The sequence below is a fragment of the Megascapheus bottae genome, chromosome 15 (assembly GCF_031878675.1).
Source record: "Megascapheus bottae isolate mThoBot1 chromosome 15, mThoBot2.hap1, whole genome shotgun sequence".
Taxonomy (NCBI): Eukaryota; Metazoa; Chordata; class Mammalia; order Rodentia; family Geomyidae; genus Megascapheus; species Megascapheus bottae.
Genome location: NC_143523.1, coordinates 12,383,057 through 12,453,883, shown reverse-complemented (window position 1 = coordinate 12,453,883; position 70,827 = coordinate 12,383,057). Strand labels below are relative to the sequence as shown.

General features: G+C 40.8%; 1 protein-coding gene across 1 annotated transcript; it reads left to right on the top strand.

Moving 5' to 3' along the window:
* The first annotated feature begins 15,406 nt into the window (after positions 1-15,406).
* On the top strand, positions 15,407-43,629 carry Fhip2a (FHF complex subunit HOOK interacting protein 2A). The gene is made up of 17 exons (XM_090345797.1): positions 15,407-15,725; positions 21,608-21,686; positions 24,396-24,565; positions 26,479-26,583; positions 27,636-27,758; positions 32,170-32,463; positions 32,588-32,784; positions 34,173-34,287; positions 34,819-34,895; positions 34,982-35,174; positions 35,309-35,478; positions 35,857-36,000; positions 37,255-37,345; positions 39,832-39,975; positions 41,252-41,392; positions 41,891-41,994; positions 42,080-43,629. Exons 1-17 carry the CDS (start codon positions 15,681-15,683, stop codon positions 42,183-42,185), a joined length of 2,298 nt encoding a protein of 765 aa, XP_090201923.1. The 5' UTR covers positions 15,407-15,680; the 3' UTR covers positions 42,186-43,629.
* The last annotated feature ends 27,198 nt before the right edge of the window (positions 43,630-70,827 follow it).

Genomic DNA, 70,827 nt, shown 5'->3' with positions numbered 1-70,827 from the left:
AGAATGAGTTTGGTAAAGAACCTTCATTTTCAATTTCATTGAAGAGCTTGAGGAGTATTGGTGTGAGCTCTGCTTTGAAGACCTTATAGACTTCAGCTGTGAATCCATCTGGACCTGAGCTTTTCCTAGGTGGAAGGTCTCTTATTGCCATTTCTATTTCAGTGCTTGAAATAGGCCTGTTTAGTTGGGTTAGTTCTTCTTGGTTCAGTGTGGGTATGTTAATATTGGCTAGGAATTCATCCATTTCTTCTAGATTCTCAAATTTGTTGTGCTGGCAGAACTGGTTAAGCACCTGCAGAAAACTAAAGTTGGATCCTTCTTTGTCACCTTGCACTAGAATTAACTCCAAATGGATCAAAGACCTGGAGGTAAAAGCTGACACATTGAAAACTTTACAAGAAGGAATAGGAGATACACTAGGTCTCCTTGGCACAGGTCGAAACTTTCTTAATAAGGACCAAGAATCACAACAAATCAGAGAAAGGCTGGATATGTGGGACTGCATTAAACTGCAGAGCTTTTGTATGGCAAAGGACATAGCTAGTAAATTAATTAGGAAGCCTACAGAGTGGGAGAAGATCTTCACCAACCATACAACGGACAAAGGTGTCATATCTAAAATATATCAACAGCTCAAAAAATTGAATCACTCCAAAACTAACCTCCAAAGTAACAACCATCCCATTAAAAAATGGGCCAAAGACTTAAAGAGAGTCTTCTCTGAAGAAGAAACAAAAATGGCCTATAGACACATGAAGAAATGCTCAACATCTCTGGTCATAAAAGAAATGCAAATCAAAACAACTCTAAGATTCCACCTCACTCCAGTTAGAATGGCCAGGATCAGGAAAACTAATAACAACAGATGCTGGAGGGGATATGGCCAGGAGGGATCACTACTACACTGTTAGTGGGAGTGCAAACTCATTCAACCACTATGGAAAGCAGTATGGCAGTGCCTCAAAAGGCTAAACATAGAGCTCCCCTATGACCCAGCAATTCTATTACTTGGCATTTACCCAACCATCCAGAAACTAGGGCATACTAAATCCACTAGCACAACAATATTCATTGCAGCATTATTCACCATAGCAAAAATATGGAACCAACCCAGATGTCCCTCAGTTGATGAATGGATCAACAAGATGTGGTATTTGTACACAATGGAATTCTATGCTGCTGTCAGAAAAAACAACATTGCCCCATTTGTTAGGAAATGGAAAGACTTAGAAAGAATCATATTAAGTGAAGTAAGCCAGACTCAAAGGAACTTAGGATCAATGGTTTCCCTCATTTGCCATAATCAGTAGAAACCTTGGGCTCTACTAGCAGAGATTTGCAATAGAGCAAAACCTTGATACATAAGGCCATATAGTATGAAGCTAATTGAAAGGACCTCTAGGATATTGAAACAAAAGCCATATAATGAATGATTGTTGTCCTTAATGTACTATGTTATCTCTCATCTCTTTTGCTGTCCCTTGGTTATCTCATATTGTTACAGTATCTCACTTTGTTATCTGATATATTGGATATATTTGTATTTGTTTATTTGAAATTGGATAGGGAAGAGGGGAAAACCAAGATGGGAGGGTAATGGGGACCAAGATAGGTGAAAGGGTATCAATGTATGTGAATTAGTGTACCTTCTATCTGGCAAATGTCATGTAACCCTTTTATTAATGACAATAAAAATATTAAAAGAAAAAAAGCTGGAAGTGGAGGTGTGGCTCAAGTGGTAAGGCACTAGCCTTGAGTGAAAGGCCAAGTGAGAACTTGAAGCCCTGAGTTGAAGACTCAGTACTGGCATACACATAAACACACACACACACACGCACACGCACACAGCGTTCATAGATCTCTCACACAGAAGTCGTCTTCTAGAAACTATTAAGGGAAAGGATTCCATTACATCATGAATAGCTTCAAAATTCTCAGAATATCCTTAGAGGCAGAAAAGGCATTGCATCTCGCTAGAGGAAGATGGAACTTCATCTCAAACAAAGAACACACACACACACACACACACACACACACACACACACACACACACACACAGGAGGCTGAGATCTGAGGATCATAATTCAAAGTCAGCCCAGATAGGAACGTCCAGGAGACACTTATCTCCAATTAACCTACAAAAAGTTGGAAGTGTGTGTGGCTCAGGTGGTAGAATGACAGCCTTGAACAACAAATGCTAAGGGAAAATGCCCAGGGGCTGAGTTAAGCTCTAGTTGCAGCACCAAAACAAAACAAAAACCCTTGGATGCATTTGGGTGGGGTTTTTCCCTTCTTTTGTACCCCATGCCATTTCTATTGGAAAAACGGAGTTGGCTTATTCTTCAAAATATACCCACATGCTTAATTGGCATCCCCATGACCCCTCTTACCTGGATCATGACAAGAGATCAGTGAAGAAGTAGAACTGCAGTGCCACAGCTGCTGCATTCCGAAGCCTATCACTTTAGGGGGGCACCAGGCTTCCCAAGAGCCGTACACAGCTGATCGGGCCCATTTCTGGGTGGCTGGGGAGGGACTCCAATGATGGATGACTTTGGCTCAAAGACTCCTTTTCAAATAACATAGAAATGTGCCACACTGGAAGAGTCCTCCATCTCACCTTCCTGTCTTCCTTCTGTCCTTTACCAGGATCAGACCTCATCCAATGCTTATGCTATCACCCTCCCCATTCCCCCAGCCATTCCACCTAAAAAAACTCTTGTATGTCTTGATTCTATGTTGGCTTCTTAGAGGACCCAAATTAATAGAGAATCCCAATTGGTCTATTTGTTTCCAGAATTATAGTCCCATAGCCTCTTTGAAGCTGAAGTGAACAAGCTAAGACTAAACTCCCCACCAATGTCCGGAGGCACAACACAATCATAGCCATACAAATATCTGGCCATTTCTTGAACCAGTAGCTATGGCTAACATTCCTTTGGATGTCATTTTTTTCTAGAATATGTGTCTGTGTGTATACATACATCCTTAATTGGAATCACACACACACACACATATACACACACACACACACACACACACACACACACACACACACACACACGAGTGTGTACCTGTTGTCCTAGAAATACAGGAAGGGGAAATAGGAAGATTGCAAGTTGGCCTGAACAACCTGGGCAAAAACACAAGACCCTATCCCAGTGAAAAAGAGAGTGGGAGAGAGGAAAAGTGAGAGAAAGAGATAGGGAGAGATAGGGGGTAGAGAAAAGAGAAAGAAAAAAGGGGGCTGAGATGGAAGTCAAGTGGTAGAGTGCCTATCTAGCAAGATGAAGCAATGAGTTCAATACTTAATACTACCAAAACAACCACAACAAAAAACCCTCAACAAATTATGTTCAATGAATAAATAAATGCTTATTAAAATCACCTATAGTAGTAAATATTGATACTTAGAAACACATGAGTTTTCAAAATAACAATACAAGTTGAATAACATCAAGAATTCAGGAGATGTATTTGTTTTCCTCATTTATTTGCTGATTATGAAATAATGCTGGAGATTCATAACAAGATTTTAACTATGGTGTGATCATTAACTTTTTTTTTTTTTTTTTTGCCAGTCCTGTGCTTGAGCTCAGGGCCTGAGCACTGTCCTTGGACTTTCTCAAGGCTAGAGCTCTACCACTTGAGACTCAGCACCACTTCCGGCTTTTTTCTATGTATGTGGTACCGAGGAATCGAACCCGGGTCTTCATGCATGCTAGGCAAGCACTTTAACCACTAGGCCAAACTCCCGGCCCCGATCATTAACTTTTTAATATAAAATATGAAATGACATTTTATCTCAGACAAGCATGACCCACACTCAGCTGGATTACCAGCAAGAAGTACTATAATATCCAAGGAGTAAAAATTGTCCTTACTACTCTCTGGAGTCTGTGATACTCAGAACAGTTGGCAAGTCTATTTTTTTTTCAAGCACAGTTAGAAAAAAAATTCAGAAAAGCATTCAGGCCTCTCCCTTATATTAGCAGTATATGCCAGCCAATTAACTTACTGATTGCAATAAATAATTGGACACATATCTGATTTTAGTGAAAGTTTCAGGAAATCAGACCCTCATGAATATTTGAAATCAATTTTTAAGGCATGCTTTAGTGAAACCCAGACCTATTTTTCTAATTTTCTAACTATGTTCTTCAGGAAGGAAATATATATATATATATATATATAGAGAGAGAGAGAGAGAGAGAGAGAGAGAGAGAGAGATAATAGTGTATAATTGCACTTTTAAAACACAATGGAGACACAAGTCAAAGGGTTACAGAAATGACAGAAACTTTCTCTGACATAATGGTTTTGTGCATAGAAATTGTAGACTCTATGGCACAGAAGCCACAAAGTGCCTTTTTGGCAATGTGCCTTTCCCTGAACATGACTTTTAGAGGTAATAGGCAGAAATGCAGACGCCAGATCCTGTCCTTGATTGACTTCACAGGAAGGTCAGACTTAAGTACTTAAATGGCATAACTAATACCAGGTACACTGTGTCATTCCTATCGAGTAGTTCAAAGAAGCCAAGTTACAATTATATTTCTGGTTTTACCTCTAAGCAATCACACAAACTTGAATTAATCTAAATCCTTCCAGAAACTGCAGGGGAAAAAAGCCATAAGCATGCTTTTTAAAATGCTTCTGTATTGCTATTGGGTGGGTAATAGAAAATATTTACTCTGCTAAATCTTATTCCACATTCCAGGAAAAAGCATGACCTACTTTTCACCTTACTTTTGCATATGCAAAAAGAAAAACTGTGATACATGAAACAGCTTGCGATAGCTATGAGTAGCTACTAAATGCTTACCTGTCCAATTCTAATGCCATAGAAGTCCTGGTACACTAAGTTAATATTGAATAAACATTGACTTAAGAGTCCAGAATCCTGTGCTTTCACTTCCTATTGGCTATTAGCATAGATTTATGAAAACATGAATTACAAAAGCTCTCAGTATTAGCTATCTGTTGCTGCTTACCAAATGACTCTAAACCTAATGGCTAACATCCAAACACATATCATCTCAAAATGTTTATAGGTGAGACATTTAGCAGTGCCTTAACTAGTGTAGCTCAGGGATTCTCAAGATACTTCAATGGAGTCTCTTGGGACTCCAGGAGACTTCTGGAATTCCTTTATTTGAGCCTGGGCAGGGCTGGAGGGGGTCTGCTTCTTATCTCATTCCTGTGGCTGTTGGGAAAAATTTCAACTCTCTGCTACATGGGCCTCACCAGAGGTGTGTTCATGGAGCTTCTTTCCCTCAAAGGGAGTAGTCCAGGAGTGAGAGGCAACATGGCAAGGCCTGCATGACCATTACAAACCAATATCAGACACAACATTCTATCAGTTTTGCTGATGTGGTCTGACCTCTGTGGAAGGGAACCATGGGGGGTGGGGGGTGTGAGTAGTAACAGATAGGAAAGACTGAGGTGCATAGTTGAGGCTGTCTACCACTCTCTCTTCCTTAATTTTTTTAGTCGATGGAGTAGGATTTTTTGAGCCACAAGTTTGGGATACCTTTCTTCAAAGCCAGAATTGCTTTTCCACTTGCCATATAAAGGCCCTACTTCTTTTAGCTTTCAGCTATTGGTTATACCAACTGCCACTCTCCTAACTGATATTATTTGTAGTTTCCTGCTGTGATTTGGCACATGGCACTCTCCAGTGCTTTGGGTCATAGCAATAACAAAGGTAAATAATACAACCTCCAATGGGAATAATATAAATAAGTTTGTGATCAGGACTTTTGGGTTCCATTTTTTCCCCTTCCCCACTGTCTGTCTTCCATATGTGGCTCCAAATAATTGCAGACACTCATGAGGCTAAGGCAGGAGGAACCTAAATTCAAGGAAAGCCTGGGTTACAAAGTGAGACCCAGTCTCAAAATAAATAAATAATAAGAGGTATTTTTCCAAATGTAAACTGGATACTTATATGAAAAATCCCCAGATGAATTCTAGTCATAGAATAAAACTAAAACTCAAATTCTGTGGTTAAAAAAAATACACAAGGCAATTAGTCTTAAAGGAAATGATACTACCATATCCAAGTAGGCATTTTGGAAATTTATAGAACACTACAATACTCAGGGAGAGTGCTATACATCCTGTAACACTGTAGGGGCTCCCATACAAATAAGAATCACCTCTTTTTACATATCACTTGAATTTCTAGCTGGCTATTCATATTTGTGAAGAAAAATCTATTTATCATTAGCTAAATATTTGGTATGCAATAATATTCCCAGAAAAGCACTACTCTTTCAATTAAGGGAAATGATACATTGTTTCATTTGGAATATTACCAAGAGTTGCTCACCATTTAGGAGAATCATATTATTCTTGGCCATATCACTCCTATTTGTATCACCATGACACTCTTATTTACAACTACCACTTTCATGCAGACTCTACATACATCTATAAACATTAGATGGTTTCATGTACTTTACTGTAATAAAGTCTATACATACATGTTAAAACACATGTAACTGAGCAGGCCAGATGGCTCATGCCTGTAATCCTATCTACTCAAGAGGCTGAGATCAGAGGATCATGGTTCATAGCCACCGGGGCACTAAAGTCTGTGAGACTTATCTCCAATTAACCACCAGAAAATTGGAAGTGGCACTGTAGCTCCAGGAGTAGGGCAGTAGCCTTGAGCTGAAGAGCTCAGGGACAATGCCCAGGCCCAGAGTTTAAGTCTCACAACCTACAGGAAAAAAAAAGACATGTAGTTATAATTAAATCAGCTCCAAACCTATTCTTCTGCTATGTATTCTAGGCTCAGAAGTCTGCAAACTAGGGTTCTTTTGCCAGGTCACACTCTACTGGGTCTGCCAACAGGGGAGCAGAAGAAGAGAGTTAGGAACCCAGCTTCTTCCTGTTGTACCATGTCTTGCATCTTCTGTTTTTCCTATCCCTTTTTTTCCCCTTTGATTGCTATTTCTCCATAATATTTTCCTTTATCCTGTCTCTTCATTTTTAAATGTATGTTTTTATGATATAGTGCTTTTTTATTTTTAATTAATTAATTTTCTTTTTTTGTAACAGTCCTGGGGCTTAAGCCCAAGGCCTGGGCACTGTTTCTGAGGTTTTGTTTATTTGTTCATTTCCTCGACGCTAGCATGCTACCACTTCAGCCACAGATCCACTTCTGGCTTCTGTTAATTAGGTGGGTAGGCTTCAAATCACAATCCTCAGATCTTAGCTTCCTGAGTAGCTAGGGTTACAGGCATTAGCCACCAATGCCCTACAGGTGCTATTGAAAAAAGAATCCAATCTATGTATCCTTTACATTTAATTGCTGAGTTAAATCTATATACCTATTTTTATTATAGAAAGATCATTTTATGTTTGCTATTTTTCATGCTTTTTTTCATATCTTGAAAGTTAAAGTCTATACTTCTATTTTTCTGGTGGTTACCTCAAATTAAACAATTTCTTTCCCAACTGCCTTTCCTAACCATTAACCGTGGTTATGTAAGTTCAAGTCAATGAGATGTAAGCAGAAGGGTGGAACTGTCCTTTCTTGTTAAAGAAGAGAAGAGGACTCTTTCTCTGGCTACCCTAAAATTGGCAACTAGAGTTCCCACACATACATGGGCCCCTGATGCTTTCCTGATTATGTCCACAGGTGGGAGGGGTGCTGAAGTTAAGACTGCGTCCTCATCATGTGATGTCAGACCTATCCGGCCCACATCCCAGGCAACATGTTTTTTTACCTGAAAAACAAAGAGACTTCTTTAAGCTACTTAACTTGGGAGGTTTTTTTTTTTTTGACTTATGCACCTGGATAATAATATACTGCTTATTTCCTAAAGTTATCTCCTTTCTTGTTAACTACCTAGGCCCCGAGGCAGGGTGATGGTGTAGGTGAATCTCCCTGAACCTATTCCATGTGGCCTCCCTCTGGTCTTTTTCATTGCAGCTCCCATACACTACCCTGAACTTTCTCAAAAGCAAAGTGTGGAGGTGGAGGACAAGGTAAATGGAGGAAAAGGTGATAAGGCCTGCTGAGGTCCATCCATGGTGGTCACTGGAAACCTGATCCCACTGGGACCTCTGGAAGACCCTCCAGAGTACTTCGCAGACTTGTTCCCCAGAATTCTCCACTGAAATAGTCACTCACAAGGTTCCACCCTCTGTTGGCTGAGTTGTCCCAGTGGGTGCTAACTCCACGGTGCTCCTGGAAAGAGGAGGTTTGCCCATACAGAAGTTTTTCAGTATAGAACTTCTGAGGAGGGAAGCAGGGGATTGAGGTAGCTGCTGGCACCACGAGATGAATCTGAGCTTGCATAGGATTGCCCACAGCAGCTACCATCACCAGTGGACCCAGAGCAAGGACACCCCACACCAGGGTTTTCACAACTGTTATGTAACCTTCTGAGGTCCATCAGCTTCCCTCTGGTTTCTGTGGCAACCACAAAACTACCTTCAGGAAATGAAGCTTAGAGTTTATGCTCATGGACAATCATACCTTGAGCCAGTCTCTCCATTTTTCCTTCTTCTTTTTGAATATATTAATTATACAGAGGTTCTTTTTGGTGCTACATTCATATATATTTGTAATGTACTTTGATCAATTTCATCTACCTGTTGCTTTTTCTTATTCCACTTAACCCCCATTAAAATAATTTCCATTTCATTATTCTACTTTCTATTTTTGTATACATGTATGAGTTACGTCAATCATATTTACCTCCTCCTTGCCCCTCTCCTTTCACTTTTCCCTCCTCTCTTTGATTTCACCCCAAACAGTCCCCTCTCCCATTTTGTTCATCATTTGGGATTTTTAAAGGTCTAGATTCTGAATATGAAAGAGAACACACCGTATCTATCTTTCTCAGTCTGAGTGAAATAAATCACTAAACATGCTGGTTTTCAGATGTTTACCTATTTTCCTACAAACAACAGAATTTTATTCATATGGTCCCACTGTGTACACACACAGACAGTCTCATTTCCTTTATGCATTCTTCAGTTGACAGACACAAAGGCAGATACCATGGTTTGATTATTGGTGCTATAATTATTGATGCTGTAATTTTTCTTAAGGGTACATGTCCAGGAGTGGCACAGCATGAATGAATGTATAGTACTTCTATGCAGTTTACTGAAGAGGCTCCACACTGATCTCCAGACTAGGTACATTAACTTATACTCCCATTAACAGTTCCTATTCCTGCCACATCCTCATCAAGATTTATTACTGTCTTCCTGATAATAGCCATTCTGATCCTAAAGTGATAAAGAATTTCAGTGTAGTTTTGATTTACATTTTTATGTCGAAGGATATTAAACATTTCTTTATATGCTTATTGCTAAGTTCTACACTCTTGATAACTGTCTATTCAAGACATTTACACATTTATTAATTGTGTTATTTATTCTTTTGGTGTTTAATTTTTAACTTTTAAAAGAGTTCGAAAAACTTTTTATATAAATCTCTTAGCTCATAAATAGCATGCCTTAGGAAGTCTCTTGATTCTCATAATTATTTCCTTTGAAGCACAGAAGCTTTTTAATTTGATGCAGACCTATTTATTTTTTTCTCTCTCTTGTGTCCTGAGTGATTTGAGCACCTATTCTGCTAGGTTTTTACCTATACCTATTTTCAAAGGACTTCCCTATGTTTTTCTCAAGTAGTTCAAAATTTCAGGCCTAACAATTATATCTTTAATCCATTTTGAATTATTTTTGTATAAGAGAAAAGCGCCAACCTTCAATCTTCTACATATAGATATCTGGTTTTTCCAGCACTGTTTTTTGAAGGAGCTGTCTTCCTATAACATATATTTTAGGTACCTTTGTTGAAAACTGGCTCTGCTTCTCTACCTTTAAAATCCATTTCCCCCTGAATTTCTTTATAATATTTTCCTATCTCTGCTCTTTCATTCAATGCATTCCCTTCCCAGTCTTTCAATGCATGGAGTCTTCAAATTTGTATTGATTCTTTATTCTTTGACTATATCATTTATTGAATAATCGCATTTATTCTTGTATTTCAATGATTGCCTTCAGGGACAATTTTTTTTTTGCCAGTTCTGGGCACTGTCCTTGGACTTTCTCAAGGCTAGAGCTCTACAACTTTAGCCTCGGCACCACTTCTGGCTTTTTTTCTATATATGTGGTACCTAGGAATTGAACCCGGGTCTTCATGCATGCTAGGCAAGCACTCTACCACTAGGCCAAACTCCCAGCCCCTTCAGGGACAATTTTTAAACCTTTATTGCCAGCTTAGGTTTTATTTTCTGACTTCCTAATCTAAACTTATCACCCTAAACCAGACATCTGAACATAGCTGTGATAATACAGATCATCAAGCTTATATACTGAAAAATCCATCTCATCTCTCACTATCTTGATTTATGGTAACTTCACCAACTGCATGCAAGCCATAAACTCAGTCATCAGCTTTGACGGCTTTTACTCATGCTTTTCATTACCTGAAAACTTTTCCTATCTTACATCATTACTACATTATCATCTAGGTCTATCATCTCTTTCCTCTAGTTCTACATATTAATAGCTTCTATAGGTTATAACCATTTTTCTGAACATTTACAAAAGCATCAGAAATTTCCTGCCTTTAGTTTCTTCCTTGACAAGCAACAAACTTTTAATTAGACCAGCATATGGTTTAATCAAGAAATTTAAAGCTGGGCACGGTGGCTCATGTCTGTAATCCTACCTATTCTGGAAGCTGAGATCTGAGGATCCAGCCCCCTGGCACTAAAGACCATGAGACTCCAATTAATCTCCAATTAATCACTAGAAAACTGGAAGTGGGGTTTGGTCAGAGCCTTGAGCTGAAGAGCTCAGGGACAGAGCTCAGGCCCAGATTCAACCCCATGACCACCACCAACAACAACAAAATTTACACAGTTTGTTATAAAAGATTCTGTCCTTTCCACCAAACCCCCAATTTCCTGCTTCACAATAGCAGCCTATTTTGACATTATGAATGAACTATGATTATTTACCTTCTTTAAATAATATGCCTATGTGACTTTTAATTGAGCACTGAACCTCGGGCATCTGCTGGTATTGATATTAATCCAAAGCAAAGTATGTTTTGTTTTATGGAGAATACTATATACAAAGATAGGTAACACTTGCCAAAACGCCAAGCCTGTTTCAACAAACATCATAGGATGAGTGGTTGCAAGGCATTGTGAAGATACAAGATGTCAAATAAACAAGGACAATTAAGCTAGAAAAATAATTATAGTTAATAACATATCTAGCCATCTTAAGCTATAATAATAATAATAATAGTAGTAGTAATAATAAACACGGTATGCTCTTAGTTGAAGCAGGAACAAGGAAACAGAATTTTGTGAGGAGCCTATTCCAATGTTCAACAAACAGCAAGGAAAATTTCCAGAATTCTAGTCTATAGGAAATTAATAAATTTACTTGTCATCAAGCAGCAGAGATTAGCAACAAAAAAGAGGAAAGCACACAAGACTGAAATCTTGATTTCTGTCCCTAGTATTCTATTAGGCATTATTATTTCCTTTACTCATAATAACAAGTGTTGAAGCATCCCTTCCTGTGGATCAAGCACTTTTACAGTGACACATTTATCGATGCATTCTTATTACACTCTGTGAGGTAGGTGCTCTGCTTCCCTTTGTATAGATGAGGAGACTAAAGCACAAGAAGTCTCCATTACTTGCTCTTGAAAGTATCATTGCTGGGGTTTAGACAGGCTGGGTAGCTCCAGAGCCTCTTCTCTCAACTCCGCTCCATAGTTCTGTACATAGCTCTGCCTTTTCTCTTTTCTCTGTCCAACTAATTCAATTACAAAAATATCATTCCTAGTTGCACAAAGCTTACTCCACCCTCAACAAGAATTTATCCATCCTCTTGGTAAAATACCAACACTAGAATAAAATAAACACAACATTCTCCAGGATACCAAGGAAAGAACATTTTCCTAAGTTGCATCCACATAACCTAAAATTTTCTAGCCTGAATCATGTTTCTTCGATGTGTAATACACTGCGATGATTGCATAACTTTCTTTTTTGGGTACTGGGCTTTGAATTCAGGCTTCTAGATTGCCAGGCAAACTCTACCACTTAACACACACTCCCAATCCTTTTGCTTTCCTTGTTTTTCAAATAGGGACAAATAGCTGCTTTATGGCACTTGGCCTAGACCAGGATACCCGATTTATGCTCCCCACATAGCTGAGATGACAGGAATGTACCACCACACACAACTTAAAAAATTATATGTATTATACTCTCTATATTATGTGTTATACACATATATTAGACAAAATATGTGTTTCACGCTCCTTTAGCAGTAAGGGATTATTTGTAATATATGACCATTTACCAGTAACAGAAAATAATCTTCAACCTGAAACCATATAAAAAGTATCGTAAACATTTTTTTTTTGCCAGTCCTGGGTCTTGAGCTCAGGGCCTGAGCACTGTCTTGGGCTTTCTCAAGGCTAGAATTCTACCACTTGAGCCACAGCACCATTTCTGGCTTTTTTCTATGTACATGGTACCAAGGAATCAAACCCGGGTCTACATGCATGCTAGGCAAGCAATCTACCAGTAGGCCAAACTCCCAGCCCCCTAAACATTTTTATAAACCAGAACTTGATATAATTACAAGGAAAAGTTGACAACTGCCTCTCAACAAGTAACACAAAAGACAAAAAAGTAGAGAGCAAGAGGTTCATCTAGCAAGACTAACACTGCCATGATAAGAGTTCTAGGAAGAGAAAATAAAGTTTTGGGTTTTTGTTGTTATTGTTCAGTCTCAAGTGAGACTGAAACCCTGTGACTGGATAGATTGACATACTAAGGTCTGTGAAAGCCAGGACACTTACCAACCTAGATGTACTTCCAACCCAAATGCAGACTCTCAGGGGCCCTGAACCAGCTATGTCAGGACCCCAGAATGGAGGAGCTGCAAGCTCTCTCTCCCACAGTCATCCTGAAAAGTCCATTTTTCTGTCCATATTCCCGCTGGTCATTCATCCAGTCTCTAGCCCACACTGTACCATCACCAGGTACCCTGATTCTGGTGTACCGCATGTTTCCTAGGATAAAAAAAAAAGCTAGATTTGAGTCTATTTCTGAAGTTTCATACATAGAAGTGATAGAACTCTACAGTTAATACAAAAGTCAGTACAGTGATTGCTCTGGGAAGAAGACATGGAATGGGACAAACAATACATGTAATACAATAATAAAAATCTACTTCATTAAGAAGTGGTGTGCAAAAAAAAAAGAAGTGGTGTGCTTAACATGGAGATATGACACATTTTTTATGTTTTAGAAGATTTAAAGTTTGTTTGTTTGGGGGTTTAGGTGTATGACCAGGTAATTTATCCTAAAAATTGGGAAATAAGCACCAGAAAATCAAATGCTGCCATATGTGTTTCAAGATGATAAAACTCACCTTTTTTTGTTTTGCTTTGTTTTGTTGTTGTTTTTTTTACTAAGGAGGGGGGATTCACCCTTAAAGGAGAGTGTCCATTGGCCTTGTGGAAACCAATGTCAGCATGCATTGGTTCCAAAGATGATCATGGGTGTGACAGATTCTATTACTGTTGTCCCCCACTTGAATGTAGTTTATTCATTGCAGCTTCACTGTATCATGGGTATTTTTTAAATAGGTAAGTAGTGATCTCTCACCTATCACAGGAGTTACGACCCAGAAATCCTTTTGATGGGTGAAAATCCGTGAACTGAGATATAGTGAGGGACAATTATATACAGCTGCTACTTAGCAGATTTTTGCCCATGGTGGGGGTCTCTGGAATGTAAATCCTGCCATAGGTGTGGGATCCCTGCATTGTTCAAATGATTCACAGGATTTCTACTCTGTGGCTGCTAAGCTTTGTCATGGACTTGCTGTGGTAGGGAGAATTCAAGTGGTAGTCCTGAACAGAACCACCAAAGCAGGCTATTGTTCTGATGTCTATAAGGCCAACATACTCCAGACTCCTGTTTGAGCTGATAATCCAACCCAGGACTAGCCATGCAACTGATCAACAAAGAGAATAGCAGAAGTAAGAAATAAAACTTATAAACTAAGGCTGCTACTGACTACAAAGGCTACAATGTGTGTTACCTCTCCTTGAATTCTGTAGTGAAGGAAAGCAGATGTCTATAATCTATGAATGTCTAGTGTCTATGGCAATAGGGTTTAGTCACTCCATGTGAGGCCTGGGTATGTTGAAAGGCAGAATTATTGAATATTAAGGTTGAAAATCTAAATTAGAGGGGCATGGCAAACACAAGGTACCAAGGCATGGATGAGTCAAAGATCCAGGACAAGGGGCAAAGATACCCATGTTTTTATTGGTTGAGATGGGGAACTTCTAAACTTTTTGCCCCGGCTGGTCTGGAATGGGGATCCTCAGATCTCAGCCTCCAGAATAGCCAGGACTACAAGCTTAAGGGAAGACATCTGGCTCTGTTATGTAGTGGTTTGTTTGTTTGGTTGGTTTTTGGTTTTGCTGCTGCTTGCTTCTTTGCTGGTGCCAGTACTAGGGCTAAAACTCAGGGTCTCCCTTCCCTCACTTAGCTTTTCCCATTCAAGGCTGGCACTCTACCACCTGAGCTACATCTCCACTCCTGGCCTTTTGTTGCTTCATGGGAGCTAAGAGTCTCACCTACCTCCCTTCAGAGGCTGGCTTTGATCTTCCGATCTCAGCCACCTGAGTAGGGGATTGATTACAGACATGAGCCAATTAACATCATCTCTTCATCTAGTCCCAGGCATTTGGTGGTCCCCTCCTTCACTTAATATTTTCCAGGACCACGTGATAACCTCACAGAAAATGCCCTGCCGAATTGTTTAGAGCACATCATTAAAGTGGGTTCTTTAAGGGAACCATCCTAACGCCCACTCATGCTTTTGAATCTTGCTTTCATGTGGCCTGGTAATAAGATATTCCAGTCAGTAAAGCTACTTTACTGCATTGGTTGATTTTGTTCAAATTCTTTACAAAAAAAAAAAAAAACCAACCCTGTCGGTTTTTTGTCTTTTCTTACCAGTCTTCCAATCGAGTCCTTAGAAGACGAGCCTTCGGATGTAACACACACATGGGGATGATCAGGCTTCAAACGGGCCTATGACTATTTCTGAGGGTGGCTGAAGGAGACCTCGGCCTGGGAGGGCCGCGCGGGAAGGCGCCGTGGGGGCGGGGACGGGGAGGCTCCGCCCCCTGGACGCCCCGCCCCTCCGCCTCCGGCGCGCGCCGCCGCCGCCGCCGCCGCCGAGCCCGCCCCGCCGGACTCCCAGGCAGGTCCCGCGGCGGTGGCGGCGGCGCCCCCTGCAGGCGGCGGCGGGCAATGCGGGCGGAAGGAACTGGAGCTCGGCTGCCACCGTGTCCTAGCCGCCGCCACCGCCACTGCCGCCGCCGGGGCTCCGCGGGTCCCCAGCCCGTGCCCAGCGCCCTCCTCACCGCCCGCTCCCCGCGTCCCCGCGCCCGCCGGAGCCGCCGCGCCTCCCGCTCCGTTGCAGCGGCCGGGCCCGGCCCCGCGTCAGCCCTCTCTGCTCGTCCTCCTCGCCCCGCACCGGCCTTCACTCTGGAGCGGCCCCGGCAGCCGCAGCAGGGGCGGCGGCGGCGCATCGAGGAGCTCTCCAGGTCGTCCCGGGAGAGGCTGCTGCAGTCCCGGGACAGGATGTTCTCCAAGTTCACCTCCATCCTGCAGCACGCCGTGGAGGCGGTAAGGCCGCGCGCGGGCCACGGGCGCACGGCAGGCCGGGGACGGCAGGCCGGGGACGGCAGGCCGGGGACGGCAGGCCCGGGACGGCAGGCCGGGGACGGCAGGTCGATGGCGGCGGCCTAGGCGCCCTGCGGGCCGGAGTCGGCCCGGGGCTGGGCGACGCCGCCGCGCCGAGGTCGAGGCTGGGAGGGAACCGGGGCGCCGCCGGCCCTCGGGGGCGCCGAGCCGGGCCTGCCCGGGTGGGGCCTGCTTTTCGTTGCCCCTGGCCGGCCTGAACCTCCCTCTTCATCCCCCCACCCCCGGCCCCAGGTGGCTCCGAGGGCGGCCCGGCCCTCCGGGCAGGACTCGGTGGTGGTCTCCGCCCCCCGTCGGTGGGGACAGGGCATGGGGAGCACCTGGCCGGACGCACCCCCAGGCTCCCAGACCGTTAACCTCCTTTACAAACTAAAAGTGGCCGGCGTGGAGCCAAACGGGAGCAAACGGCCGCACGCGCCCGTCTGTGTTTTGTTTTGCTTTGGGGGGGTGATCTGGAGGGGCAGGGGTGTGGTCGGGTCCTGGGGCTGGAGGGGCAGGGGTGTGGTCGGGCCGTGGGGCTGGAGGGGCAGGGGTGTGGTCGGGCCCTGGGGCTGGAGGGGCAGGGGTGTGGTCAGGCCGTGGGGGGCTGGGGGGGCCGGGCGGGCCTCATCGAGGTGCTGGCTTGGGCTTTCTCCAGCCCGGCTTCACCTCGTCCCACCCCCCCTTACCGATCGATTATCTGCGATGGGAGTTTGCAGGGTTCGATCGAGTTTGCTTTCCACAGCTTCCAAGCTCACCAAGGCCCAGGCCAGCTGTGCCCTTGTTTTGTCTGATACTGCACTTCCTGGAAGCTCTCGGGTATATCCTGAAATTGTGCTCTTTTGAGGAAATAGGCCTGGCAATGAAGGAACATGATGAAAATACCCTAACAGACTTAAAAGGCAAAAGCACCCTCAAAAAGAGAATTGACTTCCTGTGTTTCAGTAATAAGGGGGGTCTGTTGCTTTATTTCACTTGTTTCCTTTCTTCTGGGAGACTTGCCCAAACTGAATAATGCATTCTGTGAAGAAAACAGTTACTTTACTCCAAGTGGCATTCTTTTTCCACGTTTCAGTTATGTGATACAGCACTTTAAAATTCAGTTTAAAAAAAACAATGACTTTTATAGTAGGATAACAAAAGTAAAGACTAATTTGGTTTATGAAAGAAACACTTTACAATTTAAATGATCAGTGGGAAATATTAAAAACAAACAGCTCTGAGGCAAACGTTTGAGGAAACAAATCTAGAAAGACAGGTTGTCAGAATGAAGGACACATGAAGGAGATAAAGTTCTGTTCTTAAAAAAATTTGTCATCATTGTGATGTTTAATCTTGATTGTATTTTAAATGTTTTACCTTCATTAAGTAATTGTACAAAGGGGTATAAAATTTAAAATTTCAGTTTATAAAGGCAGTACATCTTGATCAATGTTACTCCAGTTGTAGATTTTTTTTTATTTTATTTTATTTTTTTGCCAGTCCTGGGCTTGAGCTCAGGGCCTGAGCACTGTCCTTGGACTTTCTCAAGGCTAGAGCTCTACCACTTGAGCCTCAGCACCACTTCCGGCTTTTTTCCATGTATGTGGTACCGAGGAATCGAACCCTGGTTTTCGTGCATGCTAGGCAAGCACTTTAACCACTAGGCCAAACTCCCGGCCCCAGTTGTAGATTTTAAAGACAACTTTTCCTTTGGCTGTCTTATACACAGGCAATCTATATAATATCATTATGTAAAATATTATAAAATTTATTTTTAAAAACTAATATTTTGTATTAGTCAAGATATAAAGAATCACAGCAGGACTTTCCAACCTAGTTTTGTCACTAGCCAGGTTTTTGAGTTCATTGGCTCAGCCTTCGCATGATTTGGTTTGGTTTTAAATGGTTGACCAGATACATGTTCCAGTAAATGAGGTTAGATGCATTATCTTTTGTATTGCTTAATTGTTTTCCTTACTTCCTGATAACTGCTTACAAAGAATAAAATATAAGATGTTTTTCAAAGATTAGTATTTGAATAAGGGTTAGTACGCTAATAGACCATGTTTTCAATGCAGTAGATAAATTCAATTTGATTAAAAACAAGAGTTGTGGGGCTGGGAATGTGGCTTAGTGATAGAGTGCCTACCATGAAACCCTGCGTTTGATTTCTCAGAAAGAGCCAGAAATGGCATTGTGGCTCTAGTGGTAGAGTGCTGTGCTAACCTTGAGCAAAAGAAGCTCAGGGACAATGCCCAGGTCAAGCCCAGGACTGGCGCACACACACACACACACACACACACACACACACACACACACACAGCTGTAATGTAAAGGGTATCCAGTGGCTCACACCTGTAATCCTAACTACTCAGGAGACTGAGATGAGAGGGTCACTGTTTGAATCCAGTCTGAACAGATAAATTCTAGAGACATTTATCTTTAATTAAAAGCCAGAAATGGAGTTGTAAGTCGCGTGGTAGAGTGCCAACTCTGAGTGGAAAAAGCTAAATGAAAACATGAGGCCCTGAGTTCAAGCCCCAGTACTGACACAAAAGCAAAGCAAAACAAAACAACCCCCCCAAAAAAGCTTTAATGTAATTTTTGCCTCCATTTCCAGACAAGACAGTCTGCCTTGTAGAAGTGATTGGCTGATCAGTCTTGTACAGTAAACATGTTCTTATCCTGTTACCCATTTATCACTCAGATCTGAAATCAAGCCCATTTTAAAGCTAATTTCAAGTTTCAGTTGGGTTCTTTTAGCATAACTTTTCCTAAAGGTAAACACCATACTTACTATTTAGTACAGCTTTGTTTTTGCTGAGGGCCTGTCTAGTCACATACTATACTAGAGGTTATCTCCTCTTAAATTCCAGCCATTTCCACCTTTAGGGCAGATTTAATCCACAGGATACAGGACATTGTCCCTGTAGTTTTATGTGTTTTATGGAGTTCAAAATTTAGGTATTATGTGTTCTCTTTAAATTATAGGTAAGAGTAATGGTGATTACTGGGACCAGCTATTATTTAACAATCTGAAGAATTAAATCTGAAAAATGTGAAATATTTTTTATTATTAATGTGAAGAAATTATTTTTACAAAAGAACATACATGTAAAATTTGTATACATAAGTATCTTTTAGAACAATCTTCATGTTTATGACTATCTCCTTAATAAAAGAGCCATTTTACTTTAAACAGTTAATATTCTTCAATATTATTCATAAATCTACACTGCTGTGTATTCTTTTCCAACAAGTGAGCTCTTAACTTCAATCCTGTCATTCAGCAAATGTTTTCATGAGCCACCAGGAAAGCCTGGCACAGTGCTAGGGAACTCAGGTACATGTATTGTTTATCACAGTGCTCACAGTCTTAATTAGAGACACAAGGCAGACAAGTTCAATCATAGTTAAGAATGCTCAAGACTATGATCTAACCCCTACAGGCAGATAACATAGAGTTCTCTTACCTCTACCCATGGACCAATTGCTGTCTGTTTAATTTTTTCTTCATTTACATGTATTACGGAAATAACGAGGTCCATTTCATAGACTGTTGTGAAGATTAAAATTAGATGTGATGGAAATGCATGATGCAGTGGCTGGAACCTAATAAATACTCAAAAAATGTGAATCATTGTTAGTATTTGAATGATTGATTTGGGAGGTTAGGAGTAAGTAACCTGACCTGTTTTAGGTCATCGATGTAGATGAAGGGTATGAAAATGGAAGGTTATCCTACCCTTTCCCACGTTCCCAGAATAAAACTCTGGCTTTTTTCTAAGCTGAGCTGGTAAGCACTGTACTTTCTGACCAGTAATGAATGTTAGTGACTGGTGACAGGTAGAGGAGTCAGGTGCCTCAGGTATTCTCATCCACTTTTGGTTGGAATGGTGATTTAAGCACCATTTAATCTCTGTATGATATAAAGTTCATTCTGAAAATCTTAGTGCCGATTCACAGATAATGTTTAAACCCAGAGTGTAAATGTTTTAATGTAATGATATACAAGTCATTTGCATGTTGAAATTACTAACAAAAACATTACTTACGAAGTAAAGAAATTTATTCATGTTTGAACAAGTGTCTACCGCCTGGAAGAGAAGTATTCTGGAAGTAATAAATGCCCTTCTGCTTTGAACTTGGCTGTTTCTACAGCAGAGGCCCCCCACAAATTCTGTGGCTCTTCTGTGGTCTAGTGACTTACTGCTCATTCTCACGAGTAGAAATACTCTGGGAAAAGATACTATAATTCTGTTGCCACCATAGAGGTTAGAAAAATTGAACAAATCACTGCATTTACTCTTTAAAAGCTAGATATGGGTCTTGAAACAACCACTATTATTTATGTTTCTATCACTTGTTAATACATTAACCATGAGAAAATAAACCTTCCTGGGATTTGAACATCTGAAGTCTTTTAGAAGATTTCACAGCATCTTATTAAAAAGAAGTGAATGTTTATAATTCCTTAGCCCATTTTCTACACAGCATGGTACAAAGAGGCAAGTGAGGAAGAGCAGGTATTCATATGTGAGGAGTGTTAAACAGTTTTCAGGTCATTTGTTTTTCATAAGTGCCTCTTCACTTTCTGGATTGAGACACTTGAGATTGCCGTGACCAATGGTCACAGTTTACACAATAGCTTAGAAGTTGGTTTTATAGGGTTATCAACTCTGAGGTCAGTGCCCAGGACACTAAGATGTCAGTGGAAGTACAGGAGTAAGCTGGTCTCCTTTAGGTCATCTGTGTAGATGAAGGGTGTGAAAATGGAAGGTTATCCTACCCTTTCCCACGTTCCCAGAATAGAACCCTGTTTTTTCTAGCTAAGCTGAGCTGTAACCACCATACTTTATGACCAGGATGGGAGAGCTCTACTTCTTTGCTTTTTTTAAGAAAGATTGGTGATTGAGTGCCACCAAAAGTCATTTTTCTACCCATTTAACATAGTTGGAAAATACTTATTGGTTTGCAGTGAGATGGCTGACGGGTTATAATTTTGGTCTTAAAAATTCTGAAGTGAATTTCAAAGCTTAAAATGCAAACCATCTTTGACTTTGTGGAATTTAAATTGGTAATGTCTTGTTCATGTAGTTATTTTGCTAAAAATGTATACTGCCTAATCCGGGCTTAAAGAAGAAAAGATTTACATCAATATGTCATTGAAAGCAGGGTACAGTTAATCTGATTATGGCATTGACTTGGCTGTGTGTCTTGTGTGTGGTGATGTGTAACTAGCTGCAGAGCAGACCTCGTTTTGCATTGCACAGTCCTGGTACAAAGATCTCTTGTTATCAGTAATTGTAGATATTGCTGTGTTTTGATTTAACTATTTTTAAAGCCATGTAGTTGGATAGGGGAGGTGAAAGGCCACTGTTCTAATTAATAATAATGTTGATAAAAGCCAGACATTGGTGGAGTATGCCTGTAATTTTAGCTAGTCAGGTGACTGAGATCTCAAGAATCTCAAGGTTCAAAGCCAACCCAGATAAATGAAAAGGAGACCCTTGTCTTCTTTTAGCCAGCAAAAAGCCCTAAGTTACGGTGTATGGGTCAGGAGATAGAACCCCCATCATCAGTGGGAATAGCTGGCAGAGTTAAGAGCACACCAAATCTGATCATAATAAATCCTTATGATCCATAATGATTAATAAATCATTTTTTACTTTCTTGGCTTCAACTCCCTTTATTTGTCTTTGACATCTGCATTGCTGAATCAACTTAAAGCCAAAGTTTGATTTTTATGTTGCTTTTGCATTGTAATGGACAAAATAGACTTGCAGTTTTGAGGAAACTTCTAATGGCCATGTTATTAATTGTACCCTTTTTGTGCATTTGTGTAGCTTGCGCCTTCTCTTCCTTTACAAGAAGATTTTGTTTATCACTGGAAGGCGATTACCCATTACTACATAGAGACTTCAGGTAAGGAGCAGTGCTGGTACTAATGCAACAAAATTTGTGAAGTACTGACATATATCTCAAAATAAGTTTTCAAGGTTGTTTTATATTTTAAGAAAAGTTATCTTTAGTTTATCTTTGAGATTTATTTATTCATCATTTTATTTATTCATCTGAAACTAGATCTATTGAGCATTTGTCAGCCATCGGTTTTACCCAAAGGGATAGGATAGAAGTAGGCAGTCAAAGGCTGGGGGTTTGGCCTAGTGGTAGAATGCTTGCCTAGCATACACAGAAACCCAAGTTTGATTCCCTGGTGTTACATACATAGAAAGAAAAAAACAAAACAAAAACAGAAGGGGTGTTGTGGCTCAAGTAGTAGAACACTAGCCTTGAGAAAGCCCAAGGACAGTGTCCAGGCCCTGAGTTCAAGCCCCACGACTGGCAGTCAAACAGACAACACTCTTGTCCTGGGAGAGCTTATGTATCAAGAAGACAAATACAGAAAGTGTGCCAGGTGGTAATTATGGAGCAGGCTGACCTTGAACCACAATCCTCCTGTCTCCAACACTTGAACAGCTGGAATTACAGATGTGCAACACCAAGCCTGGCTTGTTAATTTACTTTTTTTTTTTTTTTTTTTTTTTCGCCACTCCTGGGCTTGAGCTCAGGGCCTGAGCATTGTCCTTGGACTTTCTCAAGGCTAGAGCTCTACCACTTGAGCCTTAGCACCATTTCCAGCTTTTTTCTATGTATGTGGTACCGAGGAATCGAACCTGAGTCTTCGTGCATGCTAGGCAAGCACTCTACCACTAGGCCAAACTCCTGGCCCCGTTAATTTACTTTTTAATTTAAGTCATCGCTTTATAGTTATTTCCTCATAAATAACTGTAATCAAACCATGCTTGAACATTGATTCTTTCTTGGAGTGTGTGTGTGTGTGTGTGTGTGTGTGTGTGTATATAGGAAAAAACCTTTTTAAAATTAGAAGCTGAATTACAAATCACCTTTCATTAGTATGAGGCTACTTATAGCAGAACATGAAATGAAAATTAGTAAGTTAACAATTGGCAATTTTTTTAATTGTTGAGATAATGTATAGAGGGGTTACAGTTACATTTGTCCATTTGTCAAGTAGTAGGTACATTACTTCTTGAACATTGATACCCCTTCTCATGTTTTTGTCCCCCTTTCTCTCTCCCATCCCCTCCCAATCATCTTGTTTTCCCTCTTCCTGTCTCTATTTCAAATAAACAAATAAATGTATTCAATATACCAGGTAATGAAGTCAGATACGTAACCACATGAGATTAACCATAAGGGGAAAAAAAGAGAAAAGAAATAACTACTCATGGTAAATTGAGGACAACAATCACAAAGATAAACCTCTTGTTTTCATAGCCTAGAGTTCATTTTGTTTAGTCTCATCCTATATGGCCATATGTACTTAGCTTTTGAGCCATTGTGATCCTCTGCTAGAAGAATCCTAGCTGTGTACTAATTACACAATGAGGGAAACCAGAGAGCCTATGTTCCTTTGAGTCTGGCTTACTTCACTTAATATGATTTTTTCTAAGTCTTTCCATTTCTTCATGAATGGAGCCATGTCATATAGTTGGCAAATTGTAACTGTGTGTAAGGCACTAGACTTCACTTGTATTATACCACAGAAATCCTGTAGCAGCAGATACTGTCAGTCATTACTTCCATAATAGAAATATCAGGGACTGAAGCTTAAGTACTAGATCATCCAGCTACAGGTATCAAAGCCAAGAATTGAATCCAGGCTGCCTGAACTGGACACCTCATTCTTAATACTCCCATTCGGCATCCCATTATCCACTTGCATCCTGACCTTGTCCCACTGCTCTCTCCACTAAGCTGGGTATCATGGTTCCCCCTGTGTATGTGTGTGTGTGTAAGTGTGTAAGAGAGAGAGAGAGAGAACGAGAGAACAGACACCACAAGATGGCCAGCACGCAGATGTGCTGCATGTTGTAAAGTGCTTATAACTTTCATGCTTTATTATTAAGAGTAACTTAACCTTATATGATAAAGAAATATTGATAAGACTAGTTTTCTAATGTCAATGAACTTTCATTTCTGAAGCTATTTAATATTAGAATTCTCTTGAAGAGCAACTTTAAGGAAAAAAAGAGCTTTGAAGTAGCTGCCGTTAATGAGAGGAAATGGCAGGAATCGTAATAGCAGATTTCATTTTGGCTTCTCTGACTTGTTGGATAAAATGGTTTGAGGGCATTAAGTGAACCACTCCCCAATGCTCAAAAGTGCATGTCATAATCAAAAACAGAACCTGCCCTGTCCAGGTAACCAGGTTACTGAGCATAATGTTCAAGGCCAACCTGTTTCTATACTCAAAGACTTAAAATTAAGGTCTTCTGAACTGGCTAAGTAAAGGGAAAAAAATTACTGACAAGTACATAGAAAAATTTGATGTTACAGATATTTTTCTGACCCTTTTCCCATTTTCCACATAAGTGCCTCATTTCTCATTTCTAAATTATTATAGGTGAATATTAACTGATTGATTGTATTTCAGAATATTGATTCACTCTGAATAAGAGTGTAGCAAACAAATCAATTTTAGAAAAGATAGCCTTACCATGAACAGTCCCCAGTTGGAATAGGAGTGACGGGGGGGGGGGGCATAGAGGGTATTTTAGGTGCAAAAGGATATGTGAGTATGTTTGATGAGTATTTTTCATTGTGTAGATGATAAAGCTCCAGTGACTGATACAAACATCCCATCCCATCTGGAACAGATGTTAGATATACTGGTTCAAGAAGAAAATGAACGAGAGTCTGGAGAGACAGGCCCATGTATGGAATATTTGCTGCATCACAAGATCTTGGAAACATTATATACCTTAGGGAAAGCTGACGTGAGTTCCTAATCCATACCATATTCTTGCTTTTAACACACATGTCTTAGCTATAGAGATACATATTATACATGACAAGATTGAAGTCAAGATTCTAGGAAAAATAATTGTGTGGCCCATATACACAAAGCATCTTCCGAGATAGCAAAGCTCCCAAATGCTCTCAACAACAACTTGTAATAGCACTGCTTAGACATTTATGAAAATGAATGTAAGCACAAATGCTCAGAATAGAAGGAAATGAGGAACGACCTGACAGTGAGTTAGGAAAATTACTTTTTGTTGTCCTCCAAACATTACTGTTCTGATTGTAAGTGAACTGATGTGTCGACACTTCCATGTTTATGTGTAATAAATTTTGAAAACTTTGTAAAGCTACTATCACATAAATACTGTGGACCACAGGATCGCTGATGAAAATTGTGCATTGCTTTGTAAGAAGGGATATGCTGGGAAATGTGTCAGGTGATTTTGTCATCATGTGACATGGCAGTGTGCACTTACACATGTGCATTGGTATACCTAGATGGCATAGCCTACTACACACCTCCACTTCAGCCTGTACAACGTGGCATTGCACTGAATAGTAGCAACTGTAGCACAAGGTGACGTAGCATATCTAAACATAGAAAAGGGGGCAGGAGTTTGGCCTAGTGGTAGAATGTTTGCCTAGCATGCATGAAGACCCAGGTTCAATTCCTCAGTACCACATACGTAGAGAAAAGCCAGAAGTGGTGCTGAAGCTCAAGTGATAGAGTTCTAGCCTTAAGAAAGTGCAAGAACAGTGATTAGGCCCTGAGTTCAAGCCCAGGACTGGCAAAAAAAAAAAAAATATTTTTTTGAAGGTACAGTAGGAATAAATATCAAGAAATTTTCAGCTCCATTATAATTCTTAGGATTATGAGCCCTTGTTGATAGAGACATTGTCATGAGGTACACATCTACTGACAAAGCCAAGGTTTCAGAAGCTGTGGTGGTGGGAGGAAAGAGGAGAAGCCTGGGGTCCAGGCTAAGCAGCCCTGCTTGGAAGCTACTGGGAGACTTTGATACTCATGCCTGTAACCTTACAGTTTGAAGCCAGCCTGCTGGGCAGCAAAGTTCATGAGGCTGTTATCTCCACAAAGGTCCAAAAGCCCACCACAAAGCTGGAAGTGACGCTGTGCCTCGAGGGCTAGGCGGTAGCCTTGAGCTGAAGAGCTCAGGGACAGTGCCCAAGCCCAGAGTTCAAGTCCCTTCACTGCCCCCCCCCAAAAAGTTATATTGTATTTTCACTGTTTACAGATAGCATGTCTGTGAAAGTACTTTGGAAATACGCATTTTACAAGGGTATTTTAACTGTGAGGCCATATCACCTGCTTAATTATAGAGCAAATCACTGTTGATTCCTACTTTCTCCACAATGTGAATAATCATCAGGTCTACCTACTTTATAGCAAAATAACAGACTTGCTCTAAAATTTTTATTTTTTGCCTATAATAGTGATAAGGTAAAAACTTGCAAATAATTGAGAACAGTTAGAATAAATTATAGTCGTTAATATTATAGAATTCTTTTCATTTACATGTATTTGTATGTATTAGGAGGCCTATCCTCATGGTGGGAAGTTATTTGATAGTCATTAGCGTGATGAGACCCTGCTTTTGCTCTGGCAGAGAGCCCACTTCTTGTTACCTCCCCACTACCTGGATGACTTTGCCTGTCCAAATTCTGATCACAACAACATGTCAACATCATGCTGTTGTAATCACATGAGGCCATGGTCTCCTGTTAAGCTGAGGTCTCAGCATACATGTCATTATGCTTATAACATGGGTCTCACGTGTCACTGTGCTTCTCAACATGCCAGTCACTGATAGTGCTTGTGTTACCTGTTTCTCTCCTGTTGGCTTTCCTCTTCGGCCTCCATTCCCAGTGTCCTCCAGGAATGAAGCAGCAGGTCTTGGTGTTCTATACGAAACTTCTGGGAAGAATCCGGCAGCCCCTGCTCCCACACATAAACGTACACAGGCCAGTGCAGGTATTTTGTCCCCTTACTTAAAATAGCTGGTTTGATTTCTCTTAGTAGGATTTTTTTTTTTTTAATCACAGTAAGCTCATGTTGCCTCTGTAGTCAATCTCAGTTTGTCTTTTTTCAATTTTTTTGGTCAGTTGTGGGGCTTGAACTCTGGGCCTGGGAGTTGTCCCTGAGCTCTTTGGCTCAAGGCTAGTGCTTTCCCACTTGAGCCATAGTACAACTTCCTGTTTTCTGGTAGTTAATTGGAAATAGGAGCCTCACAAACTTTTGTGCTGGCGCTGGCTTTGATTAAACTGTGATCCTCAGATCTCAGCCTCCTTAGTAACTAGGATTGTAAGTGTGAGCCACCAGTGCCTGGCATCAAAGATTTTTTTAAAATAACATTGTAAAGGAGTAATACTGCTTTTTAAGAATGAAGTTAACAAGGGAAATTAAAAGTAGCAGGTCAGTAAACAAATAGTTGAATTTTTCTTATATGATTTTATCACTTGTACTTGTATTTATATTCTATTTAGAAGTTTATTATATACTTTTATCAACTTTTTATGGTAATTAACTTGAAAAAAATCCTAGCAAATTTGTTTTTCTATAGATGATTATAAACATCGTCTATACATTTAATATGAAGTATTTGCATTACTTGAAAGTTTTAATGTCTTGAAGGGCAATAGATGGCAATTTAGAGGTCTTAAATTGTTTTACTGTTTTTGTTGTTGTTTTTTTTGTTTTTTGTGGACAATGGAGCTTGAACTCTGGGCCTGGGTGCTATCCCTGAGCTCTTCAGCTCAAGGCTACTGCATTACCCTTGGGCCTGGGCATTGTCCCTGAGCTCTTCAACTCAAGGCTACTGCCCTACCCCTGAGCCACAGCCCCACTTCCTGTTTTCTAGTGATTAATTGGAGATAAGAGTCTCAAGTTCTTTAAGTGCTATCTGGCTTTGAATGCTATCCTCAGATCTCAGCCTCCTGAGTAGCTAGGATTATAGACGTAAGCCCACACGTGCCTGGCTTAATTATTTTACTTAAGTTAAAGAAGTTTTTTTTTTTTCTTGACAGAAATTAATTCGACTATGTGGGGAAGTGCTGGCAACACCAACGGAAAATGAAGAAATTCAGTTTCTCTGTATCGTGTGTGCAAAGCTGAAACAGGATCCCTACCTGGTGAACTTTTTTCTAGAGGTAAGCTGCACTTCTCAAACTTCAAAATATGCTTGCATTCAGATCACTATGAAAATTGAATTCTATGAATATCATGGGAGGAATTGGGTTTTGAAAGTTATCAGAGAGCTTGTTTCACTTCCTAGAATTATTTTGCATTTAATATTACTGTTTATTCTAACTTGAAATCTCCTAGGAAAAGAGATTTTCAAAGAATGTAGTTGAACCAGATCTTTGTGGCAGTATCGGCATAGACAAAGTACAAAAGCTAAGGCCTGGACAGCGAATGTCTTACTAGAGAAATCAGAGGTGGACAAGCTAGCATTTTGGTAGAACCAGCAGCTGGAAAGCTAGCTCTAGTGGATCATTGGCCTCCGTACGATGGGATGGCAGGTGCCAATCTAGGCATGCTACCAAGTTGTGGTTTACCATCCAGTCCAATAGCATGGTTGGGATTGGGATTTTGTTCTGTTTTTAGAGCCCTGATCACCAGATCATAATTGACTTAAGTCTACCCGTGTCTTGGATTTAATTTCCTATTGGTTTTGGGGGTTTTTTGTTGTTTGGTTTGGTTTGGTTTTTTGGGTCAGTACTGGTGCTTCAATTCAGAGCTTAGGCACTGTCCTAGAGCTTTTTGTCATAAGGCTAGAACTTTTACCACTTGAACCACTGTTCCACTTCCAGCTTTTTATGGTACAAAATTGTAAGTAAGAGTGTTATGGACTTTTCCTACTCAGGGTAGCTTCTAACCTGGATCCTCACATCTCAACCTCTTGAGTAGCTAGGATTACAGGCCTGATTCACTAAGTGACCAGAAATTTCCAGTTGTAAAAGTTAAAAAAAAAAAAAGTGGGGTGTGTACAGTCCCTGAGCTTTTTTACTCAAGGCTTGTGCTCTGCCACTTTGAGCCACAGCACCACTTCTGGTTTTTGAGTGGTTAATTGGAAATAAGAGTCTCACAGGGACTTCTGCCCTGACTGGCTTCAAAACTCAATCCTCAGATCTCTACTTCCTGAGTAGCAGGAACAGGCATGAGCCAGCAGCACTGGGCTTAGAGTTTTGGGGGGCTTTTTGTTTGTTTGTTTGTTTTAATATGCTTATAAGAAGTAGATTAGTTTGCTGAGTATGGTATTTGTATTCTCAAAGTTTCTTTTTTTCCCTGAAGTTATCTCAGACCCTTTAGTATATTTTAGATGCATGGAATTTTCTTGGAACTTAAACTTGGCAGATTTCTACCACAAAATCTCTAAAACTAGCTTCAGAAGTACATAGCCCTAGATCAGAAGCTGGGAAAATTTGCAGGCCTACGTGCATTAGTAGAAATGTCATTTGTATGTTTGCCTTCAGAGAGACATTTACATTTAATCTTATTACAAAGAACACCCCTCAGAATAGTGACATGTACATTTTATAGCACATGTTCATCTAAAGTGGGAAGGAGGTGTCTCTAGTCTTCTGCCTGGAAAGCATATTCATAGACTGACTGTTCAATGTTAGTTATTACAGTCTCCCTAGCATTAGAAATCTTTACATGCTTTTTCTTTTCTCCTGCTGGGCAGTAAGCTCCTTGAGACAAGGGCTCTGTTTTAATCTTTGGCTCTCAGTTTCTCTTATATATAGCACAACATGTAACAACTGCTTAATTAACCTTATTGAATGACTAAATCTTTAGAGAAATGCAATTTTAGTACTTTAAATATGAATAAGAACAAAAATAGGGGCCGGGAGTTTGGCCTAGTGGTAGAGTGCTTGCCTAGCATGCATGAAGACCCGGGTTCGATTCCTCGGTACCACATACATAGAAAAAAGCCAGAAATGGTGCTGAGGCTCAAGTGGTAGAGCTCTAGCCTTGAGAAAGTCCAAGGACAGTGCTCAGGCCCTGAGCTCAAGCCCAGGACTGGCAAAAAATAAAAAATAAAAAAAAATAAGAACAAAAATAATTTGTCCCCCTGTACTCTGATGTCTGTTCACTTATGTCAGCCAGTATAGGCATCTCTTGTGGATTACGCACACATATGGTAGATGAGTTAAAAAGGAGTTTATGATTGTATTAAGAGGGCAAGAGGGGGCTGGAATGTAGCTCAGTGGCAAAGCGCTTACCTAGTAAGTGCAACATCCTGGATTCAATCCCCAGTGCCAAAAAAGAAAAGACAAAAAAAAAAAACTAACAACAACAAAAAGAGGGTAAGAGGAATGTTCAGACGGTTGAGATGTGATTTCACTGTAGAATAAGGTGACACTTAGATGCAAAATAAATGCTTTTAAAGTATAAGATGAAGAGATTATATCTGTTCTGAGATATTAGGAAAGACAATGGGAAGGTCTTCTTTGAAATGAGCCTTGTCAGATATTTAGATGTGACTAGGTGAGCATAAGGAATGAAGTGTGTGGAGGAAATAAGTGTAATACATAGGAAGAAGAGCTTCAGTGGACAGGCTAGAAGCTGTTTTGAATGGCAGGACGGGCATTTATGCTTAGTTGTAGATTGGCAAACCACTGATGCGTGTGAGCCGATGATTACATGGTAGTATCTGCATCTTGAGAACTGGGCAGCATCTGGTGTACAGTGAGCTCCTTTGGGAAGAGACTGGAGCAGGCAGACCAACTTGGATGTGGATGGGTCTCAAAGAGAAAAAGTAGTGAACAGGGACTGTAGTTGGTGGGGAGGGCAGGCAGGGGTAGGTGAAATGAAGTGGGCTCTCGTGCTAGAGGTGGGTTCTGTGTGCCATGTAGCTGCTCAGGGACAGAAGCAGGAAAGGGAAGGAGCCCCAAGGGAGCTTGCTATGAGGGGAAGATGGTATTTTGGTTCTGGATTCCCTGAGTCATCCTCATAGCCTGATGGATCTGTGTTTGGGAGAGATGTCTGGGTTTAAAAGATTCAAGTATTCAGTGCTCAGATACATGTTATTGAGGGGACCAATAAGATCCCTCAAGAAGAAAGGGTGTCTTCACTGTAGGCATCCATAGTAAAATCAAAGTGCACAGGTTAGGGCAGCAGTTTCTCATGCAAATGAGCAAATGCTTGGCTCAGATGCTTGAGTTCAGCAGGATTGAGGAGAATCCAGGAATCTGTTTTAGCAAGCTCTACACAAGGCCAGGGTGGTGGCAGTGTCAAGTCACACCTTGAGAAACAGTCATGTAGGGAGTGGGGCTTCGTCTCACTGCTCTTACTTGAGACACTTCTTCTAATCACATTGTTAGAATTTTAGATGGATTAAACTTTTACTTTCACGAAGGCTGATGTGCAGTTGATTTTGTAGGAAATTGGAAAAGTAGAGTCTTCCTTGAGTGCCAGAGAGTTGTTTTCTTTTAACATATGTGCCGCATGCTCATTTCTAAAGGAGATGCTTTTAACAGCAGAATTGGTTTATAATTACTCTCCTGCAACTTTGGAAGTAGACTGGGAATTTATGCAGCCTTTCATGTGCTTCTATGATGAGCACAGGCCATAATAGACTGAGTGGCTGTTGGCTGTGATTGGCTCAGTAGACAAGCTGGTTTATGATAAAATAATGTGAAATCTGATTATTGCTCTTATGTTCGCATGGAAAGTGAGATACATTTACCTAGACACGAGTAATTTGCATTAGGCAAGGTTTTCTGGGTTCCTAGGGATGTATTAGTGTTTCAAGCAAATCTTATTCCCAAATACACATAAAAATGGCCTCAGAGTAGTTTCTTGGGTTTTTAAAAAGCAGAAGAATAAGGGAAAAAAAACTTAGACAAAGTTCCTCTATATTTAAGGAAATTTAAGGGCTCTGTGAAAACTAAATGTAATGCTGGTAACTTTTGGACTTAAAAACACTTTTGTGCCTGGCATGGTGGGTCATGCCTGTAATCCTAGCTACTCTGGAGCCTGAGATCTGAGGATTATGATTCAAAGCCAGCCTGGAGACTCTTATCTCTAGAAAACTGAAAGGGGTGCTGTGGCTCAAATGGTAGGACAATAGCCTTGAGCTGAAGAGCTCAGGGATAAATGCCCAGGCCCAGAGTTGAAGCCCCATGACTGATCAAAAAAAAAAAAAAAGCACTTTTGTTTGTGAGTTTACATTTTCCCACATGTTCTTAAAAAAATTAACATTGAGGCAATTATATTCATGGTAGCCTAGTGATGAGAAAACACTATCTGCAATTAAAATGTTTTTTCTCCACTAGTCCTAGTTGTTTTTAACAGTAATCAAATAAGTATTTCTAATATCTCTCATTATTTATGATCAGTGTAAGACATTTTATAATCAAAAGTATCAACTTGAACATGTTTGTAAAATTATCTAAAACATGGTGTGTTAAAAATCAGAATGTTTTCACTTGGCATAACACTAACTGCTTTGGTAGGCATATGGAAAACTAGTCATAGCAAAATCCATGAAAATACAAGCTCTGGTTTATAAGGTTCCTAACATAAACCTTACAAACATGGATTCCTTTTCAGAACAAGATGAAATCATTGGCTTCCAAAGGAGCAGCCAGTGTGATTTCAGACGGCACATTGAAAGGGCAGGATTCCTCATCAGCTGATCCAGCGGGCTCCAGTCAGCCAGAGGCTCTGTCTGGCGCTGCTGGAGTGGAGCACCCCGAATCAGAGGAGGAGCCCCCGCATCAGACCCATGAGCTTTCTACAAGCTTGGATGACCTCAGCGCCACCTCACTGCCAGAGGCCTCGGTTGTGCGTCCCAATCAGGATTACAACTTAGTGAATTCTTTATTGAATCTCACCAGAAGTCCTGTGAGTCATCACCTCACTTTAACCAAAGGCATTTAAAGTAGAAAAAAAAATCCACACTCAATCCTTTCACATCAGATCTAATTCAGTGTGTATCTAATTGAGGGTTATGTTTTCACTCCTGCAGGATGGCCGAATAGCTGTGAAAGCCTGTGAGGGTTTGATGTTATTAGTGAGTTTGCCAGAGCCTGCAGCTGCCAAGTGCCTTACCCAGAGCACTTGCCTGTGTAGACTTCTGACGGACAGACTTGCCTCTCTGTACAAGGCCCTACCTCAGTCACTGGATCCGTTAGATATTGAATCTGTAGAAGCAATTAACTGGGGGTAAGTGCCATTCTCTGTATTTTCCCTATATTTTACAGGGATGGAAATCTTTGACTCTTTACCTAAAAAACACAGCGATGTGTTCTTATAGGGGTATTGTATATTAAATTTATCAGTTAGTGGTAACTAAGTGATGTAAGTTCAGTCTAGCTATACTATAATCAAGCTCTTAGTTTGTTCACAGTATTTATTATTTTGGTGGGGTGTGTGCGTTGCTGAGGATGGAACCTAGAGTTTTGCACAGGCTAAACAAACACCTTCACTGAGCTGCAACCAGACCTTAATGTTTTGAGACAAGAGTCTTGCTATATATAGCTCAGGCTAGTTTTGAACTTGCATTCCTCCTGCCTGTACCTCTTGTGCCTAGCCTTCTGCAGATCAGTTTTTAAGGGTTTACTTTAAAACCAGTCTCTTTATCTGATTACTTTTATAAAAAGAGGGACTTTTCTTGCTGATACATAACTTGTGCAGCCTTTAGAGCAGAGACTTCTGTGTACTACTTGTGTGAAATCTCCCCCACTTTATTCTTCTACTCCTCTGCCAACCTTGATTGATTTCCATAGGAAAATATGATTATTACAGAAATTTTATGGTACTAGATTCAAAGCACTTAAAAGTATTCATAAACTGGCCAGCTGTTGTTGCCTGATTTTTTTTTTTTTTTTGACAATCCTGGGCCTTGAACTCAGTGCCGGAGGCACTGTCCTTGGGCTAGAACTCTACCACTTGAGCCAAAGCACCACTTCTGGCTTTTTTCTATGTATGTGGTACTTAGGAATCGAACTCAGGTCTTCGTGCATGCTAGGCAAGCACTCTACCCCTAGGCCAAACTCCCGGCCCATGCCTGATATTTTGATATAATTTCCCTTTATTGTTTTCTCCAAATATTTAGTCTTCTCTTTTTCTCTTATTTTCTCTGCACTACATTTTCCACCATCCATTAGCCCAGCCTCTTGTTAACAGTATTGCACGTCAGGGCAGGAAGGAAGAGCAGCTGGTCAGCTTGTTTCTTCTTCAGATCTAACGTTGCCTGCATTTTCCTGAGTCCTACCAGCTGAGAACTGCTGCTACCTTTATATTATGATTAATTAAATCTATGGCAGAAGTCTAGGGAGGGGCTAAGTGGTTTTTCTCCTGCTGCTCTGTTCTATATTAGTCTCTCTCTTTCCACTTCAGGACAGAAAACAATTTGTACATTTTAAAGGTTTTCTCTTATCTCTGGCTATTTTGATCAGTAATCTGCTAATTGTGATCCAGGTCACCTCTGTGAATGTCAAACCAGGTGTTCTGAGATTGTTCACCCTCGCCTTCCTTTTTCCAAATGTATAAATGGGGTTGTGGCTTTCAATAACCTTGGACTTGGCTTGTCTTCCCTTCCATGTCTGCAGCTTGGACTCCTACAGTCATAAAGAAGATGCTTCAGCATTTCCAGGAAAACGAGCCTTAATTTCCTTTTTTTCTTGGTTTGATTATTGTGATCAACTCATTAAAGAAGCACAAAAGGTTGGAATTTTTTTGTTTTTTTTTAATTAATATTTTTAAAATGTAAGTTGCCACTAAGTAAAATTTTAATCTTTAGTTAATGTTCCTGAATATAATTTAATCATCTTAGGGTAGTTTGTATAGTCTAATGAATAAGTTGTATGTATTATTGTATGAGTGTGATATATTTACAGTTCTGCAAAAGGTCAGAGTTCAAGTTCTATCCTTTCTATTTCTTTAACTTATGGTACAATGCTTTACAAACATTGACTTCCTATGAGTGGCTTCCCTCCAGTTCTCCTGTTAATACTTTGAAGTTGTTGAGGTAATTTTTGTCCTGTTCCTCATATTCTTGGAAATTTTCTTTAAAAAAAAAAATAAATAGCCCAATGGCTAGCACTTAATGTAATTAATAGTCAACAGGCAGTTTTACCTTTCCACATTAATTCAGGTGGAGAGTGGAAACTGATTTATTGAACTTACAAATTAGACTCTTCTTTTCATAAAAACAGAACCAATAATAATAATGACAGTGCACATGCTATATTGCAGACTGCTGCCGTTGCTCTTGCCAAAGCTGTCCATGAGAGATTTTTCATTGGTGTCATGGAACCTCAGTTAATGCAAGCGTGAGTAGCCTCATTCCTTTATTCACAATGATAGAAGTCGTCATTTCTGCCAACCCTGCCCACTGACCATAGTGTGTTGTGCTCAGTTCCGAGATAGGAATTCTGACGTCAACTGCTGTGCTCCATCGCATTGTTAGACAAGTAACCTCTGATGTCTTGCTCCAAGAAATGGTGTTTTTTATCCTTGGAGAACAGAGGGAACCGGAAACCCTGTCTGAAATTAGCAGACATCCTCTAAGACATAGGTTAATTGAACATTGTAATCACATATCTGATGAGGTAAGATATCTAATGACTTATTAGATTCTTGGAAATACCAATTTAAACACACTTGTGATGGTTTTTTCTAAGATTTAAATTAAAACAACTTTTTCAGTTATTTTCTACTTAACTTGGATCAATTTTGATTTCAGATAAGCATAATGACACTGAGAATGTTTGAACACCTTTTGCAAAAACCCAATGAGCACATTCTTTACAATTTGGTCTTAAGAAACCTTGAAGAAAGAAATTATACAGAATACAAACCTTTATGTCCAGAAGACAAAGATGTGGTAGAGAATGGATTAATAGCAGGAGCAGTGTAAGTTTCTGTCCAATCTGGGACTTGAATGTTTCATAATGTGAGAACTTTCTGTCTTCTCTTAGTTCTCTCCCTTTAATAATATTAGTAATTGTTTTTTCTTAATTTCTAATATTTTAATTTTAGAAAGTAAAATCCAAATGTATTCATACTACCATTCTTCTAAATTCCAAGAGACATTATATATTTCTTAAATCTAATAAAATTGGTAGATATCCTTGAGATTATTAACACAAAATGATCATCTATTATATAAATACATTATATCTTAAATCTTTCCATTAGAAAAATTGTAGTTTCTTCAAACACAGCAGAGAATCTTTTGACTTAGAAAACGTGGTAATAAATGTTTTTTGTACATCATTAAATTAAACTTAGAGATCTGGAAGAAGATCCATTATTTACTGACATTTCACCAGATAACATGTTGTCAAACCAAGAGTGGCTGAGTTCTTCACCTTCTACTAGTCCAGATCACCCCAGAAATGATGGGAAGACTGAAGTCCATAAAATTGTAAATAGGTGGGTTGCAGTATACATTTCTTTTTTTTTCTTTTACTTTGTTTGATATATACCAGTTCTGCTTCTGGTTGCTATTGTGAGCTGAGTCTTCTTTGAGCAGTATGTCAACAATTATATAACAAGTGATAGCAATGGCAGCAGTTGATAACTGGAGTTTATTTTTTGGAGTATATATAGATCAGTAGAATACTTGCCTAATATGTTTAACCTTCAAGATTAGATGCACAGCAATGCAAAAAAAAGAAAGAAGGAAGGAGGGGGGGGAGAAGAAGGAGAAGGAGAGAGAGAGAGAGGAAGCTAGGGAGGGAGGGACCTTAAAAAGTAACAGGTCCAGGAACGTGGCCTAGCGGTAGAGTGCTTGCCTAGCATTAAGCCCTGGGTTCAATTCCTCAGTAATACATATACAAAAGAAGTTGAAAGTGGTGCTGTGGCTCAAGTGGTACCGTGTTAGCCTTGAGAAAGTCCAGGGACAGTGCCCAGGGCCTGAGTTCAAGCACCACAACTGATAAAAAAAAAAAGTAACAGTAGTAGTATTACTACTACAACTACTGCTAATAATAATAATAAAGTAACAAAAAGGAACACACAAAAAAGAAACAGAAAAGGCAAAAAATGTAATAATATGACTGAGTAAACCCTCAAAGTACACACGCTTTTCTCTGTCTAAATGAATTAATTTTAAGTAATTCTCAAAATTTACCATACTGAGAATTGCCACTTGGACTAATGGTACTTATTGAATATTGGCATAGGGCTAGTCCTTTTATTCAGTTCATGGGTATACCTTTCTTTCAGTGTCATTTCTGTGGTCATTTTTCTCTTTTATTTTTTTCTCCCCTGTAATGCTGTCACTGTCATGCTAAGTCAATCGGTTGATATTAAAAAAAATTGTATCTGGTTCAAAATGCAAAATTATGCCTAAAGTTCTCTCAAGTTCAGTTATTTAAGGGCAGTTGTCTGATAGATGGTAACGCATAGGACAATCTGTCATTGCATAGTAATTAAAAGGAAAAAAGTCTTTCTTAGGCTTTTATTTTAAGTGGAATTAATAATTTTGTAATAGACCTTTAAAATAATGCAAGAATATTTTAGTAAGTTTTACAAGGTTAATTCAAGATAGACAAGACTCAATTTTAGTTTTCAAGTTTCCACTGTATTCTTGGCTAAATTTAGATATCACTAGTTAGTTTTTTTGATAGATCCTCTGGAATTCTGGCTATTTCTGTGGTTGATCGTGGCCTTTTTCCTCTTAAGTTTTCTGTGTCTGGTACCAGATGAAGCAAAGTCATCATACCATGTTGAGGGCACTGGATATGACACCTACCTCCGAGATGCTCATAGGCAGGTAAGTGGTGTCGTTACTAGAAATGAAATTTAAGAATGGACACACACCTCATCACATTGTCCACTTGCCCACAGCCATTACTACAAAGAAATGAGTCCTTAGAAATAAGACTGGCACCCTATTGACACGGGCTGTCCCTGTGTGGCTGGCCTGAGTTTATATCTCACTAACTGGGTCTCTATACTGTTTGACTTTTCACTTAAAATTGTATCTCACGTGGATCCTTCTCCCCTATGCAGCCTGGGCATGGTATCTTCATCTTCCCCACAGCCACCCCGGCCCCGTCCACAGGCCACTCCTTCCCCTTCTTCCCCAGTTCTGTACAGACAGGGAGTCAGTGTGGTCTCCCGCTGACTCCACTCTCTGCCTGTCTCAAAGGTCTGCTTGTGTTGGCTTTGCTCTATAGCACTTTTCACTGGAAGCTGTTAAAGACAGACCGATATGAAATACTCCTTTCTTCCTTTAACCAAATTTGTATTATGATGAAATCTCAACATTTTGATTTTAGTGTAGAGTTTGATGGGTTTTAGTATGTTCAGTGTTATGCCACCATCACCAATCACTCAGTCCAGATCATTTTCATCACTCCCTAAAGAAGCCATGTAGGAACTGAACAGTCTCTCCCCATCCCAGTCCCTCTGCTCCCCACCCTCCCCCCTGTATCCCAGCTGGCAGCCCCCTAAATGTGCTTTCTGTTTCTCTGACTGAACCTTTCTGGACATCTAAGGATTTCCACTTATTTTCCATCTGCACAGTTTGACTTTAATATTACTCAATATTATTTCTTAGTTTTTAGTGGGCAAGTCTTATATGTCCTTGACTGAATTTATTCCTCAGAGTCTTTGGTTCTTGTTTTGTTTTTGTGACAATACTTGGGTATGAACTCAGAGACTTGTGCTCACTAGGCAAATGGTCTACCAGTTCAGCCATATAGCCAGCCCTGTTTGTTGTAGTTGTGTTGTTTTTTTTAAAAGGATCTCATGTTTTTCCCCAGCTGGGTGTGGACTATGATCCTCCTAGCTTCCTGCTTAGCCAGGATGGCAGGTGGGAGCCACCTTCCTTAGCTTTATTTGTTGAGATTGATATTCACGAACTTCTTGCCCTAACTAATCTCCCCCTCTCAACCAAGCTGGGATTGCAGATATGGAGCCACCACACTTGGCTATTATTTTTGTTAATATCACATGTGAAATATTTTGTGGGTTTCTTTTTCTAGTTATTCATAGCTGTGTATAGAAATATAATTGATTTTTGTGTCTTGATCTTGTTTCCTGCAACATGGCTACATGTGCTCAGCCCTCTGTTTAAAACTTCTCAAGGCTTTTGCAGGAGAACCTCCTGGTTTTTCTCTTAAACATTTTCTCTAGCAGGAAAGTTAGTAGCTCTATCCTCTTTTGCCCCCTGAAGAGAATGGAATTTCCCCTCTCTATGGTATTATCACTGTAGTGATTGTTGTCCTTGATGTTTACGGTTAGGTCACTGATCTCTAAGGGTTGAATTTGTGCTTGGTTTACCATTGAATCCCACAGCACATGTAGTTTAGGGCTGTATATGTTTTACAACACCATACCTGTTTGGTATTTGTTGAATAAGCAACTAGAATAGAATATTTCAATGTTTGAAAGTAAATTTCAAAATACAGAGTTTTTAAATTCAGAGTTTTTCAAGTCAGAAAAATTTTAAGTGAAGAATTTTAATTTTCACTGAAATCTTTTAGGTTGAAGTATAGTAGCGTATAGAATTAATCATCAGCATCTAGTTAATCCACAATAGTTGAAACAATTCAAGTTCACATTGACATGTAACTCAATACAGGGATCAGCAAAGTTCACATGCCAACCAAGTAAAACAACAGCCTTTCTTCCTCCTCCTCCTCCTCCTCCTCCTCCTCCTTTCTTCTTTCTTCTTTCTTCTTCTTTCTTCTTCTTTCTTCTTCCTCATCCTCCTCGTCCTCCTCCTCCTCCTTTTTTTTGGCCAGTCCTGGAGCTTGAAATCAGACATGGGCACTGTTCTTGAGCTTTCTCAAGGCAAGCACTCTGCTATTTGAGCCACAGCACCACTTCTGACTTTTTTTGTATGTGTGGTACTGAGGAATCAAACCCAGGGCTTCGTGTACGTTAGGCAAGCACTCTACCACTAGCCCACGCTCCTGGTCAAACAAACTACTTTTAAGAATGACATTTAAATGTTTGACTGCTTTTATTGTTTATGTAGTTTCCCTCATTTCCATTTTGTGATAACAGATGTAATTATGGTAACAATTGCAGAAATGTTAGAAACGAGACAAAAAAAAAATTGAAGCCATTGCTTCGTAGGTCAGACCTAGTTAAAAGTAGCTGGCTTAATCCCACTGAGCCCCCTCCGCTCCCCCGGTCCACAGCACACACTCTGCTGTGGTCTTCAGATGCTTCTTTGAACCGTCATTTGTTTCATCTCAGTTTGTTTCTTGGTAATTCTTTAATGATCTAAACATTTTTCCTCCCTAGTTCCGGGACTACTGTGCTATCTGCTTAAGATGGGAGTGGCCTGGATCTCCAAAAGCATTGGAAAAGTGTAATTTAGAAGCCTCTTTTTTTGAAGGTCATTTTTTAAAAGTCTTATTTGACAGAATGGGAAGAATCCTTGATCAGGTAATATTTTAAAATTCCAATTTTTTTTCATATATTCCATATATATTCCACATTCCACTCTGGCAGGTCCTACTGTAAGTTTTCAGCAAAGTACTTTTATTACTTCTTTATTTCTCTTCTAGATGGCTTTTTCATAAAACTTGATTGTACCCAACTGATGGGGTTCCGGTGTGTTTTGTATGTTCAGGGCATTACCTGATGTCCCATAGCTGTTGTAGACGAGCACATTTTTTCCCATGCTAGAGGTGCTGAAAGATAGCAGCTGGATAATACAGACACGTGTAGAATAAATAATGCTGACACATTCATTGGCCATAATTTGTTGGGCTCAATTCAGAAGATTTTAAACATCATTTCAAACTGAATTTTGGCCATCCGTAAAAATTATGAATTTGCTGCAGAACATGTAAGGGAGAGAGGTGGTGTAAAGGGCGTGATTTACTTTGGCAGTGTAGGTAGCTGTGTATGCCATCAGCTGCTAAGAGAAATGAGTTTGGGATTCAAGTCCTTCTCCAGGTAGTGGATTTTGTTTCCACCAATCAGTTCTCTTGACTGCTTTCAAGAAGACAGTGTGAGGTATGAGAGGTTCCTGGCAAAAGAAATGAACAGAAGCTTTTTTTATACAAAACTGTTTTATTCTTAGGTTGACCAGTTCTGGAAAGTACTTCCGAGCTGCTTTCTGTGGCAAATTGACAACTACATGATGAAGTTCTGTGGGGTTTTGTTTTCTCCTTTTTTTGTTTTCCTTTTTGTGAGTTTTTGTTTTTGTTTTTGGCAGTGCGGGAGTTTGAACTCAAGGCTTTGCACTTGGTGGCATCCCACCACTTGAGCCATATCTTTAGCCCTTTTCACGTTCGTTATTTTTGAGTAGAGTCTCAAGTTTTTGTCAAGGCTAGCCTGCTTCTCCAGTCCTTCTACTTATACTTTTGACCATAACTGGGATAACAGGAAGGCACCACTATACCCAGCATTTTTGTTGAGAACAGTCTCACAAACTCTTGCCCGAGCTGCCAGCACCTGTGCTTCTCCCTATCTTTCCTTCTGGTGTAGCATGGATGGCAGTCACCTGACTGTCAGTTTAGATGGAATTTCTTTGCTCCCAAGTAGCTAGGATTATATGTATGAGCTCTTGGTGCCTGCCGAAAGTGTGATATGGCATACCAGAAATGTCTAAGGAATTGACAGCCATCCAGTTGTGGGGGAACTAAACCTGGCATCTGTTATTGTATGTAAGAAATGGTGGTAAATCACACTGGCTGTCTTTTGCTCCCCACAGCCCTACGATGTGAATTTACAGGTGACTTCAGTGTTATCCAGACTCTCCCTCTTTCCTCACCCACATACACACGAGTACCTGTTGGACCCCTATGTGAACCTTGCCTCCGGCTGTCGATCCCTGTTTTCTGTAATCGTCAGGGTGAGTTTAGTTCTGTTCTGTTCTGTAAGGAATGATAAGCCTGTCCCAGTTGCATCTTCCCGTCATGACATGTGATTAATACAGTAGGATGGAAGATAGTAGATACCTACTACTTAGGAAGCTATGATCTGAGGATCCCAGTTCGAAGCCAGCCCAAGCAGAAAAGCCCCTGTGAAACTCTTATCTCCAATAAACTACTCAAATAGGCCAGAAGTGACACTGGCTCACATGATAGAGCACTAGTCTTGAGCACAAAGAGGCTCAGGGACAGTGCCCAGACCCAGCAAAAAAATACATATGTGTGTGATTGTGTCTGTGTGTATGTGTGTGTATAATATATATTTATATTATAAAGAATTGATATGATCCCCTGGTCAGAGATGACCATGGAATTGAAAGCCAGGGCTCTTTATTTAGAAGTAGGACAAGAAGTTATCTGTATGCAGGTCTATCTTGATGTGGCTGATTTCAGGAACCAAGTTCCCTGTTTCTGTGTAGGTTGTTGGTGACCTCATGGTTCGAATTCAGCGTATTCAAGACTTCACTCCCAAGCTTCTACTAGTCAGAAAGCGATTGCTGGGTTTGGAGCCTGAAGGCCCCATGTAAGTCAGTGCTTTCCCTTCTCCTTCCAAAACTTGCACTGCATACAGTGAGTGATATGCTGATTTCTGTGTCTGCTTTTTCCAGTATCGACCACATCACATTGCTGGAGGGTGTGATTGTGTTAGAAGAGTTTTGCAAGGAGCTGGCAGCCATCGCATTCGTGAAATACCATGCTTCTTCCACGCCATGAATGCCATCTTTTGGGTATCTGGAACTGTGCTGTGTGGGCATTTCGTCAGAGAAGACTTATTCTTCCCCACAAGAGAGGACAAACCTCCTATATCGATGAAAACTGGACGGAACCATTAAGAACCAACTGAGCGACCACTCAGCAAAATGTGGCAATGTTTTCATTGGCTTTATCTATGGTTCCCACACAGAACTGCATGCTGGCTTCGCCAGGGTACAATCACAGGAACTTCAGGAAATAAGCATTTCTAATGACTGAAAAGCTACAAATTTTCTGATGTCATGACTTTGGGGATATTTATGTTACTTTAATATCCTTTGGGTAGCAAAGCATTTTGACTTTCTCTGGGACTCAAATGCTTATATTCTTTTGGATTAATGAGTAGCAAAAAATCATTAATTTTATAACTTTTTAAGGTTAAGATTCTTACCAAACAAAATATTTAAACTGTAAATGAAAAAAAAGTTATTCAGAACCATCAAGTGAATTATTAATATTGATTATAGGAGATAAAAATGTGTAGCTGTAGTATAACTTTATTCAGTTTTTCTAAGAATAACAATTTAATATGATAAAGAAATTCTTGATTAATATACTATATATTTTTAAAGAAGCGTTCTTTTATCTTTTGTGCACACGCCATGTTCGTGATTGATTTTCACATATGAGTTTCTGTTTATTTAAACTCTGTCACTTTTGCTACAGCATTCAATATTGGCTCATCATTGGTCATGTTTGCTAAAACAGTATTTTTTTACACTCATTAACATGTTCTGGGTTTAAAACTCTTTCCTTTCTCCTTTCTCCCTCTCTGAAAATTGCTTTATGAAATTGCTTTATAATTGATTTTCTTAGTGAAGCGGGAGGTGGTGCCAAGGTGGGCATTTAGCTGGTAACACTCAGGCAGCAATCAGAATGCCAACCGCCTCCTAATGTTTACATTTTTTTCATTGTTGTCAGTCTTCTGTATAAAAGATTGTAAAGATATTAAAGAAACAGCCTTCTAAATGTTCTGTTTACATGTTACAGGGTTTGGGGAAAGGTCATGTGACTAGGCAGGTTGGCAGTACCATCGGAGATAGCCAAGCTGTACCATGCCCAGCCTGCTGTGTGTGATCGACAGCTTAGTGTGTCCAGTTTGTTGTGTAATTGATACTTAGCCTTCAAATGTTGGTTATAAGCTCTCTTTTTTTAAGTTAAAATATTAAGCAGCAGCACTTTCTTTTTTACCTTCCCACGTTCTGATCTTTGGAGGAGACACTGTGAGAAGCATGTTTGCAGTATAGTCACTGCACCCATCCCATGCAAAGAATCCTCACAAGCATCTGCCTGGTTGTTGTGTTCATATTTCTGATTTAATTTATATTAGCTTTGGCTATTTATTGAGAATTGGTGTCTGTGTGCCAGTACCAAGGCTTGAACTTGGGACCTGGGCATTGCCCCATAGCTTTTTTGCTCAAGGCTGGCTCCCTGGCACTTGGGCCATAGTTCCACTTTTGACTTTTTGGTGATAAATTGAGGGTAAGAATCTTTTCTGCCTGGGCTGAATTTGAACTGCAATCCTCAGATCTCAGCTCCCCCTAGGTAGCTAGGATTATAGGCGTGAGCCACTGGTACCCAGTCGAGAATAAAATATTAGATATGAAGGGTCTCTGTTTTAGAATGCCCACCATTGTTAAAAGTAAAAGCATATTGCAGCTCTTCCTTAACTCGTTGTAAGAAGTTCATTAAGTCAGACAGAGAGCCAGCAGAGCTGGGAAGTAGTTTCCCCATACATGACTCCCAGCAGAGACTTTGAATAACAGGAAACTGTATTTATTGATTTGTTTAGTCAATGGACCCTGCATCATCCTCCATTTTAGATACAGTCACAGTCTTCTTGGATGTAACTGTATTCAAAATAAAGGATTTACAAGATGCTAAATATTTCTTAATGTGCTCATCATGCTTATTAGTAAGTAGAATAGCAATGATGTTACCTCACAAACCAAATATTCTTTTATCCCTGATTTCACAATGGAACCCTCTAGCTAAGCCAGGAAACCAAGCACAGAAAAGCTTTAACTCTTCTATTTCTTTGTGCCGATGCTGCTTCCAAATTACTGTTCTGGCTTTGATTCATAACCAACTAAAACTTCATTTAATTTGTTTCTCTTCTAAGTTTCTTTCTTGTTGATGTATTTTAGTCCAGACCAAGAGCCAGCACAAGTACTCACTGTGAGCTGGCTTTGTTAAGAACACATGGAAGTCACTTCTTACTGTGTCCCCTTACCTAACTGTTTCCAGTACTTGGTACTTGCAGAAACAGTGACTCAGATTCACTGTGTGGGGTGAAAAGTATCCCTTCACAACCGGTTGCCATAGCAACTCCCAGACTAAAGTTTACCCTTGCTTCACATTGCTATAAATAAATGTGCACATGGTTTTTTTTCAAAGTCTATAGCAGAGTAGTCTTTGGGTTTAATTTTAGTAATGAGCCACATTCTTCACCTGATAGAACTCTGATTTGTCTCAGTCAATTATCATTGAAGTTTTCCCATTTGAACTGTGTAATGTTCTCACAATGTATCTGTGCAATATGGAAGCTGTGCCTGGCTTCATGGCTTTTGGTTTAATTTTATCTTTATTATGTATGTACCATGTATGTGTTTGTGTATGCGTGTGTGTGTGTGTGTATACACATAAATATTTGTAAGGACCAAAATCCTTAGCTTGCTACACTGTTGCTAGTGTAAAGATTGTTACACTTGATTTTACGGGGCACAAATTACAGTCACTTCATAAATTTACAAGTTGCATTTTATAAATTTTTGAATTACTAGGCAATTACCATCTAATTGTGATGTTCATAGGTATTGACAGAAGTTACAGCAACGCACTACATCCACAGATTATATGGTAGTTCTATTTTGGGTTGTCCAGTAAATATGCATGTCATGGTGGTATTTGCTATGTTAAAACCTGATAGGTAATCATGCCGCGCCCTGTAAAATAGTGTCCTGTAATAGTTTGTGCGCCTCCTGCCTTGTTTACATTAAACTTTCTATGAACATTGTGCACGTCTCTGGCAGTGGTACCACAGCGTGGGATTGAGGCTCTTGGCCATCCATGGAGAGAGAATCTTTTCTGATGCTAGTGGTGTACCTGCCCTCTGCAAAGGAGGTGGTGACCAAGATTGACTTTTTGTGCTAACAATGCATGCCAGGAGTAAGAGGGATAATTTAAATAAATAATGTAATTTAAGCAAAATATTGTCTTCTATTTCTATAGAACTCTAATTGGAAGTGTTTTTCATATCTGACGTATAAAAGTAGTAGTGCAAGGAAATCAGTGGTCATTCTGTTGTTTACTCCAGTACTCCCGGAGAGAACCAAAAGGAATGTATATGAATATTGGTGGCCCCAGGGATGGGGGGCGGGTTCTTCCTGGGGAATGCCATATACTCCAGTGAAGTGCCCTAAAGGAAAGAATGTTTGTGTAGCCCTTAGAAAAACAACAAAAGCTGTTTTGCTTGCTTTCTCTCCCCCTCTCAGTCTTTTCCTCGCTCCCTCACCCCTCCTTTCTTTTGTCATGGGGCTTGAACTTGAGGCCTGAGCCTTACTTCTGAGCTCTTTTTGCTTAAGGCTAGCACTGTACCACTTTGAGCCACAGCACCACTTCTGGTTCTGTGGTGGTTAACTGGAGAAAAGAGTCTCACAGACTTTCATGCCTAGGCTGGCTTTGAACCAGGATCCTCAGATTTCTGCCTCCTGAGTGACTAGGATTACAGGCCTGAGCTATAGGCTTCTGGCTCCTAAGCATTCTTTCTTAACACATTTTAGTCTTTTTTTTTTTTCAGCTGACATTTGAAACTGACCTTAGACTTTCAACATCCACTGGAATATTTGCCCACGTCCTTTAATTGGAAACTGAAGAAGCATGGACCACCAGCTCGACCAGAAAGGGAAAAGCCATCTTGGAACCTGTGCTTCTCAGAATAACCGTAGGAGGAAAAGAGGAACCAAGGATGAAGGGATAGGGTGGCCAAAGCTTAGACCAGAGCCTTTGTGAGAAGAAAGTGCTTGATGAAGACCTATGACCCCATTCCAAACTCCTTCACACTGTTCAGTGTTTTGTGGTTTTATTTGGAAAACTAGTTATCTCAACAGGATTTAAAGAATTAGTGTAAAATTGTGAAGGTTCGTATTATGCTGGCATAACTCTCCCAAAATCAGAAGCAAGAAAAATTGCTGCCTGTCAATCTGCTTGATGCTGAGGGAGCCACAAAGGAAGTGAGATAGGTCCACAGAGAAAGTTGTTCAGGATCTCATTTTTTTTTGGCAGTACAGGGATTTGAACTCGAGGCCTTCAACTTGCCAAACAAGCACTTTGCCACGAGCCATACTCCCATCTTGTATTTGCTCAAGTTATTTATCAGATAAGCTCTCAGTTTTTTTGTCCAGTTTCAGACCACTGTCCTACCTTATCCTATGTAGCTGAGACTATAGGTATTAAAACCATGCCTGGCTTCTTTTGTAGAGATTGAATCTTGCTAATAATTTTTCCTCAGGCTGGCTTCAAGCTAGAAGGCTTTTACTTTCACTTGATATATGCCCCACCATCTGCCTCAACAATCCCATCCAATCCTGTTTCATACATACTTGTTAGAATTCAGATGTTCTGTGCATTACCTTTTTCTGTACTATTTCTACAAATGTACCAAAAATAAGGCATGAGTTTCATCTGAAAACAATAGTATTGCTTCTTCAACTCTTACTGCAAACTTTCTCTGAACCAGGAGGTCCTGCTAGAACATGAAAAAAAGCTATTTCTGTTCTCAAGAAGTCTCTGAAAGTTCAGTGTGTCTATACAAAGAAATTACAACCACATTATGTGGTCAGTGGGGAAGCAGTACCCAACAGACAAAGTCATCAGTTATTACCCTGCAGGGTCAGTAGTGTTGTAGATCATCTAAAAAGGAAAAAGAATCTCCACTGTTAACTGGGTATTATAGTCAGTGTTTTATAATATACATACTAAGATACATGTAACTAGCACATGTGTATTATATATATATATAATTTTATACATGTACACAGATAGGTAGATAAGTCGTGTGTAGGTAGGTAGATAAATTGTGTATATTGGGCTGGAGATCAAACCCATAGCCTCATCATCTGCAGCTCTATATTTGCATGCATTATTCTTGGTATTATATTCTTAACTATTGAGTTATATTCTTAACTACTGAGAAATCATAGCCATACTTAAAAGAGTTCAGCAAAAAGGGAGGACTCTGTCCCCAGGCGCAGTGCATGCCATATACTTTCACTGAGATTGACAGCAATAGCCCAAACAATTAGCCTGTATTTTTTTTTAGTTGAATAGTAATTTTGCTAATTTAAGGAAGTACTTTCTGGAACTATCACAGGCAAGGCAAATAATTAAAATATCCACAACAAAAGATTCAGAAAATGACGTAAAAAAGCTAGGCATGGCAGCTCATGCCTGTCATCCTAGCCATTTAGGAGGCTGCAAACATGAGGATCTCCAGGACTGGGGATTGAGGCCAGTCCAGGCAGAAGAGCTCTCAAGAGCCCTCAGTTTGCAGTGGAGCACAGTGAGCGTGCCATCAACTTCATGGGAGGCTGAGATCGGTAGGATTTCATGTCCAGGCTAAACCCAGGCAGAAGAGCCTATGAGACTCCAACAGAACAAGAAGTTGGGGATGGTGACAGGAGGGTGTGTCTATCATGCAGCTACAACAGGAAGATCACAGTCCAGGCCCATGCCTAGGCTGAAAGTGAGACTCAAAAATATCCAGAAGAAAAACGGGTTGGAGACATGGCTCAGTGGTGGAGTACCTGTCTCACAAGCCAGAAAGTCTGAGTCCAAAATCCCAGTACAACCAACAAAAACAATAGCAACTACAAAACAATCCCAAGATCAGGTAAGTCAGCACTGTCAGAGATGATCTTCTCACTCGGATTGGGGGATAAAGCAGCTACATATCGAATCGAAGAAAGCCAATTGAGGCTGGGGGAGATAGGCCATGTACTGGGTGTGTGTGGAAACAAGGAATGGGTAAACCTCCCCTGAGTTCTCATTTCAAACATTCCACAGACACACTGCTCACAGCTGCCAATACGCAAGATGAAGAGCTATTACTTCTGTTTTCTCCATTCCCCGGTGTCCAATGGGATGGAAGGAAACTCAGTGATACTTGGTTAATTACTTTATTACATGACCTGATGCTTCCCTTTAAGTAGACTAGTCAATGAATCATGTAACACATACACATGAAGGTTATAATCTTCATGGATTAACCCAAGTCCTAACGAAAGTAGGGCCCTCCAACAGACTCCTACAATCTGCCTGGTCAGGCAGGCTTACAGGGAGAACACCCTCTTTGATTTTGTTAGTTCATGATGGCCCCCATGTGACGTGTGTTCATGTACATGGCATCCATATGATGAATTAGTAACCAAATATTTTTTCTTGTGCTAAAAGCTTGAGGGATAACTCAGCTCAGAAGGCCCAGCCCACCAAGTACACATCCCAAGATGAGTTTATAGACATGTGCCACTGTTGAAAACCCTAACTAATTGCAAGTTCACAAAAATAAATGTGGTTCAAGAGCAAATGACACAACCAGGCACTCGTGGCTTCATACCTGTAATCCTGGCTACTCAGAGGCTGAGATCTAAGGACTGCAGTTTGAAGCCAGCCTCCACAGAAAATGCATGAGACTCATACCTAATCTAGAATTAACCAACAAAAAGCAGGAAGTGGAGCTATGGCTCAAGTGGTAGGGCATCAACCTTGAGCAGAAAAGGTAAGGAATAGTACCCAAGCCCTGAGTTCAAGCCTCAGTACTGTCTCTGAAAAGCAAAAGACAAAAAACAAAGTAAAAAACAACAATAAACAAGGATCACAGTGGCTCAATAGCTCTGTGCATGTGAGCATATAAAATGGTGCTTATCAAAATGAACTCCGAGAAATGGAAACGAGGGTGATTTTTAAATTGTAAAACCTTTCAAATTTTAAACTGCACTGTGTAGTTCTTTCTTTTTCTCTCCTTTGTTTTATTTCCTGTTGTCTTTTTTTAAAAACTTCTGTACCCTTTGTCTTGTATATAAGTTTATCTGATTTGGGAAAGGAAAGGAATCACAGAAACCATGGGACAAAGGGTAAGCCACTGCAAACAGCAATCCTCACTGCACACTAGGTTGTAATGAGCTTTACAACTTGAGAGGAGCAGGTCCGGAGGGAAAAAGCAGGAGAAAACGAGGAAGGGGGTGACACTGTTCAACAAGAAATGTACTCATCTGATTATGTAACGATAGCCCCTCTGTACATCATCTTTACAATAACATGTAGATTAAACACAGTGACATTAAGAAAGACAAGCAAAAATGCATTTCCAAAGAAGGCTCTGATTGCCTCTGGCCTATGATTTATGAGAAAGGAATCATAAAATCAATTTTACTGTAATGCAGAGAGATGAGATGACACACAAATTCACTATTGTCTGAATAAAGCTATTTTTCAAAGCCTTGAGGATGAGATTCATTTATGCAATAACAGAAGCAATGTATTCCTTATTCCATTCACGAGCAGAACAGTGTGTACTGCTTTAATTGCCTAGAATTTTCCAAAACAGAGCAGGAACTGAAGCTTTGTAGATATGGAAACAAACTAAATGTTCTTAAGACATTATTCTTCCATGCTTAAGATATGCTTTTCTACTTAAATCTCTAGTTGGTCGCTCTTATCAACAATGTAGGAAGCCAGTTTTTTAAAAAATCATTCTGTGATCTTTGTTGGAGTTTCAGTTAGGATCTTTATTTTCATTCTGTTGTAGAAACAATTAGAAAATCTTAAACTGCCTTGATGTTGGATTCCAACAGAAGTGCAGAAATAGAAATTGCAAAGAAAGTATCTTTCAGGATGCAAATATTATCCTAGCAGTCTGTGGGCCTTGGACTCTTCCACAATAGCAGGTTTCATTTTATAGAAGGCTTTTGTTTCGTAGAAGGCTTTTGTTTCTGCAAAATGTCTGATGCAGATTCAAATAAACCTTTACTCAAAGATGCCACTAGGAACAACATATGTGACTCATTGGAATTTGGGTTCAAATCCACATCCTAAAAATAAAAAGCTATGAAAATTGAAATGTGCCTAGTAATTTCTGGGTGTTTTTCTTTTCGATTCAACATTGAAATAAAAATAATCTTGCGCCACACTTAATGGCTGAAGTCTTTTCATGCATAGCATATAACATAATTGATATTCATCAGAGTTTGGAGTATTTCAAAGAAAAAAGCTGATATACATCTTGCTCAGCAGTGTTGCTCATTATCATTTTTATTTCAATGGGAGGAAAAAGACTAAGAAAGTGTAATTAATTTGACATAGATAAGTCTGGGCTGAGCATTTCAGCATCAACACCATTTTAAGGCTGTTGCATTATTTAAAATTCTTTGTCTTTACTTTGCCGCTTGCTATTGCTGTGACTTCGACACAAGACCGTTCTGTCCAGGTCCTTCCTACAGAAACGTGCATACTGGTGCTCAGCTAGAAAAGAAACCCTGGCATCTTATATAGAGGAGGAAGGGGTGGAGGGGGAAGAGGGGAAAGAGGTTCCTAGGTTCGTTTTAGAAAGACGAGTCACTCAACCCCCTGAATCGGGTTCTTTATTTGCAAAGTCTTCAGAAATCTCAAGTCACTATGGAAGTTGATCTCTGCCTCTTAGCAATGTTTTTGAAGATATTTTGCAGTGGCTGAACGAGCTGCTGAACAAGCAAGCTATCAACAGCAAGAGGCCCCTGCTGACAGAGATGGGCTTGTTCTTCTGATAAGATTCCTAAATGGCTTTGCTTACAGAGAACGGATCTTTTGCACTAGATACATAAAGGCTTATAAGAGAATGTTGAGATTGGAGGTCCACAATGCATTCATTACATGTGACAGCGATTTAGTAACAGTCCACACTGTTAAACAAGTACTTACTAAATTCCTTCCCTTGCAAATTCACTCTTCTATGTTCTCCTTTGTTGTTGCTGGACTGGGATCCTACAGACTAGACTTGTTCTTTGCCATCTGACTTTCTACTGGATTTTATAAACAAGGGGACTTTAGACGGGAACAGGGAAACAGGAGGAAGAAATAAGGAATGTCTTCCTTTGACTTTCTTCCTCTTGGTAACCACTGAAGTGCAGAGGTTGCTTTTAGCCTCTGTATTTCTTAAATCTGGGAAGAACCATCTCTTCCAGCCTCCCAGTGGAAGCACCAGAATGGCAGCCTGAAACTCAGAGCTCCAATCTACCAGGTCTATAACATCAGGCAATTCTTTCTCAGCCCTGCTGTTGGTAGCTACTTCCTGGGTTACTTATGGTTTATGGGTGACTTGGATTATTTATGGATCCCCCTACTGAGTGATGGCTTTTCCTCATTCAGTCGTCAGGACTGAGATAACCAACCTCCATCTGCCCCTTCTACCTTTTAGCCATAGCCCCACTTCAAAGGCAGCTGTTGCTACCAGGCTCCATGAGCGATCCCCTAACTTTTTAGGGACATTGATGCTATTAGTATGTTAACAAAGATATTGTCACCTGGACCCCAGAAGAGATGGCTGGGCAACCAATTACACATAAACCCATATTCCTGTCTTCCTAAATCTGTCAATCGTTTTTCTTTTATATATCTATATTTTTATTGTAATTAATAAAAGGGTTACATGATATTTGCCAGATAGAAGGTGCATTAATTCACATACATTGATACCCTTTCACATGTCTTGGTACCCATTACCCTCCCCCCACCCACCACCCTCAATCGTTTTTGTTTTTGTTCCACTTTTCTTCCTTCCTTCCTTTCATTTCTTTTTTCCTTATTTCTTTCTCTTTTTTGTGGTACTGAGACTTAAACTCAGGTTCTCATGCTTAGGTTCATCTTTCTTACTGCTAGTGCTTAACCACTTGAGCCACGCCTCTAGACTAGCATTTTACTGGCTAAGTGGAGATGGAGTCTTACAGACTTCTCTTCCTTGGCTGGCTTTGAGCCTTGATCCTTCAAGTCTTAGCTGAAGTAGCTAGGAGTATAGATGTGAAACGATCAACCTGGGTAATGTGTGGATACTTTCTCTATATTTTCCCAGGTAATTTTGGAATCTCAGCTCCTTGGATGTTGGCCACCAGTAAGTGTACATCTCAGTAACAACCAAGAAAAACATAGCTTCATCTTCCAGCTGAATGGACTGACACATCAAATCCAGACTCGCTGGTAAGTGCACCCAAGTCCATATATTTGATTTAATTTTATATTTATCTTCCTTTGGTTCCATTCCCACAAAATTACTCTGATTTCTCTCTATATAAATTAACAAGATGATGTCATTTTTTTTTTTTGCCAGTCCTGGGCTTCAGCTCAGGGCCTGAGCACTGTCCTTGGACTTTCTCAAGGCTAGTGCTCTACCACTTGAGTCTCAGCACCACTTCCAGCTTTTTTCTATGTATGTGGTACTGAGGAATCGAAACCGGGTCTTCATGCATGCTAGGCAAGCACTTTAACCACTAGGCCAAACTCCCACCCCCAATGTCATTTTTTTTTTGAAACATAAACTTCTCCCCTGGAGCAAGTGGAGATCTGATTCTAATCTTGTGAGTCTAGAAGGCAAAAGTTCCTACTGACAGATAAGACTTGGGTTTGAGATTTTTCAGCTTCAGTCGAATCTACTCAGATATAGTTATTCAAACTCCCAGGGTCTAATTCTCTCAAATAATACATTGTCACAGTGTTTACTTGAATTCTGTGACCTAGAAAATTAAGTTTCGGTCATGTTTTTGTGTGAGATTGGCTTTGGGTCTAAAGAAATTAAATAATTTTAGGACTGCCATAGACTTCTCTGGTTCTTTGTGTTAGTCTTGGGCATAGTGGCTTAAAACCTTGAGCTAGGCCGGGAGTTTTGCCTAGTGGTTAAAGTGCTTGCCTAGCATGCATGAAGACCCAGGTTCGATTCCTCGGTACCACATACATAGAAAAAAGTCGGAAGTGGTGCTGAGGCTCAAGTGGTAGAGCTCTAGCCTTGAGAAAGTCCAAGGACAGTGCTCAGGCCCTGAGCTCAAGCCCAGGACTGGCAAAAAAAAAAAAAAAAAACAAAACCTTCAGCTAGTCATTTCTGAAAATTCCTTGGGGGGCTCAGGCTAGCCCTTCTCTGTGCTCTGTAGGCATCATAATAAAATTAGCACACCAAGGAACAGTGATTGTTTATTTCTGTTGTCTTTCTCATTCTCTATTGCACATAAGAAACTACAGTGACCCACAGACACTCATTTCAGTAGACATGAGCCAGCCACTCTCTATAATCATTAAACTATTATTATGCCTTTGCATGCAGAGGTACAAGTAGCATTTTCCATTGACAAAACAACCTAGCATGTAAAGCCAAGAATATGATCAAACCAACTCCAAACCCCTACTGCACAGTATCTGGTACTAAACACAGTATTAGTTTGAGTCCAGATAGGAGAGCAGAACAGCTATCACACATGATATTTCAACAAAAGAGATTTATAGAGAGCAGTGGATGTTGGAAGTATGTTTTTATCACTCAATGGTTACAGAGGACAGGAAACAGCACTACCTTAAACCCTGGGCTATTAAGGAAGGAAGTTGAGATTGTCAGAATCTCAAAGTGGGATCTGCAGTGCTGAACTCTGAGGAAAGAGTAATTGGAGGGATATTGGTCAAGTATCTTGTAAAACGCCCCTCCCTCTGCTGGAAACTGGTGATTTCCTCTTATTGCACTGGGATTGTGCATCTGGGGCAGGAAGAGCCAAGACATAAATGTCATGTTCCTCACATTGTATCAAGAGTATGGACTCAAATGTGTTGATGTTCTTGACTGCCTTGCTGAGGTGGAATCTGCCAGCGTAGAGTTACTCTTCTTCTTCCCTCTTCCCATACTTTTCTCTCCAGAAATGAGTCACTGTGCACTTATTTCAGGAGTGGAGAACCAATACTCTACATTTCTGAATATGGAGGATACATAAATTATTCGGGATTCTTCTACAAGGAAAATGTGTACCCTCCTATTCATGAATTTAGTTATAACAGTAGGATTCATGGATACCTATTTTAGACTTTGGGTTAAAAATCTAATATGAGGGGGCCGGGAGTTTAGCCTAGTGGTAGAGTGCTTGCCTAGCATGCAGGAAGACCCGGGTTCAATTCCTAGGTACCATCTACATAGAAAAAAAGCCAGAAATGGTGCTGTGGCTCAAGTGGTAGAGCTCTAGCCTTGAGAAAGCTCCCTGAGTTCAAGGTCCAGAACTGGCAAAAACAAAAAAATCTAATATGACTGAGCTGGGTATCAGTGACTCACCCCTGTCATCTGATCTACTTAGGATGCTGAGAACAGGAACACTGTAGTTCAACTGTGGTTCATCCCAGGAAGAAAGGTTTTGAAAACCCCTTCTCAAGGGATTCTAATATCCCCGCCCCTTCTCAAAGGTTTTCAAGATGAGCACAGTGATATGTGCCTAAGCCATGTAGGCAGCTGTAATTAGAAGACTCACAGTTCCAGGTCAGATTAGGCAAAACCATTCATGAGACTCCACCTTGATCCAGGGAAGCTGGCTGCAGTAGCAGACACCTGTCATGCTAGAAATGAGGGAAAGCTGAAACAGGCAGATTGAGATCCAACCCCATGCCTAGGCAGGAAGCAGGACCCTATCTCAAAAATAGCCAGCAGGACTGGAGGCATGGCTCCAGCGATTGGAGTAACTGCCTAGTGAGTGCAAAGTTCTGAGTTCAAACCTCAGTACTTAAAAGAAACTGGATTACTCACTCCCTGATTTTTTTAAGTCAAGTAGGTCCAGTTTTGCTCATTGGAATCTCTTCTATTTGGCTTGTCTCAGACACATTTATCAATATAGGGTGTGTGTGTGTTGTTGGACTGAATATATGGTATTTATGAAGCTCTTCCCACCTGCACAGGCCTAAAACAGGTAAAAGGATGTTGGTATGCTAAGAGAACAGCCCTGAGTACAAAGAGAAAAAGCAAGAGGCTACAAAATCACCAGCACTAGACCATGGCCATGTGGAAGATTCATGTTCTTAGTCCTTTTATGTTATTTCCCAGCAAGTCACATACTGACAGGCTTGAAAGCTTTTCAGAATACAACATTACACGTGTGTCCCACTGGTGCACAATGAATGAGTCCATTTTGCCAATTTTGTAATTAGCTTGAAGCTAGCAGCATTATATTGCATTGTCCCTTTTGTGTTATTACTTGTGTGGATCAACTTGCCAGGAATATGTATTCACAATGAACAACAATTTTTATAACATACTTTGGCGTTTCTTCATTTTGAAATTATCCACCGTGGAGGTGAATCCAGGCCTTTCCAGGTCACAAAAAGCCCTTGTATATAGATTTTTCTTTTCTTCTGACAGAAGTGGTTTGCTTACATCTGTATGGGTGAGAACACAATTACTATAAAATTGGAGAACCCCGGGTCAGCTTGACACACTTGTGTTTGTTCTGCAAAGGGCAGCGCTTATGTATCTTAGGCTGTATCTTGAAAGCTTTCTTGTCTCAGTAGCTCTCTTGCATTAAACATGAGACGCAGATAAGTACAGTTCCCCACCGGGGATTGCAGGCAGCTCCTCACAGCCCAGAAAGAGCTCTGCTGTGAAGGAAGGAGGGGTGTGGGGTGGAGGAAGGCTTTGGCAGTGTGAACACAATCGTGTGGATTGCGACCAAGGATCTGTCTGATTTGGATGTTTTGAGTTACAAAAAATAGATTATTACAATGGCCTTCTGCCTGATTGCTGGGTCTCACCTCCTCATCCTCTCTACCCTCTGCTTTCTCTCTAGGTCCCCCTCCTCCCCCCAGCCCTTTCCTCAGGAGGAACTGAGGGTCCCCAAGGAGTCTGGAAACTCAGCACTCAATCTAGCTCAGCATCTCAGGTTCCACATTTGTCACTGGGCCTGGTATTTAAGGATTTGTCTTGTTCCTGGGACTTGATTCTGTGACCAGCAACCCCATTCCTGACACAACGTTACAGCCAGTTCTATCACTGCCCACCTGTGAGGCTCTAGGAACTGAATGCTTCCTCTCTGTGCCTCAGTTTCCCTCCCTATAAATTGGAGATGGTTTGGCCACCTCAGGGTATTTGTAAAAATGCAGTGGATGTGCTGTAGACCCTTCCAGAGTTCCCCCAAGTCCTCTGGCTCCTAACTCTCCTGGACTATCAAGGTAGAAATGGGCTCTGCTCACAGCTTGCTGGACAAGCCACCCAGGTGTTTCTGATGGAGTATGAGGGCTGTTTAGTTTGCTGGTTTGTTTGAACAGAGATGAGTTACTTCCCACCCCCAGCCTTAGAAACCAGGTCTCAGCATGTTCCATTGTCCTCTGTCCTTAGTTACCCCATTCCTACAGAGCACCCCATCTACCTCAGACTTCTGCCTCCCATTCAGCAGAATTAACGTAGACTTCTGCTACACATATGCACACATGTGCCCATACACACACACACACACACACACACACACACACACACACTCTTCTTCCTTCCCATATCTTATGACTATTGATATGATTTGTTTTAAATATAAAGTTTCTGGAATGATTCCAGCTTAGTTCAGCCTTCCCCATGTTGAAATGCAACTCTGTAGCTTTTATCTGCAGCTGTTACTTCTGACAATTCAGATCCAATCTGGAAACTTGGCCCCAGCTATAAGGTTCCAACTCTGTTGCTGACATGGCCAGCAAGACACCCACCAGCTCCAGGACATGTTCAAAACGCAGGACAACACTCAGCCAGTCACTGGCTGTAAGAAGTCTAGAGGCCATTGTCTATCTGTGAGCAAGAATGAAATACAGAACAATGAGAAGAAAGGATGAACCCAGGTTGCAACATAGTTACCAAGTGCTGCCACTGGAGGGCGATGTCTCCAAACAGTCTCCCTCCCTACCAGAAAAAGGACACTGTCCAGGGTTCAGTTCTAGGGAGTTCCGGAGTTCATTTAATCCAGAAGGCAAATTCCACATCATCTTAAAATGTCTTGAGAAATTCTAGCCAAGTCTTTAGCCCTTATTTTATCTTCTTCCCCTAGAACTTGATTGGCTAATTCTCAAAGTCACATTAGAGAAGAAAATTGGTTTCTACAAAATGCAGTTTTAGTCATGCTAAAGTGCACATAAGTAAATCTGTATGGAACACTATAACTCTCTCTGTCTCTCTCTGTGTGTCTCTCTCTCTGTGTGTCTCTCTCTCTCTGTGTCTGTCTCTCTCTGTGTCTCTCTCTCTCTCTCTCTCTCTCTCTCTCTCTCTCTCTCTCTCTCTCTCTCTCTCTCTCTCTCTCCACACACACACACACACACCACACCCCACTGACTTGTTACATGAAAGGCAATGACAAGAAGAATTGTCTCAGAAACAGAGCATAGCAAAGTACTGTGTATACACAGTCTACATCAGAATTGAGATTTCTGGGTCCCAATAAGGCACAGTGCATTTCTGGAAAAGCACATTTTTCTCCCTTCCATCTCCCAGTAACAACACATGGTTACTCAATTCAGTCATGGCTAATGACAGGGTTTGGGATTTTCAGAGTGAAATGTTTATGTCTAACAGTTTTAAGATGTAGTTCATGTATCACACAGTTCAATGGCTTTACGTTTGCTCACAAAACTGTGCTCATCTCTCTACAATTTTATTTTGAACATTTTAACAAACATTCCCACCCCCAAGAAAGCAAGCTCTCCTCAGTCATTACCCCGATCCCGCCACCTCAGCCCCCAGCCTTTGGCAACCACCAAGTGCTCTATAGATTTGTTTAGCTCAGGCATTCCATGTCAATAAAATCATCCTAGATGTGGTGGCAGACAGGGTGAAGTTTGCAAGTTTGGGGCAAAGAGCTGATTCTCTACAGGCAACAAGAAACACTGGCTTGAAGGAGGCTACATTGTCAGACTTCTTGGGACCCTCAAGATTCTGGCCTTGGGTTACACTAAGCAGTCTGAATACTAGAGGGTAAACTCCATTCTGTTCTTTCTGGTCTAGGTAGATCTGGAAGAACATCTGAGAAAGCTGTTAGAAATTCAGGTTGGAAAGCTGCTAGAAATTCCCAGGAACTCCAAAGGTCTTGGAGTTCAAAGGTCATGTCTGTATTTTAAGGAAGTTCTCTTAGTTATTCTGATGTGTAAATGGTATCAAACCGTTACGTGAGGAGCTGAAGAGCCCGACATTAGGCTCCACATCTGAGACAAGACAGAAAGATGCCTTTTGTTCATACATCCTGGTCCATCCATCTTCCTGAAAGTACTGGCCACAAAGGCATTCCCTCTGTCACATTGTCACATCCAGCTCAATTACTATATGGAAATAGCACTATTACATGGGCCAAGGATAACTTTTTCCAAGTAACAGAAATCCCTGCAGACAATTGCAGACCCCTCATCTTCTAGTGTGTATTTACTCACAGGAGAGCCTCGGAACTTCAATCACTGGACAAGAACCATGAGGGATCAGAATGGTATACACATGCCTGAAATTCTCCTGAGTCTTTCAGATTCCCCCTTTGCTGAATCTGAAATTGATCTTCCCTCAGTGTCCCTTAGCTAAGTCTTGCTTTATGCCTTTGAATTCTCAACAAGTAAATTCAAGTTGGATGGTAGGGTACAGCTCTTATAGTTTCCCAAAAGCCTTTGAGGGGTTGGGATGATAAGTAGAAGTCATATTTGAAAAAACAATCCCAATAGTTTATTACTTTACCAGGGACCAAGATGCTGATTGAGACTCAGCTCCAAGCCATCATATCATGAGCTGCTAGGCACGCTTTATTGGCCACTTTTTGCAAATAAAGAAAAGAGACTCTGGCACATTAAATGCTTCACCCAAGATGACCCATCTGGCTCGTGGTAGCTTCATCCTGGGCCTTCTTCCCAGATTTCCAAGCCCCTGGGCTTGCTATGTTGCCTGCTTGCAGTAAATATTTTAGAGAAGTGTGCTGGGATGTAAGACACTTGAGAATTTTTTTTTGCCCAGCTGTTTGGCTACAGAGATGGGCTTTATGAAGGCAGTCGTTCACTCTGACAGAGCCTAGCTGCTTGCTGAGCCTCAGCAGGAAGAATAGGGAAGATCTCTATATTTCAAGGATGGCTAGGCTGGAAGTTTTCCCCAAATGCTCATCCTAGGGCATCTCTCTCCTCCCCCCTCCCTCTCTCCTGTCTTTTTTCTTCTCCTCCCTTCCCTTCCTTCTCTTTTTCCCTCTCCTCTACCTTCTCCTTCTCCTCCTCTCCTCCCTTCCCCTTCTCTCCTCTCCCTCTCTTTTTCTCTTTCTCCTAGAAAAACCAAACATGACTTGGTTTATTTGAAAGACCAAATGATGAGAAGCAATTTCGAAGATGTTCAAGCCCCAGTCATCTCATCATGCCAATGTGTGTGTGTTGCTTGTTTGTAATGGCTTTGGTTGCGTTCAGTCCTTCTTCTCTGGCCAGCACATAAGCTAGGGCACATAAGCAGTAAGCTAAGGCTCACTGACCCAAGTCAGCCCTGCCTGCTGCTTATCCATGGGCAGAAGCATTGCTCCTAGGCTTTTTCTAAGCAGCTGCAGCCTGGCAGCAACTGTTCCTCTGTGGCCTGAGCAGAGGCTGCTACACAAAGCATGAGTCAGGGCCTGACCCCTGTGTGCTTTCTCACAGGATGGAGGAGCTTTCAGGTTATAGAATCTGCTGTGCACATGCCTGCCTACAGCCTGTCCTCCCGCCCTCACCAGTTCTCATAGTGAGTGCTCTCCACAGGGATGAGGTAATAGCTCCGGGGGGGGGGGCAGGGGGGAGGAGACAGACACTAAAGAAGTTCCTGCTGGTGCTGTGTGTGGTGCAAGTGTTTGAAGGCAGGATTTATCTGAGGCTCTGAAAGCATTTCCTGAGCAAGTGAAATTCAGGTTGCAGTCAGGGTGACTGGGGGCTGGTGACAGAGTGCCATCAGAGGGGGTGGGGGAGAGCAGAGGGTGGGCTAGACTAGGATAGGGACAGGCCTGTGTTGGGGTGGAGTGCTGGGCATGGAAAGAAGGCTAGCAGAACATAGTAGACAAAGGAAGAGAGAAATTAAAAAGCAGCCTTAAAGTCAGCCTGGGGAGGTGGAGAGCCTAAGTTATTCAGGCCATTTAGAGGTAATATTCCGGTTAGGTAAGTTTTATAGCTGAAACTTGAACTAGTGTGATCGTCTATTACATTCTTCCTATGAGGAAGTGTTCCACCTCTCACAAGTCCATTTCCAAAGGATTCTTGGAGCACAACCAACCAGTTAATGAGCTGCTTGCTGACTATGCCCATTGTGCTAATGTGTGTCTTCCCACATCTATGTCACTTGATTTTCTGTCCACACTGTAATTCCATGAAATCAGAAGTAGCCATCCCTCATGCTTCCCAATACATAGCTCCTTCAGCCTGGGTTATTTACTGTTAAAGAGGAAAGGGGTAAAAATGATATAGGATTCCACTGGTCTATCACTGATAAAAGTATATGGAACCCTCCACCCCAGCATAACGTGATAAAAATAGATGACTCCTCTTCTTCTCCTTCTCCTTCTCCTTCTCCTTCTCCTCCTTCTCCTCCTCTTCCTCCTCCTCCTGTTCCTGCTCCTTCTCCTGCTCCTGCTCCTGCTCCTGCTCCTGCTTCTGCTTCTGCTCCTGTTCCTGCTTCTGCTTCTTCTTCTTGTCTATCATGGGGCTTGGACTCTGGGACTGGGCACTGTCCCTGAGCTCTTCAGCTCAAGGCTACCACCCTACCTCTTGAGCCACAGCGCTACTTCCAGTTTTCCGGTGGTCAATTGGAGATAAGAGTCTTGTGGACTTTAGTGCCCAGGCTGGCATTGAACCGTGGTCCTTCAGATCTCAGCCTCCTGAGTAGCTAGGATTATAGGCATGAGCCACTGCACCCCGCTAGATTTTTCTTCTAACACTAGTCAAACCATACTTCCCTCAGAAAAGCCATACAGTAAAGAGACCGGTTTCCATCCTCCAAACACCAGCATCTAACTGATTGCAGTCATATCACATACAGAGTAAAGTGTTTACATGCCCCAAATAAATAAACAAAAACCCCACCCCACCCTAGCAATGGAAGTAGATGGGGTGGAGGGGGGGCATGTCTGGTGATATACACCTGTAGTCCCAGATTCAGAGGAATGAGGCAGGAGGGTCTTAAATTCAAGGCCATCATGGACTATGGAGTGAGTTTTAGGTCCCTCTGTGGTTGGTACATAACAAGTTCCTGTCTCAAAAAAAAAGAAAGAAAGAAAAGAAAAGGAAAAGAAAGCCATCAGTGGATATCTTTGATTGTAAGACTCAGGAACTCAACTTGAATTAATTTAAGGAACAAATGCATTTCTGGGAAGAATCATGGTATCATGGGAGTGGGAGTGGGGACAGGGGTATGTAACCATCACAGAGTTCTATCAAGCCCTTCTTCTCTGAATGGAAACTGTTTCTGGACAAATCTCAGTGGGAACTTCATGCCTGTATTGTGTGAACTTTGAGACTTGTTTCTATAATGTTGTCAGAAGAACAGTGTGGTTTAAAACAAGATGGTCAGTTTTGGAGTGTTTAGGTCTGCTGCAGCCTTAGCAAAGACCTAGAAATGTTCTGGATTTTTCTTTTCTCCAGCTGAAAGATGTTAGCCCAGGTAAGAATTTAAATGGTGTATGTGTGAAAGAACCCAGCATGGTGCTGGAGGCTCATGGTGTTCCCGGTATGTGGTGTGTGCCATGCTCTCCGCAGGCCTTGGAATGAGAATTAACCACCCGTGTTAAGTGACCCAGGACAGGAAGAGTTCTGTAAACGTCAGCCCCAATGATCAACATTCTAGCGATTGTTTGGTTTCCTTGTAAGAATAGCCTCAAATGAACCAACGCCTTCCTTCCTGCACACCCCACTTCCAAGCATGACCTTCCTTCTTCTAACCTGTGTTCCTGTCCATGCTTGGAATTAGTCTTGCTTTGAACAGACTTGGAAGAACTAATGATGATGACTCTTAGACACTGAGGATAGTGCAGCTCAGTTGCAGACATAACCACCATTTGATCTGTTCCTTTTTCTGTGCTGTTCATCCCACCATCTGTTTGGCTTCATTGTTCAATGTCACCTTACGAAGCCCTTCAGGAATAATTCTCACTCTTGTTTTTTTCCCTCTTCACTAGGGCCTGAGTATAATCTGTGACAGAGTGTAGAGAAGATATATCAGGCTTTGCTGTACTGAGTCTTAGAAATGGTCAGGCATTGCTTATCTTGAGAGTTTATCTTTTAGATTGTCAAAGAAAATCTTTCCAGCAACATAAAAAGACCTCAGGCTGGCCAATGTAACTGTGACCCCTCTATACATTAAAAAAAAATAGATAAATAAAAAATAAAACCGCTGAGGACTTGGTTCTATTAAATGGGCTTCTCTCAAAAAAAAAGTCTTCTTAATGGTAGCAGAATCATCTCAAGTATCTTAGTATCTTTTCTAGTGTTTATTTAGTGCTTTGGATCAAATACCAACCACAACAAATAGGAGGAGGAAGAACAGGAGGAGGTGGAGCTAAACTTACGTGCTTATAGATATGCCTGACATTACGCTAACCATTTCATTTCATATAGTACACATTACAAACAACTTAGTTTTCAAAACTCTATGAGATGGTTGCTGGCATCCCCATTTCAACCACGAGGAAATTGAAACATACAGAGTTTAAACAATCTGCCAAAGTTTGACCTACTACTAGGCTGAGACTTGGCTCTCACACATCAGCAGTGGACTTCGGAGTCAGAATAATGTGGCCATAGATGCTCAGTAATTGACTAGTGCAGATATTAGATTATTGGCTAGTTGTTATTTTTTTTAAATTGTTGTTAGCTATAAAGTATTCTTTAAAAGTTTTCTCAAGCTAAAAAAGAAGCCCAGTGTATAGCAGGCCAGATTTGTTACTGTAGGTTAAGCACGTTTTATCTCCTTTAATTTTTGAATAACCTTGTGAAGTTAATTCAGCTTTCTCCATTCAAAAAAGATCATCCAAGTAATTTCTTAAGATTACTCAGCTAAGCTAGACACCAGTGGCTCATGCCTGTGATCCTCGCTGATCAAGAGGCTGAGATCCTAAAGACCGCAGTTCAAAACTAGCCTGGAGTGAATAGTAGTTTGCTGGAGTCCATCTGCAAAATAACTGACAAGAAGTAGGACTAGAGGTGTGGCTCAGCGGTAGAACACCAGCTTAGTGAGCTCAGGGCCTTGCATTTACTGGTACCCAAAATAAAAGGCCACACAAAAAGACTGCAGAGCTATTAAGTGAAGAAGATGAATCATCATAAGTCTGTTTGATGCAAAGGTCACAATTTCACACAATTCCTACAGTTGCTAGTTGTTTAGGAGACATGGAAACCATTGAGTCATTGTCTACAAAATTTTCATAGCGGGCCCGGGAGTTTGGCCTAGTGGTTAAAGTGCTTGCCTAGCATGCACAAAGACCCGGGTTCGATTCCTCGGTATCCCACATACACAACCAAGCCGGAAGTGGCAGAGACAAGACTGCGACGGCGACAGAGAGCGAAAGCAAGCAAGCGGAGCCCAACCGAGTGGTGGCCGGAGCGAGCGGGGCCGGAGCGAGCAGGGCCGGAGCGAGCGGGAGCGAGCCGAGCCAGAGCCAGCGAGGCCGGAGCGAGCGGGGCCAGAGCGAGAAGGGGCCGGAGCGAGCGGGGCCGGAGCGAGCGGGAGCGAGCCGAGCCAGAGCCAGCGAGGCCGGAGCGAGCGGGGCCAGAGCGAGAAGGGGCCGGAGCGAGCGGGGCCGGAGCGAGCGGGGCCGGAGCGAGCGGGGCCAGGAGCGTGCGGGAGCGAGCCTGACCGGAGCGAGCGGGGCCAGAAAGAGAAGGGGGCCAAAAAAAAAAAAAAAAAAAAAATTTCATAGCACTTTCCTCTAATGTACCAGGCTAAGTAGATAATATTCTATATATTCCCATTGTCACAACTGCTTTGCTACAAGAATACCAGCTACAAGACTCAAAAGCTCATAGAAAATATGGGAAAATATCCTTTCCAGGATGGACCACAATTTTATAGCCATAAATTTATGACACCAATTATTATAATATTTTACATTTTTATATTATCATTTCACTAGATAATAAGCACATTATATTCAAGGATGTCTCCTGTTTGCCCAATGGTCTAAGTATTTCACATACATTACATTAACTTATTTAGCCCTCACAAAATGCCTGCAGAAGGAGGTCTATTATTACTTCAATTTTTGATTAGGAGACTGAGGTACAGGAATACAGAAAACTTACTCAGTGGTGCCCAGCTAGGAAGTGCTAAAATGAGTTCTGGACTGCTTTGTGGTTACTGAGCCTGTGTCTCAGCAAGGCCCTAAATTGCCTCTCATTACTTACTTGAGTAATGTTACTTTCATTCCTCTCACCACACACCAGACAATAGGGATTAATACGTGATTTAATCATGCATATTACCTCACTTGATATGTGTAATGAATGATCAAAATATTTATTATTTTCATATACACCATCTTGTATAAAGCTCTGCAAATGGGTCAATTATTTCCAGTGAAAGGAAATGAGCAAGCAAGCAAATATATCATTTTGTGATACAAGACTACAATAAGAATATAATGGCTACTGTACATTTACCATCTTTTCTCAAACTTGATGCCCAGGATACTGTCCTAGGCTTTCTTGTCCTCTTGACTTCTGGTTAGATATAGCCATGAGTGGATACTGAGAAGAAGAAAGAAACCAGGGCATTTATCTCTCCCCACAACTAGTCTTAGTCAGACAGTGACTCTATCCTCTCTGGCTAGGCTCTATTGGGCAACTCTTGTTGTATGGTCCCAGCTCTTGACAGCATTAACAACACCATTCTACCCCTTTGATCCTCAGGGTGGGGGGTTGGGATGGATTCTTGTTGGGTTTCTTAACTGTTTGAACACACCACTTATGTCTTGAAGAGCTTATAACAGTAGAGATTCAGAGAGGAATGTTCACAAAGAGTTATCTAGTCTAGACTTGGAGGGAGAGGAGAGACTCCTCAGAAGTAAAATGTATAATGTTTCTTTAAGGAATATTAGGAGTTATTGACTTTTGGGTAAATGTAGACAGGAAGAACATTCTAGAAAGAACAAATAAGTGAAAAGAAAGGCAGAGCATAGAAACCCCCAAGAACTTCTGAATGACTATAAGACAGAGTCCATGGCTGAGAATAATGAAGAAGCAGGAGCAGGTTCCAGAATGGGGAGACTGGGATGCTGCTGATGATAAGCGCCACTTTTGCTTGTCATGACTGTTTTTTTTTAATGAAGCATTCAGTAAGACAGGTACTATTTATTAGAAGGTCTGGAGTTGGACTTTGGAGGAGCTGAGTGATATGATGTGCTAAGTGAGATGTGTGTGTTATGGAAGCATGAGGGTAACAACAGATTTGAGATTGTTCTGTCAGACTTTGGTGCATATGAGGCCACTCTTGCTATTGTTAATGTCTGCAGAGAAGGGATGAAGCCAACAAAATTCACAGAACAAAAAGAATGGAGATGGAGAGTCAGCAGAGCTCAATGGAAAAGAAAGCAGCAGCCCTACCCAATCCCTGGCAGTCTGCCTAAAAACCAGCCAACCAGGAAGAGAGTCAGTCCAGTGAGGAGGCTTCTAAACTTCAACCAACCAATAATATCCACATGTTATATAAAACTCTTTCCATTTTCATTTTCTTATCACTGTTGTAATGAAGGAGGAAATGACTTTTCTTTTTTGGTATAAAAAAGCACTTAGAGCTGGTACTGGGACTCATGACAGTAATCCTAGCTACTCAGGAGGCTAAGATCAGAGGATCTCGGTCTAAAGCCAGACCAGGCATGAAAGTCTGTGAGACTCTTATCTCCACCAGAAAACTTGAAGTGGTGCTGTGGCTCAACATTCTAGAACTGGTAAAACATTAGCCTTGAGCTTTAGAGGCTCAGGGACAACGCCCAGGCCCAGAGTTCAAGCCCCAGTACCCACAAACAACAACAGGCTCAAGCCTGTAATCCTAGCTACTCAGGAGACTAAGATCTGAGGATTACAGTTCAAATCTAGCCGAGGTATGGAAAATAGTGAGATTATTATCTGTAATTAACCATCAGAAAATTGGAAGTGGCACTGTGGCTCAAGTGGTAGAGTGCTAGCCTTGAGCTTAAGAGGTCAGTGACCTCGCCCCAACTGACCAAAGGGAAAAAAAGGCACTTATTTAGCATTATAGCACCAAGCTAATTAATTTTAAATGCCCCCACCCCATCCAAGTCATTTAGGGCCACCTTTCGAATCTTATGGGATTCTTCCATTAATAATAGGCTACCAGGAGGAATGGGAAAAATAAAAATGATGAAGGGGTAAAATCAATCAAGATGCACTGCATTCGTAAACTGATTTGTTTAACTTTGGGCAACTATTTCATGCAACTACTTAAAAATAATAAAATACAATTTTTTATAAGGAAAAGAAAAGAGTAGGCCACAATATGGATGACTCTAAAGCTCTCAACTCAAAAAATATTTATGAGCTACGCGTGGTGGCTCATGCCTGTAATCCTAGCTACTCAGGAGGCTGAGATCTGAGAATCATGGTTCAAAGCCAGCCTGGGCACAAAAGGACCTGAGACTCTTATCTCCAATTAACCTCTAGAAAACAGGAAATGTTTGGCTCAAGGGTAGAGTGGGAGCCTTGAAGAACTCAGGGATAACACTCAGGCCCAGGGGTAGAGCAGTAGCCTTGAACTGAAGAGCTCAAGGACAGTGCCCAGGCAGAGACCAAGCCCCATGACCCACCAAAAAAAAAAAAAAAAGAAAAGAAAACTATTTATGGTGCTTTTGTGTGGCAAATACTAAATTAGACACTAAGACAGGTTTTAAGCAAGTAGTCTTTTTTAAAATGTGTTTAAGGGCCAGGAGTTTGGCCTAGGGTTAAAGTGCTTGCCTAGCATGCATGAAGACCCGGGTTCAATTCCTTGGTACCACATACGTAGAAAAAAGCCGGAAGTGGTGCTGAGGCTCAAGTGGTAGAGTTCTAGCTTTGAGAAAGTCCAAGGACAGTGCTCAGGCCCTGAGCTCAAGCCCAGGACTGGCAAAAAAAAAAATGTGTTTAAATATATTTATTAATTGGTCTTTTTTTTTTGTCAGTCATGGGGCTTGAACTCTGGGTCTGGGTGCTGTCACTGAGCTCTTCAGCTCAAGGCTACTACCCTACCCTTGGAGTCACAGTACCACTTCTGGTTTTTCAGTGGTTAATTGGAGATAAAAGTCTCACATTCTTTTGTTCGCCAGGCTGGATTTGAATTACGATCCTCAGATCTTAGCCTCCTGAGTAGCTGGGATTACAGGCATGAGCCACTGCACCTGACTTTTTTTAAAATTGTATTTTATTGCCAGGGTGATGTATAGAGGGGTTACAGTTACATTTGTCAGATAGTGGGTACATTACTTCTTGAACATTGATACCCCTTCCCATGTTTTTCTCCCACTTTCCTTCCCCCTACTCTTCCCAATCAGCTTATTTTCCCCTTCCCTTCCCTTTTTCAAATAAATATATATACAATATACCAGGTACCAAAGTCAGATATAGTAACAACATGAGATAAACGATAAGGGGGGAAAGAGAGAAATACTTTAAAAACATTTTTGGTTGTGGGCTTGAACTGAGGGCCTGGGCACAGTTCCTGAGCTTTTTTGCTAGTGCTCTACCACTTTGGGCCACAGCACCACTTCTGCTTTTTTAGTGGTTAATTTGATGTAAAAGGCTTTGACTTTCCTGCCTGGCCTGGCTTTGGGCTGGCTTTTAACAGCAGTCCTCAGATCTCAGTCTGTGAGAGGCAAGGATTACAGATGTGATCTACTAGCTCCGAGAGGAGGTCTTCAATGATATAAGTCTGCTGAAACCTAAGTGGGAAAAGCACACTTCATAATAACATGAAATTTTGGCTCTTCCCTTCAAACATGTTCAACTGCTTGCTGTATATTGAGAACCATCAGCATAGTAAGTGAAAGCAAAAGATGAATTCTAGGTGGTTGTAGGCAGGTTTGGAATGACTGATCCATGAAATGTGCCTCCATCAAAAATCTGACAGCAGCTTGGACTGGGTATTAGAGAGTAGAAAATCAACTTTAATTTCTCCTATTACCGTTTCTTTTATCTTAGAGGAGGAGAGCTTTAGCTTCTTCTTTTCTTAATAAAAATAGTGTCAGTGTCCGAATGGCATTTAATTAAGCCATATTTCTAGTACTGAGAGTGGGGAACGATGTCCTGGAGCCTGCAGTTCTCTGTGTTCTAATTCATGCAAGTTGCTCTTAAATGAGGAAGAAATGATGATTGAATATTGTGAACCACACAATAGTTAATCTCCTGTGAATAGGCAGGAGGAGGAGAGTGTGTTTGTCTCGGGTTTGTTAGAAAGATTTTCATGATGAAACACTGAAAGATTTCCCCCCATTTTCTTCCTGCTGACAATGTCTTGCTGATAGTTTGACTTAATGAGGTTCTTAGATTGAATAAAATAGAAAAAGGCAGTGAGCCATTCCCAAAATGACTCAGAAGAACTATTTGGCAAAAATAATTGAGGTTAGGGATTACTGGTACAAGGAACTCTATCTATTTCCACTATCCCACACAGTGCCCACTCTCTCGACCCTCCCTACTGGTTATAGATTTCACCCCATTTGCAGCAACATTCCCCAATAAAGGCCATTTTTCATAAACTAAGATGTACTGAGTAATTAATAACAATTTCCTAAGTAGGTAGTAAATAATAAAGTCTATGCCATTCTTAATAATGATACCTTAGCTTTGCATAGTCTGCTAGAGTTTGTATAGTATTTTCTTCAATCTTTAAGCCATTCAATTTTCATTCTAATTCGGTCATTTGGGAATATAATTCAGACTTAGGTTGTACTGCTTTGTGTCTTACTGCTTTGAGTTACCATGCCTTAAAAGATCATATGTCTCTGTGCTAACTTTTGGGAAAAGTTGGTAGTTTATTGGCTAGAATGACCCATCTCAATTACCAAGGAGAAATTGAATTGCTGCTATACAATGGGTCAGGAAGGATGCTGGGACATAGAATTCTCTAGGATACCTCTGCCAAAGGTTAGTAGAAAACCAGAGGGACAAGATCACAAAAACACAGGCCCACATGAAACAAAGGGATTTGTCCCAGAGAAAATCAGGGGCTGTTTTGTATGTATCATCGAAGTGAGTGGAATCATTTTCCTTACTATTTTTCCTTCCCAGTTGTCATTGGTATGCAGAAAAGCTACTGACTTTATCTGTTGATTTTTATATCCTGCTGTTTTTGCCAGAAGTATTTATCAGTTTTTAGAGTATGTTGGTGAAGTGTTTGGGGCCTTCAAGTATAGAATCATGTTATCTGAAAAGATGAACAACAGGATTTCTTCCTTTCCTACTGGCATGCATTTTTCCCCTTGCCTTATTGCTCTGGCTAAGAATTCAAGAACTATATTGAGAAAGAGTGGAAAGTAGATGCTAGAGACTCTGAGGTAAATTGTCTCTGGTTCCAGTTTTTCTTCACTTAGTATAATGTCAACTGTAGATTTCTTATTTATAACCTTTATTGTTCTGAGGTATATTTCTTCTATTCCTAATATCTTTGAGGTTTTTATCATGAAATGATGAAATGTGACAGGGTTTTTTCACTTATTGCTTTGATCACGGAATTTTTGTCCTATCATCAGTGTATTACATTCACTGATTTGAATGTGTTGACCCATCCTTACAACCTCTGAATGAAGCCAGCTTGATTTCTAATCGATTTCTGTAAATTGAGTACGATTTCTGTAATCTGTTGTTGAATTTGGATTGCAAATATTTTTGTAGTCCAGACTATTTGTCTGCTTTTATTAAGTAGTTGTGCAAAGAGATTGCAATTCCATATGTCAAATATGAGTATAGTACAGCATCAGTGTCCCTCTGCCATCATTCTTGGATTGTAAGTCTTTTTCAAGAATTTTTTGTGAATGTTCACCAAGGAAATTAGTTTATAATTTTTCCTTTTTGTTATTTTTATCCAGTTTTGGAATCAGGGTAGTGCTGGCTTCATGGAATGTGTTTGGTGGCCTTCTTTCTCTTTCTACTTTGTGGAATGATTTGAAGAGTTCTTCCCTAAAGGTCTGGTGGAATTTAGCAATGATTTGATCTGGTTGTGGACTTTTCTTTATTGAGACTCTATCACTGCTTCCACATCATAGATCCGTTTAGGCAGTTTATATCTTCTAGAGTTACAATATATTGTATTTTTATATTTCTTGTGTTTCTGTTTTGGGATTTGTTAATCTCAGCTCATCATTGGTTGGGAGGTTTAATTGCCTGTAGTCTTGAAGTATTCTAAATGTTTAGGCAGGACAATGTTTGGCAGAGTTTCAGTGTTACTTCCTGCCAGTAGGCTGATGGAATGGTTCTTTTTTTTTTTTTTCTTTGCCAGTCCTGGGCTTGAGTTCAGGGCTTGAGCACTGTCCTTGGACTTTCTCAAGGCTAGAGCTCTACCACTTGAGCCTCAGCACCACTTCTGGTATGTAGTACCAAGGAATGGAACCTGGGTCTTTGTGCATGCTAGGCAAGCACTCTA

Excerpts from the sequence above, each read along its gene's own strand:
- Fhip2a (XM_090345797.1), top strand. The coding sequence starts at position 15,681 with ATGTTCTCCAAGTTCACCTCCATCCTGCAGCACGCCGTGGAGGCG. Across the intron at positions 34,896-34,981 it reads GAACCTCAGTTAATGCAAGC|TTCCGAGATAGGAATTCTGA; the intron begins GTGAGTAGCCTC and ends TGTTGTGCTCAG. Across the intron at positions 36,001-37,254 it reads GTCCATAAAATTGTAAATAG|TTTTCTGTGTCTGGTACCAG; the intron begins GTGGGTTGCAGT and ends TTTCCTCTTAAG.